Source organism: Zootermopsis nevadensis, unplaced genomic scaffold (genome assembly GCF_977971745.1).
Source record: "Zootermopsis nevadensis isolate Lab colony 2312 unplaced genomic scaffold, Znev_1.0 Znev_ptg000030l, whole genome shotgun sequence".
NCBI lineage: Eukaryota > Metazoa > Arthropoda > Insecta > Blattodea > Termopsidae > Zootermopsis > Zootermopsis nevadensis.
The window spans coordinates 2,583,611-2,654,617 of record NW_028259162.1 but is presented as its reverse complement, the minus strand read 5'-3'; the positions used below and the strand labels follow the sequence as shown (position 1 = coordinate 2,654,617).

The 71,007-nt window shown below is 39.4% G+C and overlaps 6 protein-coding genes across 8 annotated transcripts in view; 2 read left to right on the top strand and 4 right to left on the bottom strand.

Moving 5' to 3' along the window:
- Positions 1-2,715, top strand: part of LOC110841282 (neuropeptide Y receptor type 1) — a 7,388-nt gene extending 4,673 nt beyond the window's left edge. Inside the window, exons 4-6 of the mRNA XM_087358998.1 lie at positions 973-1,116; positions 1,336-1,515; positions 1,674-2,715. Coding sequence (XP_087215124.1) covers positions 973-1,116; positions 1,336-1,515; positions 1,674-1,949 — 600 coding nt within the window. The 3' untranslated portion in view covers positions 1,950-2,715. The remainder of the gene's footprint in view (positions 1-972; positions 1,117-1,335; positions 1,516-1,673) is intronic.
- On the bottom strand, positions 2,504-8,087 carry SmydA-2 (SET and MYND domain containing, arthropod-specific, member 2). Of its 2 annotated transcripts, none has more exons than XM_022086677.2 (4): positions 8,019-8,087; positions 4,353-5,639; positions 4,038-4,222; positions 2,504-3,361 (listed from the first exon to the last, which is right to left on the bottom strand). In XM_022086677.2, exons 2-4 carry the CDS (start codon positions 5,623-5,625, stop codon positions 3,233-3,235), a joined length of 1,587 nt encoding a protein of 528 aa, XP_021942369.2. In that variant the 5' UTR covers positions 5,626-5,639; positions 8,019-8,087; the 3' UTR covers positions 2,504-3,232. The 2 variants fall into 2 exon arrangements, with proteins under 2 accessions (XP_021942369.2, XP_087215123.1); XM_087358997.1 differs by having other exon boundaries at positions 7,977-8,069.
- Positions 8,088-9,389: 1,302 nt separating this feature from the next.
- LOC110841268 (SET domain-containing protein SmydA-8) lies at positions 9,390-15,683 on the top strand. Of its 2 annotated transcripts, none has more exons than XM_087358996.1 (8): positions 9,390-9,791; positions 10,396-10,537; positions 10,822-11,252; positions 11,635-11,940; positions 12,610-12,798; positions 13,161-13,318; positions 13,868-14,039; positions 14,650-14,923. In XM_087358996.1, exons 2-8 carry the CDS (start codon positions 10,400-10,402, stop codon positions 14,771-14,773), a joined length of 1,518 nt encoding a protein of 505 aa, XP_087215122.1. In that variant the 5' UTR covers positions 9,390-9,791; positions 10,396-10,399; the 3' UTR covers positions 14,774-14,923. The 2 variants fall into 2 exon arrangements, with proteins under 2 accessions (XP_087215122.1, XP_021942350.1); XM_022086658.2 differs by having other exon boundaries at positions 9,397-9,791; positions 13,161-13,314; positions 14,650-15,683.
- A 1,136-nt stretch (positions 15,684-16,819) lies between these two features.
- On the bottom strand, positions 16,820-23,997 carry LOC110841297 (5-hydroxytryptamine receptor 1B). Its single transcript, XM_022086699.2, has 5 exons — positions 23,869-23,997; positions 23,307-23,461; positions 20,574-20,694; positions 19,901-20,090; positions 16,820-18,683 (listed from the first exon to the last, which is right to left on the bottom strand). Exons 1-5 carry the CDS (start codon positions 23,902-23,904, stop codon positions 17,755-17,757), a joined length of 1,431 nt encoding a protein of 476 aa, XP_021942391.2. The 5' UTR covers positions 23,905-23,997; the 3' UTR covers positions 16,820-17,754.
- A 6,084-nt stretch (positions 23,998-30,081) lies between these two features.
- On the bottom strand, positions 30,082-32,066 carry LOC110841269 (locustin-like). The gene is made up of 3 exons (XM_022086659.2): positions 31,982-32,066; positions 30,816-30,983; positions 30,082-30,293 (listed from the first exon to the last, which is right to left on the bottom strand). The coding sequence occupies exons 1-3, from the start codon at positions 32,019-32,021 to the stop codon at positions 30,256-30,258; spliced, it is 246 nt and encodes an 81-aa protein (XP_021942351.1). The 5' UTR covers positions 32,022-32,066; the 3' UTR covers positions 30,082-30,255.
- A 1,034-nt stretch (positions 32,067-33,100) lies between these two features.
- nord (neuron derived neurotrophic factor nord) lies at positions 33,101-66,185 on the bottom strand. Its single transcript, XM_087358434.1, has 9 exons — positions 64,811-66,185; positions 59,740-60,026; positions 44,581-44,693; positions 42,155-42,425; positions 37,075-37,330; positions 36,505-36,732; positions 35,849-36,067; positions 35,325-35,608; positions 33,101-34,883 (listed from the first exon to the last, which is right to left on the bottom strand). Exons 2-9 carry the CDS (start codon positions 60,009-60,011, stop codon positions 34,748-34,750), a joined length of 1,779 nt encoding a protein of 592 aa, XP_087214560.1. The 5' UTR covers positions 60,012-60,026; positions 64,811-66,185; the 3' UTR covers positions 33,101-34,747.
- Positions 66,186-71,007: the final 4,822 nt, after the last annotated feature.

Sequence of the window (71,007 nt, the reverse complement as noted above, 5' to 3'; positions counted from 1 at the left end):
ACAGACTAATTACCTAACGAACTATCTGCTCAAATCTCGGGTAATAAACCCTGAAGGTTTACCACTATTAGTTAAAAAAAACTTAGTCTAAACCAGTGGTATTCAACCTGGGGTACGCGAAGACATCTTAGGGGGTACGTGAAATTTTAATTTTTTTTTATGATAAACACTGAATAATCAGTAATGTAATTTATTTAATTGATTTTAGATGTAGATTATATACTACGTATAACTCGAATTATACACCAAGAACTTTGGGAGTACAAAGTTGAAGAGAAATTATATCTGGGGGTACGCGAACAAAAAAGGTTGAATATCTCTGGTCTAGAACATTAGAATATACTTACAGACTTTATGTGATGTGTATTTTTCATCCGCTAGCAACTACGAACATGGCAGTGTTGCGAAAACGTTGAGGTTATGTTAGAAGAACTTGATACTCCAATTACGTACTCTCTACCAGTCTCCTCCTCAAATTTAGTCCCATGTGGCGAGTTGCTCTCGAAAGTTTTTGCAAACTATAGTTTACGAATATAAACAAATGATAACGATTATCTTGAACGACTTGCCCGCTGTCTTGACGGAAGTTCTCCTTAGTTTTACTCAGTCCTTCGAGGCGAATATCTAAGTAGAATTTTAAAATAGGCCACTGTTTTCTTCCACGATCCTCTCCCCCGTCTCATGTCCTGCAGATGGAACAGCGTCATTAAACAACGTCGTGTTTGAAGATTTCTGTCTTCTGGGTTATTGCGCTGTGTAGTCTGGTCGATGTTAACCAACGTTTCAGAGGTCATACTGCCTCCGTCATCAGGGCGATGAATATCATCGCCCTGATGACGGAGGCAGTATGACCTCTGAAACGTTGGTTAACATCGACCAGACTACACAGCGCAATAACCCAGAAGACAGAAATCTTCATATTCACCGCTGTGAGAACCTCAAGTCTTACAACGTCGTGTTTCTTTTCCATAGGAAAGAAAGTGGAAGAATTTCAACGAGACTTACTGCACTGAAGAAAGGGCAGTGATGTCTGTCTATTGGTACGTGGTCATCCTGTTCGTCGTTTGGCTACCCCTAATTCTCATGATTCTGTGCTACTCGGCCCTTTTCTTCAAGGCAAGTTCACGACGTGCCCCTACGATTACCATCATAATTGCATTAGTTTGTTTGCTCCGAATCCAACCTCAGTTCTTACGATTTCATATTCAATTGAATGTCTAAAATTTTCCATTTTTACCTCCAAAAAAATCTGATAGCCGTTCACGTGACAGTGAGCTCATACCAGATTCGAACCGGGTAATAATCTGTAAAATTCAGACTCGCTTGATTTTACAGCTGGACCGGTACGAGAGAAAGGTTCTTCGCCGGGAGCATCCTATCAGTGTGAGCTACAAGACGAAGGTCGCGCGCACGCTGTTCGTCGTCGTCGTGGTTTTCGTGCTTTGTCGCGTGCCTTTCACGGCCCTTATTTTTCTGAGGGCCGACCTTCATGAGGGCACTCAGACCATCAACCAGGTTAGTCTTAACATTTCCTTACTATGAACGAAATAACTCATCTCATGTTTGTGCGTAATATCCCACGGAAACGTAGATAAAACATCTGGGCAGAGTATTCTCGTTCGTGGCACGGACAAGGCATAATCGTTCCACGGTGAAATTCACTCCCCCTGCAGGTTGTGGATGCTTACAACACACTGTGGTTCGTCTCCCACTACTTGATAATCGTCAATGCTGCAACGGATCCCATTATCTACGGCCTCACGAACGAAAACTTCCGGCGCGCGTTCCGGACATCAGCTCTTGCCCGATGGCTGTTCGGGACTTCGGTTGCTGAGCCTGTACTGCGCACACCTCGACCGCCAATGGACAGGCTTGAACCTAGAAACCTCTTCCTTAAGAGCGCCTCCGCGAACCACTGGTTCAGCTCACCGGGACAAATGAAGAGCTAGACGCGGAACACGGATAGTTCGCCCTCTGAAGGCCTTCTTATGAATTTTATCTGTGTATCCCTCTTGGTCTTCCTCCTTGCTGACTTCCCTGACATACTTCCTTTTTATCCGCCATTTTCGATCATATTTCATTTTCTGATACGTGGTACCCCAGCCAATATAGTGTCTAGGTCACAGGCTGGACGGCAGGGTAGGATTTCCTTCTTCGTCACAACGTCGAGACCCGCTCTGGGCCCCACACAGCCTCCAGTCGAATGGGTAACGGGATTTCCCCCCCCGTAATTGTCGGCGTAAGGTTGACCACGTGCCGAAGTTAAGAATATCTCCTCCACTCCCCCACACGACTGCATGACTTACTTAAGTACCAGGGACCACTTTACCTTTTCTACAGTGGGCCTATTTTCGCAATGTCCTCTCATTACGTTCGTCAGCTTTGTGAATTTGTGGAGTATAACCCCTTATTAAAAAAAAAACTGTCCATCGGAAAAATGAAATTAGTACATGGCATAAAATATATATTTTTGATTAAGATCTAAGGCATATTTAACGAAAAAAGTCTTTAAATAATATTTATTTTTGTAATAAACGAACCTTAGTACCAATCAGATATGAGCAATCTATGCATTCTTTCTTATTAACTATCCTGCAATGTTCTCTGCTCCTCACTGCCACTGTAATTACCACAACAGCGACAAAGTTACAATGTGATTGATTGATTGATTGATTGTTTGTATCTTGGGCTATTAAACGGCGTTATTTCAAAATACATATTTTGTGTTGAATGGCGTTATGATTGATGTATTGGAAAGTAAACGGTTGTCTCATATTTAACTACCATCTCAGAAGTTTGCTGGAGTCTCTGAGGAAGGTAACGACAAATCCCATTGAGTACAGTCCGCTTCAAGGATAATAGAAGCCACGAGCTTGGAAATAACTACTCATCCGCTATTTTTCGTGTACTGTAAATCATTTTGGTGGGGTGATACTCCACCGTCATACTTATTAATTTCGGTTTGCATAAAAAGACGTACAATAGTCATTTAGTTTATGAAAGCAGTCGCTGTTTGTTAAAAACAAACAAACGAAACACAAAAGCAAAATACGTAGAAATGAGCAGAGTTCTTGAAGTTTAAAACAGGTGTTAACAGATATTTACCATTGACATATAAGGGGACACCAGAGGTGGATCATAATTGTTTGCGCCTTATTTTATGTAATAATCACTAGGTGACACATAGTTTTAAGTTGTAAACACTGGTCAAACAGTGATGATGAAGTTATTTTTATGAATCACATTCCAGTTCTTTTGATAAGTTGGCAAGTTTATCCTGCAGAAGATGGGCCATGTCATCCTCTGTTTTCAGAATCTCCGCTGCTAGCTGTAGTAGTGTCATGGATTCCCCCATAATATCCTGAAATAGACATTACCCTTATTTACAATAGACAACGTATCATGTTAGTACATCTGCTACGTTCCACGTCCTTTTCAGCTCACCAGTCTCTGAAGCCGAAACACGTCTAAATATTATTTAAAAATTCAGCCCGTACCTAAAAGAAAACAACTCTTCACCGCTACAAAGATTAATTGGTTAAAGCTGTATAAGGAAATAATCACTGTTTATTCTGGGAATCATATGAAACGCATATTAAATGAACAGAGTTACTGATTGTTAAACCAGGTGGTACATATAGTTACCACTGGGCTTTAGATGATTAAAGGAGGATGGGCATCATGTATGAGTTTATATATGAATTTCCTTTTAAATAGTGACCATTTATGAGAATTTATGTAGCATTCAGACGGGGGAAACAAGGATTGTATACAGATCGTTAGTGGGGCAACCTACAAAAAATGCGGAAGGATAACACTAATATAGATGTTAGATAAAGAGTTGTGAGTGTGGGAGTTTGATTAAGCTGGATCGATATCGAGACCAAAGGCAGGATTTTATTGTAGCGGTGATGAACCTTCGGGTCTTGTTTTGGCATAGTTTACGTTTGTGGGGGGGGGGGGGGGGATAAATAGACTCCTGCCAAAAAGGTTCAGTGATGTAACTTCGATTTGTACAAACATGGACGCGTGCTTACTAGAGCAGCAGCCTTCGTGATCTTGTCACTGGCCAAATCGCGTTTCGCCTGAACGACCATGGTAGCCTGCAAGTCGTAAAGCAGGACACCGCGTAATCTTGTTGAACCAGGATCTAAGACGTCTGCGATTTCTAGAAGCTCGGTACACAAGTTTATCTTCCTCTCCAACAGCCTATCCGGCAGTTCTGTGAAGAAGAACACGTTTTAATTGGTCATTCATGTCTTTATAGCACAACAGTTTAAAAAATAGGCCTGCCAGTCGACTACATTCCGAGCCACTGACCCGCAGACCACAAGCTTAGAAATATTACTCACCGGAGAGCAAGAAACCTTGCATATTCCCATACATTTGCGACAGGGCATATTTAACCTCAAGAATATGCCCGTTTGCGGGATGCAGAGCGTTTTTGTACTTGTCCAGAAAATCTTCCAAATCCTGGGGTTTACTTTTATCCAAAGCCGAAATTTCCCGTCTTATTGCGTCGTTTCCCCAAGCCATTTGTCGGCCAGGAATCGTATGCGAACAGACTTCACATTTCCACGGCGCTGAAGGTTCTAAAGGACTCGTTGAAATAAGTTTATCGTTCCTCTTTCCACCAGATTTCTTGCACTGGGAACAATTTATAGCTCCTATATAAGTACCCAGTTCAGTTGCATCAGAACATCTTAAACAGGTACAATCAAAACACTTTGATTGCTTAAGATGAGCCCTTCTTTCTAGGGTCCCCCAAAGAGTCTGTGTATAAGTAACACAGATTATTTCTCCTTTTTTGATTGGAACAGTAGAAACTAATTTTAAAGTATATTTTGGTCCTCTGAAGAAATGTTTGGTGTTTGGTTTACAGTCGTGTGATAACATCGCAGCTTTAGAATACAAACCCCTGACTTTGATGTCACCTTCCGACCTGCGAATCTCAAATGAGTTTGTGTCTAAAATAGCTGTAATTCTCAGAATTGTCTCCTCGCTGAATTCTGTCATCCCAAGCGCGTTTCTAAGGAAACCGACAACATTGTTTTTGAAAATGTTATACAGAGGCGTGTCTCTCCTTTCTTTCAAATGCGACTGCATCTTCACGATTCCCTCGTATTTACTCTGGTCATGCTTCTTCAGCAGAAGACATCTCAGTGGCGTTATGCTACAATATGCAGCTTCCTTTTTGTCTTCTTTCAAATTTATGTCGGCACGAAATCCCCTCTCTTTCATCAGATTACATTCGGGTACATGGAATGGTGATGTTTCGCAATGGGATCCACACAACGGCCAACCACAGCCACTGCATTTATACACTTCTTCTCCTTCGATGACCTTAATCCGGCGTCCACAACCGAGACAAAGAGGTAGAGACAGAACTTTGGGGCCCAGTACGATTGGTTCTTCCTCGATGATGACCTCTCCCTGTTGGATGTCCCTCGTTGCCACGACGTGGTGCCCTAGTCGTTCAGAGACTTCCACTTTGTAGGGCGTACATTGTGTTTTGTGGATCTTCCAGTGTTGTTTCTGGTGTTCACGGCTGCAGTAGAAAACAAGATGGCAGCTTGAGCAGCACTGTGTCGCTACGGCCTGGCACACGGCACACGATCCCGTCATGGTACGCGGGCCTCCTGTAACAAGTCCAACGAAAGTATTTCAGTAACGGTTTCAAACATTACCAAACTTGTAAGATTTTAGGTTTTCATAGCGGTGATTATGAAGATTTCTGTCTTCTGGGTTGTTGCGCTGTGTAGTCTGGTTGATGTTTACCAACGTTTCAGAGGTCATACTGCCTCCGTCATCAGAGTATGAAGATTTCCGTCTTCTGGGTTGTTGCGCTGTGTAGTCTGGTTGATGTTTACCAACGTTTCAGAGGTCATACTGCCTCCGTCATCAGAGTATGAAGATTTCTGTCTTCTGGGTTGTTGCGCTGTGTATCCCTGATGTCGGAGGCAGTATGACCTCTGAAACGTTGGTAAACATCGACCAGACTACACAGCGCAACAACCCAGAAGACAGAAATCTTCATACTCATCGCCCTGATGACGGAGGCAGTATGACCTCTGAAACGTTGGTTAACATCGACCAGACTACACAGCGCAACAACCCAGAAGACAGAAATCTTCATACTCATCGCCCTGATGACGGAGGCAGTATGACCTCTGAAACGTTGGTTAACATCGACCAGACTACACAGCGCAACAACCCAGAAGACAGAAATCTTCATCGCCCTGATGACGGAGGCAGTATGACCTCTGAAACGTTGGTTAACATCGACCAGACTACATAGCGCAACAACCCAGAAGACAGAAATCTTCATTACCAAACTTGTATCACACTTTTAGTGTTTTGTCTGTTATCGAGTCTGCATATTCAAAATTATGAATTTTACGTCAGTGAAATATGACCTTATTTAATTTAAATATTGAGCGAAAAGCAATTACGAATTACGAATAAAATCTTAGAAATTATCATGGCCTATTTTAAGGTGTTATTGACGAAATTTGTTAGAAGAGTCTGAAGAAATCCACGAAACCTCTGAGAATACAATTAGCCACAACCGAGATCATCCTCTTACCTCCCGATTACTACTACACAGCTGCGTCTATTGGTCGATAATCAAGTAATCTGAATTACCGATACATTACAGAAGCAATGAGTTTCGTGTCTGAATTAAAGCTAACATTCGTGAGCGGCTATTAGTTCAGCTTTAACATTTTTCTGTGTGGGCTCGTTCGGCGCAATATAAGTTTGGAGAATGTCAGCTGTTGTCCTATACCAGGATCCACTATTTATATCTGGCCATGAGATGAATCAATGCCAGCCGAACGTCGATAATCTTTGTTAAATAAATCAAGCAACGGAGCTATTTTAACTGCGCACCTTATACAGCGTCGAATGAGAAATATTTTGTTATAATGTTGAAGAGCTATCCCAAAGTTTGTCTGCAGAGACTGAGGAAAATGGCGCTAGTCATCAGATCTTAGTGTCGAGAACAAAACTTCTTAAGCACGAAGCACGAAATAAATGTTATTTAAGAATTCAGTCCGTACCGCAAAGAAAACATCACACTTCACCATTACAAATATCAACTGGTCAACGCTGTTTAATGAATAATTGCTATTTACAGCGAGAATCATGCAAAATCCATAAATACAAACTACACAGTTACTGATTGTTAAAGTAGGTGGTACATATAGTTACCATTGGGCTTTTACGGGCTATGAAAAAGAAACAGAAGGTTTATAAGTTAAGTGAAGAAACAAGGTGGATGGCGGACAACCGTTCTGGGATTCGATAAAAGAACATTCGAAAAGCATTTTGCAGTAAGCCTGATGGTTTTAAGAGCTGGGGGTTCAGAGATGAGGTTGACAATAATTTCACGGCAAAGACGAGAACTTCAGAACATATCTGTGATTCCTATAAAACAAATTGACTTTCGTTGTAGAGCAGATGTTACTGATAGAAGTGTAAGGAATTTGCATTAATGTGTGTAAGACACTACAGACGTTTCGACTAATTGTCTTCAAACAGTGTCTCAAAAGATTACATAATTGTGAGAATATACTTCTACTTAAAACCAATATTACATTTCGGTCACTGGCTAACATTAGCACATCTTGAAATTCGTATATTAATGGACACTAAAACTGGTTTTTAAAATGTTTTTCGAGAAACGTATTGGAAGCCAGACACAAATTTTAACAAAAAGTCGTTTCTTTATAAATAAGAAAACAAAAACATTTCATAACTAAAACACAAAACATAAATTGTTTTACATGTAAACCACTAAATAAAACATAAAACAGTACTACTTTATTCTTTGTGTGGTCCACAGATCTGTAATTTCTCGGTCTGTCGGATTTAATAGAATAAATAGGTGTGGTCAAACGATAATAGTTTATAACACATGTAATAATGCTTGTTTTATAAATTAAACGCAACACAAACAAACAAAAAAATCACACCGAAAACAGAATATGAAGACATGTGATGAGGTGTTTCTGTACCGTCCGCAGACACTGGATGTGCGTTCCGTACTCCGTCGATCCTCCGATCATATGAGCCAGAAAGCGAGGTCCAGATACCAACTGTACAGAGTGATGCAATATCGACTCTTCCCCTCCCTCCCTCCCTCCGCTACCTTCAGTCACAAATGTTAATAGAGAAAGCGAGACGAAAGAAGAAGAAGAAGAAGGAGAAGAAGGAACGTGTCCTCTCATGAGCATGAGATTATTTTGGCTTGTTTAAACTTTTACAAACTTTCTTCTCCGTGACGTACAAACCACGTCTCCCCCCCCCTGACATGTTTTTCAAGGCAACAGCGAACATGTTGGCTGCATTGCGGGAAATCAGAATTGTCTTGACTGTCTCCTGGCTAGTAGCCACACACATTACACATGAGTGTGGCTTGTACCATACACCACATGCGTAAAACATTGCATCCGTTCCCTGAACAAAATGAATGCATAATGAGAGGTAAGATCTGTAATTATTGTAAGTCTTAGCAACAAAAAAGATGAAAACCCAGTGAAGGATGCAGAATAGAGAATAAAACATTGGAAAAGTGTAATAAGTCTTCTTAGCGACAGTCTGCGTGGATGACGGAGCTAAGATTTAAATCGGCTTGCTGTAACAAAACGATGGCCAATTCTGACAGACTAGAATTGGCTCGACTGTCGCCGGTACAAAAATAGTTGCGCCCTACATCCACTCTATTATAGAACTGAACACAGAGTGGATCGTAACCCCAGCTTTGTGTCTGTCTACCTCCTCCAGAAGAGGAGCGTCTCTTCGAATTCGAAATATAAAAGTAGTAAGACGTACGCACATTTCATTTCTTGGACCATAATAGGCAAAACCACTTGGAAAAAGTAGACATTAATTAGATGGATATTAATGGAATAGATGCGATTTTAGGATCTCAAGGCGGCGAGTTTGAAATTTACTGTCTGGTAGAAGTTATCTCACATTTCAGGGGAGCTCAAATTCTGTATATATGAATGATGATATCAAGTTGAAGTGTTTTTACCCCCGGGGAACGAGCTCACAGTACCAATCGGACAAAAGACTTGTTGGACCCCTGGACATGGTAATAATAAAGAATCGAACCCTTGTCCAGCCAGTAGCCCATTGTCTCACTGACTGAGGTTTCACGGATCGGAATTTAAAATAAGCTTACACGTTTGTGATTTTTTGTAAAATCGGCGCATCGGATAAAATGTTTGTGTGTGACATGAAGTGGATATTTCATTACGCCTTACAACTTCTATTTGAGTTTTCTATAGAATATATGTTTAATATAATATAATAAAACATAATTTCCGTGTATGCAGGGTCAATATATTTATGTAAGAAAAATACACCTGTGATTAATAAATTAACATTAAGATCAATTACATGTAAAATCAGAAATGAATCGTTTTGTAATTCAGTTCTACGAAAGCATATAAGTATGATATATGAAGAATGTTATTATGCTCCAAAATTGAATAAACTGAAGGGAATAGGCCAACGCGAAGTTTGGTATAGATCTTCCACACAAATATATTATATTCATGATTTGAATTATACAGTCACAATTTACCAGGCCTCTACTTCGTGAATGTTTAAGTGCTAACGTCTATTTTCGACTAAGTTAAAAATATCCAAACAAGTTCCTATCGCAAACACAGAGAGCGTTGTAAAGTGTCTAGCTCGGGTTATAACAAGCCATTGACATCAAACTGATTCTGCATCAAGATTTAAACGAAGAATTCACGTTACACGGTGCCACATAAGTTGTAAGTACAATACATTTTATTTTAAATAATTTGTGTACGGGATATGGTCCAGTACTAGCAGTCATTTGATGAGACATTTAAGAGGTGTGTCTTCATTTCTACTCTTCGCTTTCCTGTACATGCGTAGATTAATAAGACAGCACATTTCGGAGGTTAGGATAGGATACTGAGATGATTTATTATGTTAGCAGTAGCGAGTAGAACTGGCTGTATCACCAAAGCATACGTGATAAATAACACATAAGCTAAAACGCTAAATATAAATTACTCGGTGAGTAACACATGTTCTAAAAGACAAGAGAGCAGTGTTTCTTTTAGGTGGGGTATGTAGTGAATGTAATGTAATATGTGAGTTTTTGGTTCACAGGCTGTATAGTTAAAATTGTTAAATTAATGATATCGGTGGCGACTCATCATTATCGCTTACAGGGCCTGGACAGCCCTGCCTCGACGCAAGTTACATATTTTTTTGTAAATTTGTGTTATTGGCATAAACATAAGGAAACAGCGTATTTTGTCAGTGAATCCTGTGTAAAATTGTTAGTGGTAATCACGTCATTAAACATGTCATTGCGGGTGACCGCCATATTTCTTTATCTTTCAGTGCGATGCCTGAGGATGAGTGCGTCGTGTGTTCTGCCCCAGCTGCTCGTAAGTGCAGTGCCTGCAGGCAGACGTCCTATTGCAGCAAGGAACATCAGAAACAGGATTGGAAGAAACACAAAAATGCCTGCAGATGTTTCGAAGTAAGTGTCGCCTTTATGGGTTTGGCAATTAAAAGCGTGTAGTTTGCCTGTTACTCCTGTGTTTTCTGACTTGTAAGCAGATTCTTTAGTTACCGAAATTTTCCTTCCAGGGTTCCGTACTTTAATTTTGAGGTGAAGCTACCGCCATAAGGCTTTCAAAATTTGTCTCGGACACAATCGACTGGGTTGTTTCATTATACAAATATTACCATTGTCCATTATCTGTGAAAACAAAATTAATATACACGATGTTTTATAATCGACACTCATCTGCGTGATTTTAGATCCGAACGTCGCCGGAGCTGGGGAAGTACCTCGTGGCCTCACGTGACCTGTCCCCTGGGGACGTGATTATCAGCGAAGGGCCTCTGCTTGTGGGTCCCAAGCTACATACCGAGCAGCCCCTCTGTCTGGGGTGCCACGCACCTACGCGGTTCGACAGCGATTACAGGTGTCCCAAATGCCTATGGCCGTGGTGCGGGCCGAGCTGCCCCGCGGATCCCAAGCTTCACGCCCCAGAGTGTTCAATACTGCGCCTACAGGCAAAACAAAGCTTGGCTTCGGCGGCCAGAAAGGACGTTGCTGGCTACCATTATGACGCCGTGACGCCGCTCAGATGTTTGCTGTTTCAACGACGCAACCCCCGTAAGTGGGAGCAGATCCTACAGATGGAAGCACATCTCAGGCACAGAGGACCTGGGACTGATACCTACAGGTACAGGGGAATCACCGTCTGTCCTACTACATAGAGTAATTATTAATTCATAACGACTGTGAAACTTTATATATGGAATTAAGAATTTTAAAAAATCGGCCAAGTAGAGACTAAAAGGAATAGCCAGTTATAATGAAGGTCGTTTTACCTAATATCCTGACACAAATTTTTTATCTCCTTCCATATTCTTAACAACTGATTATTCATAGTTGCCTTTTTATTTCGTTTTAAACTTTGTAGTCTCTGGAGTTTAAAAAGTCGTTATAACAATATAAAAACAAAACAAATCAAATAAGCATTTGAATGAAATCAGGCAGTATAAAACCTTTCTAAAAGCTTCCTATTTAATGCTTACTTACTTGTCATGCTTGTGGTTGTTCAGGGAGATTCAAGATCGCGTGGTAAATTTCCTGCAGGAGAATTACCTGCAGAATCTCCCTTCAGTTGACGTGAGTGGAGAAACAGTTTTGCAGAACTGTTCTCAGAACACTCTGCACAGGATATGTGGCGTGCTGGATGTGAACGGACTGGACATCCGCCTTGCCCTGGGGTCAGAGGTTGTGGCATTGTACCCCACGGTATACCTGATTGAACACAATTGTCTGCCAAACACTCGACACACTTTCGAGATCAACCCCGGATACAAACAGTACCGCATAACTGTAACAGCCACCCAGCACATCCAGAAGTGAGTACAGGGAGACTTGCCCCTCCTCTCTGGGCAGATACGTGTACTCCATTTGAGTATGCATAGTATCAAAGTATTTTATTATCTATGATTCTGTACCCCGCATGAATCCTGACGATGAATAATATCACAGACACATAAAACATTTTTGTAAAGTGATCATTCTTATGATATTACGTGACACAGAATCAAAAGTTATTTTCCCATGTCAAAAAAATTTGGACATGCTAGTAGCGTAAAAGTTCTGCTGTGTTTACCATAATTTTACCATTAACCTTTGTGAAGAACACCAAGGTAGTCTGAGTTTTGAGCGGTCAATACCCAATACCCAAAATGTTTGTAGGATGTCTCGTACCTCTATGACTGACATCATATATGACATAGTGAAGCTAACAGAGACATTTTTACAACTTTCAGCTGAGAACGCACCTAAAAATATTATGAATATGAGTTATAAATCTTTATGAGGTCTATGGGCCTATTTTAAGTTACACCGCTATTAGCTTTCACACGATTAGTTATTTTTAGAAGATTTGATAACATTTAAACAAACCTAACGTAAATGTATACGTTTCGGCGTATCTTTCCTTTTCAACGCCAAAATTTTGTTCAGATTCGTTCAGTAATTTCTGAGATTAAGCATTTGGATTAATTTTACGTTGAATTCAGGGGCGAGCACATCGCGACGATGTACACGCATGCGCTGTGGGGTACACAGGCTCGCAGGGACCACCTTTTGGCCACCAAGTACTTCAGCTGCCGGTGCAAGAGATGTAGCGACCCCACGGAGCTGGGTACAAACATCAGCGGCTTGCGGTGCCTGGGGCTGCATGCCCTCTCAGATGGGACCTCCGACGCGTAAGTACAACGCCAGTGCCAGACACCAATGTTGGACAACGCCTGTGTCTTTAATAGTGACATTTATGGCACAGAGCATACATTTTCATGAACCACCTCTCTGCTTTTATGTCCGCTTTAATGCGTTATTTTAATTAATTAACTACTCGATGCGAAGTCACTTATGAAAAGTTAAGATAAAATTCTCGTTTTTATGTAATTCCAAGATTCGTTAATCTATTCTCGTAAGTCCTGAACTTTAAATCTATTCCACCAACTCAACCCTTATTGCCCTCAGATATAGTTTAATATTATTTTTCGATTTTGTCAAATAAGATTTCCTTAAACCCCGCTCCACCTGAGCTACATCATCCTGTTTACAGAGACGATGGTTCATGTGGAGGGACACAGTTGCCAATTTCGCCATTGGATGACAATTCAGACTGGCGCTGCGATCGCTGTCCTATTGTGATGACTTCATCAGAAGTGTCTGACCTAGTATCAAGGATCGGAGAGGAGGTGGACACTATCCAGGCAGTGGGTATCGGAATAAATTTCTCTTAGCATCAAGTTCATTGACAATTCATTCGAAACATTTCCTGGTGCTATGAATATTTTTAATTCTTTAAGGCTTAGTGGTAATGTGCCATTTATTTTAATAATGAATAAATATATATTTTTTGTCTATGGGTTTCGTACGATTCGGAAAATAGCCCATGCGGGATTCAAACTAGGGAACACTTTGCTGCAATCAAATCAAGGAGGATGAGATGGGAAGGACATATAGCATGTATGGAGGAAATAAGACGTTCATAAAACATTTTGGTTGAAAAGCCTGAAGGCAAGAGACCACATGGAATACCTACATATAGATTGAGGATAATATTAAAATAGGTCTTATGGAAAAAATGTTGGAGGATGTGGACTCAATTAGGGATCGACGGAGGGGTTTTGTGTGCACTGTAATGAACCTTTCGGGGTTCACGAAAGGCTGGGTTGTTTGTGACTAACTGGACGTACTATTAGTCTCTCAAGGACCCTGCTCCGTGCCTAGGGTTAGTTACTAGAATCTGAGTTGTGTTGTTCGCAGGGAAGTCCAACAGTGACGCAACTGGAGGAACTTCTGACAAAGCTGTCCATGTTTCTGCACCCCCACCATTATCACCTATACTCCGTCAAACACACTCTGGTTCAACTGTATGGTCACCAACAGGGATACCAGATCAGTCAGCTGAGCGACCAGCAGCTGAAGAGGAAAGCCGGTACGTGCTATCGCCTCCTTACTCTACTACAAGGAAACTTCATTTCCAAGACCGACTTTTGCTCATTTAACGATGTTTTTGTAGGCCTATTAGATCTGTATTTTGTTTATCTAACGATGCCTTCTGCAGCTTCTAATGGTATGCATCGATTTCTTTTGAACGGTGAAATGTAAATTATCCCTTGTGGAAGATATAGACCTTAGTCTACTTGGGGACTGTCCTGGCATTCGGGTACAGGAGCTTAAGAAAATCGGGAAAGGATAGCCAGTCTCCAAATCAAATCCAGATAAGAGGTTTTACGGAATGCTACTCAGTATACCACTACAGCCTACTCCAGGAGAGAAGGTCTGGAGAGGTTCATAGAACCATTTGAAATTGGCGGGACATGTAACAAACTTGGCGTATTGTAAGTACTTTTCCGGGTAATCGTCTAGAGTGACTGAGAAAGTCCACGGAAACCCAAGTTGAAATTGTCAATCCATTGTCAGAATTTGAACGGGATAAATTCACAGGGTCAGAATTGTCCTGTCCGTAACCGAGTTCTAAGACAGGATGCGTGTCGGCTACTCTTCCGGGCACGAAACTGAAGTAGTTTCATTGTTTTATCCAGGCATGTGCCGGGAACTGCTCGCCATAACAGACACCCTAGACCCAGGCGCCACGAGACTGGCGCTCTTTTCCTCAGTACTTCTGAGGGAACTTCACTGTGCAGAGTTTTATCTCGCCCGTCGTGACCTTGAGAAGGAGCCACCTGTCGTATCTGCCCGGGAGACTATCCGCAGGGCCCTGGAAGCAAAAGAATTGTTGCTGAGGGCCATCGAAATCCTGAAGCCAGAACCTCTGTTCTCATCCGGAGCCAAAATGACGGAGCTCGTCCAGAAGACCCTTTTTGAATGCGATATTTGGTTAAAGGACAAGATGTCGACTATTCCGACATAAGTTGAACAGAGCAGTCTGTAACACCAGAATGTTCGAAAAACACTGGAACAGAGCATGTATTACTGAACAGGGGGTCTGCGGACCCCTGGGGGTCTGTAACACCAGAATGTTCGAAAAACATTGGAACAGAGCATGTATTATAACGTTAAACTGAAGCTGTTTATTTAAAACATTACATTTTAAAACTCTGAACAACAGAATAAATTCATTACTGTGGAAAACAGAAACTAATTTTAGAAATGGATATTTACATAATTAAAACAGTATACACAAAGCTGGTACTATGTTTGTACCAAAGACAAAATTTCAAGAAAGATATTGATTAATTGAACCGGAAACTCTCATATTTTTGATAATATTAAAAACTTCGAAAGAAGTCAGAATTAATCAAATCTTTTGAGAGTCGTTAGATTGGCAGTCCCGTCTACACAACAATTTTTTATTTTAGTTTCAATGTTTATTAATAACCACTACATGTTTCGTCCTTGATTGGTCATCTTCAGGTGGTTTTCTTTAATTTCTCGAAGATAGTAGATATGACTGCTAAATTGTAAAAATATTTCAAATAGATAACATTAACATGGATCCGTGCGATTTTCCTTAGTAATATTTCAACCCAACGATCATCACAAAACAGGACACATCCCTTAAAACTTCTGACAGACATTTTTCGTTACAATATAAATAAAAATATAATATAAACAATCTTACATCTATTCATTACTATCATATTCAGTCACATTGCTCATTATTTACTAAGAAATGAGCACTAATGTCTCAGATATATAGGACGTATAGCACGCATGATGGACATACAGGAAAGAGATTATTTGGAAGACCTAGTCTCAGATTACAAATAGTAGATATAATTTAAAGTACTCAAGCAATACTGTGGTTGTATTTTGTAACATACCGATAAACTTTCTGATTCCGTAAAACACAGAATTTCTTGAATAACTGAATACTAAAGTATTTATGTGGATTTTAAGAGATAATTTTTATATTATATTAGGCTTACCCTGCAACAGCAGTGTATGATTATTATTAATACATTTTTAAAGAAATTAGTGTGAATGCAACTCTAATTTACTTTTCAGTAATAGCCGGCGAACTTGAAGAGTTATTTAACACGTTACGTTAACAAAAAAAAATGTCCAATGCTCTGACTGGGAACCGAACCACAGTCATTTCGGAAGCGACGTGTCTTTGAGTTACTCTTAACTCCAAGGACAACGGAACGCTAATTCACAGATATACAGATGACAGCGAGCGAATCGTTGTTTCTGAGATCAACAGAATAGTAGGAGTAGGTAGGCCCTGCAGCGAGGATAAGTTACAAGCATATTGCATTCGGGATTTTTCCGAAGGTGACAGCCGAATTTTGACGATTGCATCAAACCGGAAGTTCCTGCCAAACTTCCTTTCCGCGCGAGTAACCTGCGACAGCAATGAAAAGTGTGAATCTTTCCTGTAATTGTGAGATTTGTGACGAAAGTGACGGTTTATTAGTGTTAAAAACTGTGAAATAGTGATCACTGGTGTCTGTTGCAGTAATTAGTTTTGTGAATCTGCTACACTTTAGACCGGATGGCGTAAGATATTAATCTACAAACTGAACTGACATGGTGGGTCAAGCTGCTCCACTCTATGCTAACATGAAACCCACTGGCGGGCGTTAGCTGCGTTAAGGTAAGAGATACATACATACGTAATCTATGCAGTGGAAAAATGTTGCATTTGTATAGTGCTGATGAAGAAAATGTATTTGCAATGTACGTAATACTTGTAATTTCAACGTGTAATCAGATGAATATGGCTGGTGGATTAACTACCCCCCCCCCCCCCTCAGTGTCAAGTGGTAACAGTATATACCACTTTTGTGAACAACCAGGAACTTGTATTGTTCACATGCTGGTTTAATATGATTCTCAGTGCAAACAGCGATTATTTCCTTAAACAGCGTTAAGATATTGATTTTTGTAATGGTGAAGTGTGGTGTTTTCTTCGCGGTACGGACTGAATGCTTAAATTTAACTCCGGCTTCAAAGGATTAATATAATAAATATTTGTTTGATATGTTGTAGAGAAAGGGCACTTTCAAAAACATGCCCCATTTAATACTAGACGTTTACCTGGCAGGCAAAGTATACAACTCCCGTTTGATGTTATTGTTTTCGGTGCAGTTCACGAAGATGGTGGTCGAAAGGGTGGGAGGAATCTGTGTCTAGTAGCATTAACAAATAATTCTGATGACGTTCTTACGTCCATTACATTAGACTTGTAAGTTGTAATGGAATGTACAATTTTATGTGTGCGATTAATTATTTTTGTTATTTTATAACGTAAAATGAATTGAGATTTTAGATTATACACGGCGATGAATAATAAGATGACTCTCCTACGAGTGTTATACCTTGTAGCCTGGTAGAAGGTATCCGACGTTTAAGACGTAGCAGTCATCTCCAAAAGTTGGTAAACTTCCACCAGACTATATGGCGCAACAAGACAGGCATATTCGGAACATGTGTTTGTTTAAATATATTTCCAGACTGTTTTAACGTCATTCACCTTAATGTTCATAGCCATGTTTACAAAATAACACCACTGATCCATACGGTAAGCCGGGCGAATCCAGTTCTCATTGTCACATACGATTTCTTTAAAATACACTTGATATTTTGTATTTACATTTACGTTACCCAAATAACGCAACGTTTGTTGCCATGGATCTGGGTCTGCAGGTTCTAATAGAATAACTATTTTTTTGTATAAATGGTTAAATATGATTGACTTCAACAGATATCGCAACTGCACCCAGTCTATTTTCTTCGTTATTTAAATAAGGACCCCGAGGAACAATGGAAATCGATCTAATCTGGTTTTTCTGTTCATCTACAATCTCTTGACTGTCTTTTTTAACATCTATTTTCGTTTCTGTTTTCAAAGAAATGCAACAATAGCAAAAAATACTCCCGATGAACGTAAAGAATGCCTGTATAAAATCCAATGTCTCATTCATGAAGCAATACAAGAATGGATTCAGTGCTGTTGAAAACAGACTCATTATGGTGAACCAGAACTGCAATAGCCACCATTTCATGTCGTCCAGTCTAATGTCTGGGTCAGACTGGGCAACGTTGAAGCTCCAACTAGGCACACGACCTATGAAACAAGTGACAATGAGAACCATAATTACTTTGAAGGTACGCACTTTACGTTTGGTATGGACTGTACGAACGGTCGGCTCGGCATGAGATTTTCTTTGAGGTACGTCACTGCAATGTTCTCTTCTGCGATTTAAAGGCGTTCCGGAGCCACTGTCAGTTACCAGCGTGCTCCTTGACCCCGTGTTGATAGTTGTGTTACTTTGAAAGACGTATCTGGGCGACATCTTTGTGTTAGCTTTCGTGTACGTTTTGTTTGTAGCTGAAGTAGCTGTCGCGTTTGAAGTTTGCTCATGCGCACGTCTGCTGATGGGAATCCGCTGTTTCCAGACGTATGAGGCGACTACAGTGTAGAATCCGACGAATGTGACGAACAGGGGAAGGAAGATGAGGGCGTATACTGAGATGTAATACTGGCTTTTGAATTCTTTTGTAGGTACGACACAGAAATGCAGGGGATCGGGAAGGATTTCACAGTCGACAGTCACCACATGCATTGGTCCTATGTAATTGTACGTGAAAAACATTGGCGTAGCAGTACCTGAAACAAAATTAAAACACTGATAATAAAAATGAGAACGGGTTGGGTGGGGCACCCGGACTTAGGAATTCGTACTAGGTAAATCTCAAGATAAGAGACCACTTGTGGAAACATGAACGCCAAGGGGAAGATACATAAAACTTAACTTTAGAGAAGTAGGAGAAATGCTTGCTGAATATTGGTTGGAAATTGTGTAGCAAAGAGACATAGCCGTAGATGGGAGGATAATATTAAAATGGATCTTAGAGGCAGAGGGTTTGGGTGTGTGGATTGGATTTATCAAGCGCAAGATCGGGGCCACTGTTAGGTCCTTATGAGCACAGTAATGAATCTTCGGTTATTATAAAAAGCGGGGAATTTATTGACTAGTTGGGCGTGTTCCATGAGCACTTAACAGTCACTTAGCACATAAATTCGCCGCTGTTATAAAACCCGACGGTACATTACGAAAATAATGACAAAAATAAATTTTCCCACGCTCTTACGTTTCAATTTAAGGTCAGTTTAATTTGCTTGTCATATTCACAAGTTCCTTTTGTAAGATCTCTGCCTTTCGTATTTTTCCGAATATAATTTGCTTTCTTTTCTGAATTCCGAAAGTCGTGGTAAAGTAGTTATCACTCCCGCTTTGTATTCAGTAGCCCCTGGTTCAAATCTCGGCCCGTAGAGCGACTGATTGAGGTTTTTCGTAATTTTTCCTCGGTCCTTCCATTCAAATGCCGTTATAGTACTTTAAAGTAGGCCACGACCGATTCGTTCCATACCCTTTCCAGTTAATTATTCATCTTTACATTCGACGCTGAATTACTGACAACGTCGTTAAATAAACTAAAAATATTTTTATAACACTTCACAAAAATTCTGTAGATTTTTTAATATAAGCTACCACCGAAAAGATTGTTATTTGTTTAAATGCTTGCCAAATTTCTCGCTAGGCGCTTTGAAATGTAAAACCTGCGCATTATACAGAAAGTCCCGAAAAGATGCATACACATATTCCGTGGATTTAAATAAAGACATTCTAAACCATTATATTCGTCAGCATTGGCACTTAGTGAATTAGCGAATCTGACGTAGGTGTTCAAAATGACCACCGTTAGCTTCGTGGCGCAGTTGACACCGATTAACATCTTATTGACAAGCGACCACCAAAATTACTGATATTTTTGGGACACTCTGTATTTATGACAGTGCCTCCAACCCGCATCTCGGCTTACCTGCACACGCAGACCAGATCAGCAGCATAAGAAGCAGGCAGATCCACAGGTTAGGATCCCACCTCTTCTTAACGCCACCCCTCACAGCCTGGTAACGATCCAAGGCGATGCAGGAAATTGTCATCGAGTTTATTAACAGACACATCGCCATCAACAGGGGTTGAAAGGAGCACATGCCTTCACCCAATGCCTAAGCAACAGATAGTTGGCGACACTGACTGTACTGAAATTCGATTAGTTCTTTCCGTGTCAAATGTTCATTTAACTAGTTCACTTAATTACATGGTTTACGTACAATTATCTAATTTTAAATCCGTATCATTATTCCACATTTTTCCTCAACGTGATTGAATCTACAGAAAAATAATTTTATTGAAATAAATAATACGTGACAAATTAAAAATAAATAGCTAATGAAGATACAAATATTAATAATAGAAAAGGAGATAAGGCTTTATAGAAATGAATTTTTTAAACAATTAAAATGATTTTTGTAGCCAGCAGAACCCTTTTACAGCTAGGCTTAGAATACAGTCTTCCCGCTTTTTAATGAGAGTTACTGACAGTGTCATTAAATAAATGAACAAAATATAAGTAAATAAAATAAACCAATACCGATAGGCTACTGAGTCCTTAATTGTCTTCATAATCGGATAATCTCACGTGTACGTACCCAAGCATTGGAATATTTCTGGACGAACTTTGGAATGTAGGTGGCTGAGTAGGATAGGCCTAGCAGTAAATCACTGAGCGCCAGAGAGACGAGACAGCACTTGTACAGCAAACGGAGTTTCCTGTGAGAATGGAACAGAGTTGTCTAGTTTCCAAATGAAAATAAGCAGAGATTGACACCCCTGTCGTGTTTTATAAAGGCCTCCGTTTCTTATAATTACGTCTTTAATTTGGTTAAAATAAGATGAGGTGGTCTAGCGGTTAGAACGCTGGCCTTGTAATCCTGGGGTCTCGGGTTTGATTCCCGGCGGTGCCCGAATTTATAACTTGTGTTGGGCAAGGCCGTGGTGTAGGCAACACGGAGTTTTCCTCCGTGGCATCCCAACAATTACTCCATTCACACACAGAAGAAGGCAATGGCAAACCACTTCTGGATCATCTGCCAAGAACGTATATGAACAGGTCCCAGTCCGAGAAAAGGATGGAAGGATCCTGTTCATATGGACCTGTCGTCGGACAGAACACTAAATAATAATAAGATGAGGTGGTCTAGCGGTTAGAACGCTGGCCTTGTAATCCTGGGGTCTCGGGTTCGATTCCCGGCGGTGCCCGAATTTATAACTTGTGTTGGGCAAGGCCGTGGTGTAGGCAACACGGAGTTTTCCTCCGTGGCATCCCAACAATTACTCCATTCACACACAGAAGAAGGCAATGGCAAACCACTTCTGGATCATCTGCCAAGAACGTATATGAACAGGTCCCAGTCCGAGAAAAGGATGGAAGGATCCTGTTCATATGGACCTGTCGTCAGACAGAACACTAAATAATAATAAGATGAGATGGTCTAGCGGTCAGAACGCTGGCCTTGTAATCCTGGGGTCTCGGGTTCGATTCCCGGCGGTGCCCGAATTTATAACTTGTGTTGGGCAAGGCCGTGGTCTAGGCAACACGGAGTTTTCCTCCGTGGCATCCCAACAATTACTCCATTCACACACAGAAGAAGGCAATGGCAAACCACTTCTGGATCATCTGCCAAGAACGTATATGAACAGGTCCCAGTCCGAGAAAAGGATGGAAGGATCCTGTTCATATGGACCTGTCGTCAGACAGAACACTAAATAATAATAAGATGAGATGGTCTAGCGGTCAGAACGCTGGCCTTGTAATCCTGGGGTCTCGGGTTCGATTCCCGGCGGTGCCCGAATTTATAACTTGTGTTGGGCAAGGCCGTGGTCTAGGCAACACGGAGTTTTCCTCCGTGGCATCCCAACAATTACTCCATTCACACACAGAAGAAGGCAATGGCAAACCACTTCTGGATCATCTGCCAAGAACGTATATGAACAGGTCCCAGTCCGAGAAAAGGATGGAAGGATCCTGTTCATATGGACCTGTCGTCAGACAGAACACTAAATAATAATAAGATGAGATGGTCTAGCGGTCAGAACGCTGGCCTTGTAATCCTGGGGTCTCGGGTTCGATTCCCGGCGGTGCCCGAATTTATAACTTGTGTTGGGCAAGGCCGTGGTCTAGGCAACACGGAGTTTTCCTCCGTGGCATCCCAACAATTACTCCATTCACACACAGAAGAAGGCAATGGCAAACCACTTCTGGATCATCTGCCAAGAACGTATATGAACAGGTCCCAGTCCGAGAAAAGGATGGAAGGATCCTGTTCATATGGACCTGTCGTCAGACAGAACACTAAATAATAATAAGATGAGATGGTCTAGCGGTCAGAACGCTGGCCTTGTAATCCTGGGGTCTCGGGTTCGATTCCCGGCGGTGCCCGAATTTATAACTTGTGTTGGGCAAGGCCGTGGTCTAGGCAACACGGAGTTTTCCTCCGTGGCATCCCAACAATTACTCCATTCACACACAGAAGAAGGCAATGGCAAACCACTTCTGGATCATCTGCCAAGAACGTATATGAACAGGTCCCAGTCCGAGAAAAGGATGGAAGGATCCTGTTCATATGGACCTGTCGTCAGACAGAACACTAAATAAATATATGATAATTTATCCATGGCCATGGTAAACAATCATCTGGTTTCGTAATAAGCAGAGATAAGTGGCGATTTTAATTGTTATACGCTACTTTGTTACACTTTACAATGAAAGTGTTTTTTTTGTAGTAAGATTTTCAAGTTATTCTTGATGGGATGTTTTATAGTAAAATATATTTCTGTAACGAGATATGGGATAAAATATTGTTACGAGTAATCTGTGACTCTCGTTAAATATCTTTTAATGCGTTAATATTTCGTGAGAATCACGAATACCAATTTAGAAAAAGTGTGAGGCAAGGAACATGGTCCTGGTTGATGTGTCCGAAATTATATTTAGAATAAATTGTAATTTATTTTACAGTAGACTGAACAATGTCTAATAGTGTTTGTTTTGGAGCAGAGATAGATTTACGCTCTTGATTTTATGTGCAGTCGGGTGTTTATTTTGATGAAAATACATTGAAGGAGATGTTTTATTTTGAAGAGGCTGTACATTTATCACGAATGACAGTAATTATTGGCGTGGGTCTTTTGGTAACGCCCGGTAGGTGACGGATTCAATTATCAGCCCGTTTGCCGACTGTCTTGACAGAGACTGCGCTGTTATTTTGATTGAAATACAAATTACAATTGGAGGTGATTTAATTTGTTCTTTGGGTGGGGGGGGGGGGTCAGTTTTTTGTTATTTTTTTTAAAATATGTAAAAATATATTAAGTATATTTACCTGCGAAATACAGTAAAGATGGCTGCACAGTTTCCTACTACGCAGAAGCTGCAAAGGACAATTGCCACTGTAAGAAGTGCAATCCGTTCTCCTTCGGGAAGGACTTTCAGGTCTTCGCTCTCTTCCCACAGGACTGTCAGGCCATACGTCTCATTCTATGTTAGGAGAAAGAAACGAGTAAAATTTCAAAGTCCTTTTCAACGAATTAAAAACCATTATTATTAAAAGGCGTTGTATATACACATACAGAGGGGCCCAAACAAATGTATACACACTTTAATAGATGTTATAAACTGATTTTATGAAGAAAAATATTAAAATACAATAGGGATTAAATATTGTTGAAAGAAGTTAAGTGTTTATGTTATCAGTTTCATCTGGACGTATCTACGTCGTGTTACAAATTTGTTAGGCGTACCGAATATTTGGTATTAATTTTTTAAAATTCATTAAAATGAATATGTTTGAATTTAAGGTTATTTAAATAAGGAAGTAGTAGCTTATGTACAGAATTATTATATTTCTTATTATTTTAAACGCTTTCAAAAGCAAAGATACTTACTTCAGGTTTCATAGACATGCAGGTATTTACATCCATTGTTCTGAGTCTTCCTGAAATATCACAAGACACGTTAGTACATGTGACGTACTTGTGAAATTTAAAACCTACTTTTCTGTATAGTGGTTAGCACTCCAGTTTAATATACTGCTTGTGGGCGAACTAATTAACTAACGAAGCAGCCAGCTAAGTACCTAAGATAGGTACTTTCTGGGTTGTAGCGCCGTGTAGTCTGGTAGAAGTTTGCCAACTTATCAGTGGTCTTCGCTGCTTATATCATCAGATCGCCCTGATGATAGAGGCAGCAAGTACCTCTGAAACGTTTGTAAACGTCTACCAGTCTACACGGCGCTACAACCCAGAAGACAGCCGTGAGAACCTCTAATCCTACTTACACCAAGTGACTGGCAGAATCAGACATCAGCGAAACTAAATTCAGTTACAGACAGGTTTAGAAAATGACGAATTGGCCATCAACCAACCAACTATTTATTTATCAATGAAAAAAAAGACAAACTAATTTCGTGTTTTGGGGGGAAAAAATGGTTTTTACTAGAACCAAAACCCCATTGTCGTTGAATAAATTTTCAACAAATTAAATCCACTTTAATATTATCTGCACCTTGATCTTTCAAGTATAAGCTTTGTAAGAAATTTCTTTATCTAATTTATCTGTTAATTCCGGGTTACACACTAATATAATACTCACTCTTCTTTTATCTTCGTTTGAGGTCTGTTTATTATTTAAACTTATTTAATTTCTGTAATCTGAGCTACATTCAATCCTTGTGTTATCAATTAACCGACAAAAGAAACTCGTTTGTGTATTGACGTTCCATCTCGCAACCGCACGGATACACAGCCCGACGAATACTGGAGAAATTGTAAGTGCGAATTGTGAGGGCAGGAGGTGTTTATAAATTTCTCATAAATCAGTGTGTGTGACAGCCTGTAGCCAGATTGGTGTTATTGATGTGATCTGTAGATAACATTGCGTTGCGCGCATGCCCACAGTGATATTATTTTATGAAAGTGTGGATCTTGAGTGTTGACATCGGAAGTCCCCTGTAATTTGGCGACACTGCAGAGCATTGGCCCCAAATATTATTACTCCACGAGCCACTACTTATAAAAATTTGAATATGACAACATCCATCATGTTTCTCCGAATACGCCTGGTCTAGCATGTTGTCACTTTCCTTGTATTACTCATCTCAAAAACCAATTTCGATCCCAAGTTTTATTTTGTTTAGATATTACTAAATGCGATGAAAATAAGTTCTTAATTACTTATATTTTAGTAACCCTTTGTGAGGTTTTAAAAGCTCGAGAGTCGTTTTTGAAATTACAGTAACTTTTGTTTGGCTGACCTAAAAACTAACCAACCAGGAACCCAACAAGCAAACAAACAAATCCGCTCACTCCGTGTTGCAAGGTCACTCAACCCATCAATAATTAATTCCTTGCCTTTGAAGGTTATTGAACTTCAAGGTTCATTATCGTGTTCACAGATTTCTGTCATTCACCTCCTACCGTGAGCTAGTTCAAAGGTCACAGCTTCAGTTGTTTGTCGAAGATCATCTGATGATACCCTCCCATCTGAGACCGGTTCTTCTACAGCTACAAAATCTTTCCTCTCCATTAGTCTGTGACTTACTATGTGCGGGATTTTTAAAAATATATTTTCAGGAATCCTGTGGTTGATATTTATTCAAGTATATTATCATTTTTATGAAACAGTCGTATTAAAATAAACATATTTGCTGTAGTTTATTTCCATCGACCGAGTCACTGTTCACCAGATAAAATTCTCTGGCATATATTTTTAAACATCCTGTAGTAATAATAGAAATTCATCTGTAAGACTTGAGGTTCTCACAGCGGTGAGTATGAAGATTTCCATCTTCTGGGTTGTTGCGCTGTGTAGTCTGGTCGATATTAACCAACGTTTCAGAGGTCATACTGCCTCCGTCATCAGAGTATGAAGATTTCCGTCTTCTGGGCTGTTGCGCTGTGTAGTCTGGTCGAAGTTAACCAACGTTTCAGAGGTCATACTGCCTCCGTCATCAGAGTATGAAGATTTCTGTCTTCTGGGTTGTTGCGCTGTGTAGTCTGGTCGATGTTAACCAACGTTTCAGAGGTCATACTGCCTCCGTCATCAGGGCGATGACGCCCTGATGACGGAGGCAGTATGACCTCTGAAACGTTGGTAAACATCGACCAGACTACACAGCGCAACAACCCAGAAGACGGAAATCTTCAGAAATTCATCTCTTTATGTTTTATTCTGGGTGATGCTGGTAAAAATATGTCAGTTTTTCTTCCACGAAACATTTAGGATATAGGATGAAACTCATGTAAATTTTAATATTTTCCCATTTGTATTGATATTGAGTTAAGTTCATAATTGATTGTGGAAGTGACTGGAAATGCGACACGTGTGGGCTGTTATGAATTACTTATAAACAGAGGTGATTTTGTTATCACATTAAAGCACTCGATATTCCAGTGTGTACGATGTGACATTCGATTAGGTACGATAAGGCCTTGATTAAATATGAACGTTATGATATATTAGCATGTTAATCCTTGTCATTCCCATTCCTCGCTTAGGTAATCCACTGACTGAAGCAGCTAATATAATAGTTAGTGTGTGTGAAACTTGGTCTCGGGGTTGAGGAAACAATAGAATGCGAAAGAAAAAGGCGGCTGGATCGTGAAGCTCACTTTCGTCTAGTTCCAAGGTTATGAATATCCTCCATTTATGTGCGTAGCGTGGTGCTTAAGTAAGCCCGATGGACAATTTTATAATTTTTGACGTATTTGAAGTGTAATGTAGTATATTTGTTCAATTTTATCAGTCTAATCACAATAAAATATTATATTAAATATTAAAATATTAAAATATTACAATTAACATTTAAATATTTAAAATATATTAAAATGATGCTCTCTATCGAAATGTTCGATTTTACATTAGAGCATCATCTTTTACACTACATGTTTCAGTTCTAAATGAACCATCTTCAGGTGTATAATCCATATAAACTCAAATGTAATATCCTAAGTGCAATCCTTCGTCAGATGTCCATCAAATATCAGAAAGTTTTCCTCTTCCAGACCTATTGTATTTTATTGTATTGTATTGTAGTATTTTTATTTACGCTAATTGTATGGTAATGACTACGTGTCTTCTTGAAGTTGATTCTTTTGTGAAATTTAGTAGAAATATTATGTCATTTATGCTTGTCGCCTGCATGTATAGTATTATCAGTAGGACAGTGCGAATGTCTGAGGTGGGACTGGCACTAGCGCCGCTGAAAGCAGGACCCAGAAACTGAGTATAAAAATATATGCAGCTTTTGTTAGGAAGTTTCTATGGATTGTAGAACAACAAATGTTTCTCGCCGCGTGACGTCTGTGTTCACCTTTAGTTGTGTTGAAGTAACAGAGCCGACTTATATGTAATTTTGAATGCGAACAGATCATTAACACGCCAGTGGACATTTGGAGTTCATGTATGTAAAATTGAAGGTGTCTGCAATAATAAATATTGGAAATTGTGAACAAAAATTTATCGCTGTATTTCACAGTTTATGCCTATTTTATTATACAGTATTCTATTTAGATATTTTAAAGGGAATTAGATATAAGTTCTTCCCAGAGCTTGTTATCAATAATTTCTTCAAGAACAATGCCTCTGCACCAAAAATTAAGCCACAGATGCGCTACTGACTATGATTTATATCGTGTTTGATCTGTAATGACGTCACAACACTCCAGCAAACAAGCTAGCCAGTTGGTTCAGTTCCGGTAAAATGGTGATTTAATAACAGTAACGACAGCCATCTGTTGCAAAGAAATTTACATTACACGAGGCTGGTGTTGATACTGTGTTCTTATTGAGCCGGTTACTGGCGTTTAGGGCCAGTAATTGCCAATTAAAATTCTCGTTTAACAAGTACGATAAGCTTATATCAAGATGGTTGCTATAGTGACGGGAATAAACTGACGTCATCGTGAGAATCAACATTACACGTGGTTGCATTTTGAGCTTCATAAGCTTTTGAGTGTTGCATGGAACAGAACACTTACTTTTTAATGACAAAATTAATCTTTTCAGCGTGCTGATATTTATACCCGCACATCTGTACTTACACCCTGATATCAGAAAAGAATGCTTATATTTCATTATATAATGGTCATATTCCTTCTTATAGAAATGATTCTATAAAGAATCTGATGCTGTAAGTATAGGAAGATGTCGAAAAAGTTAATTTATTCCCATAAGAAAATTTAGCCTTAAAATGATCAACTTAAAATCAGAATGTAAAGAAAACTTCATTGTAGGTTCACCACGCCGAATTTGATCAAAACCGGAGATAGGGATTAGCTCTATCTAGTGGGCCCAACTGTGTAGGAACCTGAAGACGGAGATAGAGTCCCATCTCCGAAACGTCGTTTTTACGTTTTATATTTACTAGACGATGGATAATATCCAAGAGGTCCGGAGATAGGGATTAGCTCTATCTAGTGGGCCCAACTGTGTAGGAACCTGAAGACGGAGATAGAGTCCCATCTCCGAAACGTCGTTTTACGTTTTATATTTACTAGACGATGGATAATATCCAAGAGGTCCGGAGATAGGGATTAGCTCTATCTAGTGGGCCCAACTGTGTAGGAACCTGAAGACGGAGATAGAGTCCCATCTCCGAAACGTCGTTTTTACGTTTTATATTTACTAGACGATGGATAATATCCAAGAGGTCCGGAGATAGGGATTAGCTCTATCTAGTGGGCCCAACTGTGTAGGAACCTGAAGACGGAGATAGAGTCCCATCTCCGAAACGTCGTTTTACGTTTTATATTTACTAGACGATGGATAATATCCAAGAGGTCAGGAGATAGGGATTAGCTCTATCTAGTGGGCCCAACTGTGTAGGAACCTGAAGACGGAGATAGAGTCCCATCTCCGAAACGTCGTTTTTACGTTTTATATTTACTAGACGATGGATAATATCCAAGAGGTCAGGAGATAGGGATTAGCTCTATCTAGTGGGCCCAACTGTGTAGGAACCTGGAGACGGAGATAGAGTCCCATCTCCGAAACGTCGTTTTACGTTTTATATTTACTAGACGATGGATAATATCCAAGAAAATTTTTGTTCAATTGACTCTTCACCATCGTCAAGAAGTTTTAGATTTGAAAAACCGGCCATGTATTTTTGAATCTATTACGTAACTGAAGGGCGATTTCCAAAGTGCGTTTTCTCATAAAAGACTCTTAAAAAATCATACTTCAGCAAACTTTGAAAGTCGAGGCATTGCGAACAGAATTTACAAACAGTAACAATCAAAAGATAGTCTTTCAATATCGCCATGGTGATTTTATGCTCGAATCATCGATATCTGCTTTCGTGTCTTCTCCGTTGTAGGTTTGTGGTTTATGATACCTTGACACCAGGTGTCTGTCTCGTGGGAACGGTAGTTGAATCACACTTGCGAAACAATTCGTCATGACGAAATTAATAAAAATGACTTGCCCTGTTTACTGCTGAAGTTGCTGTTTCTTAGAAGCACGCACGCACTCAACAGCTGCTCTACTTTTAGGGGTGAACGACTTGTCATAATCAGCTGTCACATCTCGTAAACAGGAAGTTAATTGTTATGGCAGCAGGTATGTGCGCTGTCTATGGCATCTTTCTTAGTATCGCCGAATGACGCGTAACATCAGCTGATTGTCTCTTGTTCTCATGTAGATCTCAAAGCTCACATCCCGAGTAAAGTTTATGGTTTTATCAGGCCAGCTGCTTAATAACTGTTGAGTCAGTTGGCGGATTAGAGGTCACGTCAGTGATTCTTTTTTAATGTACTGTCATCATTAACATAAACATGGCGGTCGTGCGAACATAATAGGGTTTCGTAAGTTGGTTAGAATTTATTCAGTTATTTTTATGTAGAATTTAACACAGAATGGCGCGACATATATATTTAATGTGAGATTTCAGGTTCTCACGGCTGCTAGTATGAACATGACTGTCTTCTGGGATGTCGCACTGTACATAGTCTCGTAGAAATTGACCGACGTTTCAGAGATACTTAATGTTTCCATCGTCAGGGCGATTAGGTTCAGATTTTGGACTCATACCTATTTTCTCTGGTATATGCATTGACACAGAGTAAGGAAGAGAAATGGAGATGGATTTTGTTATAACGTAAAGTGGAAATAGATTGTATATTTAAAACTTAATACAAAACGCATCATGCATCCTTCTGTGTATAGACTGCGTAAGAGGTAGGAAGAGGCCACTTCCAGTCTTAGCGGTCTCGTCGTAAACGGGACGTTTCGGTAAACCACTTCTTCCGGACCTGTGGTCACATCTGCATTTCTTAAATGCATTTCGATCCACTGTAGAGTTTGAAATACTCTGAAAACAAATCAGCATGTATGTTACATGTTGATAATATGTGACATTACTTATAAATATATTTATTCAAAATACGAGACGGTGTAGCGGAGTCAGTAAAGTTACTGGCTTCGAACTGGATGATCGGGATTTGATTTCCGGCAAGGGCAAATATATTTATTTCTGCCATCACATTCACATAAGCTGTTGGGTAGGAAAGACATTCACATGAATATTTTCCCCAAAGACTCTTTCTATGTGTTTGATTCACACCTCTAATTTCACGATTTTCACTTCAAAATAAATTAACATTACTAAACCTAGTTCTACCAAAAAGACGAGCGGGTACTGCCTGGGGACATTAGTAGCCGAAAATCAAAACTTATGTCCCGTTTCCGGTTAAATCAGTAGTGTCTGTCGCTGCTCCCCCCCACCAAATTTATCTTCTCTCTCTCTCCCTCTCCTTCGGCTTCAAGGGGTCAACTTCCTGTCTATGACTAAGTATCATCTCATCAGATATTCAGGCTAAAGTCATTAACATACTTGTTCCGTGACACTTGTTGTAGCAATGCATGTGACATTCGCTGAGGAATCCCCTTCTATTATTTGTAGCAAACTTCGTATAATACGTAGCGCAGATCGGGCTGAAGATTATGCACTGAGGACAAGCGTCACATCTGTCTCCCAGAGCAGTTGGCATCACTGCCATTCCTGAAACACACATAAGAGTATTATATCCTAGCTGGGAAATGTGTATACAGCGTGTCCCAGAAGCCCATTGCCACGAATATACATACGTCGAATTTATACATCAGTCGTTCTAAGATATTTTTGGTGGTTTAAACACAATTTAAATGTTGTATAACATTGTGGAGATATCAGGTTCTCACGGCGACGATGACAGCTTCTGAGATATTGCGCCGTATAGTCTCATAGAGATGCCGACGTTTCAGAGGTACTTATTGTATCCATCGTCAAGGCGATCATCCCAAAAGGCTATCAGTGACACTGTCGTATACTTTCAGCAGAAACATAAGAATTTTCTGTAGTTGATGTGTATATTTAACAAATTATACTAACGTCTTATCATGGTATAACAAATATATAATAGGCGTCTTGCTCAATTTGGAAAATAAATATATTATTTTATAAATTAACTGGTTCCTTCATAATGAAGTCGAAGATCTCATAAAGAAATTCGTAGCGTTAAATATATTAATGTATTGCAAACTAAATAACTGCGTAACCGAAGAGTGTTTAACATTTTAAATAGGTATATTTTATGTTCAGTGCCTCAAATTCAAGAGCTATAGGATTTAAATGTAATTCCGAAGACTGGAAATTCGGACTGAGATTTCCATGGTCGTATCTAGTCTTTCTAGGAAGATACCACGTCATTTGTTTAAATTAAACAGAATTTATCATGAAAGACGGTTATTGTTTGACATTGTTCTGTCCGATTCGTCGCTTAATTAGTTTTCTTTCAACTTTTATCCCTTCTGTCTTGTATCTGATCTACATTTCGAGTGCGAAGAATACATGAAAACAAAGAAAGAATTATCCCGAAATTTTAACTGTCTTACTTTTGCTAGGTGTTAGTTATATATTTCTGTGTTGTTTTATCCTACAACGTTTATGATACCTGAACGTGTACTAATTTTCAAAACTTCGTCTCATGGACGTGCAGTGGTAAATATTACAATACGTACCAATAAAGACAAGAAGGATACATGCTCTCACGATTGCCATGGTGCTGTGTCGGATGTTTCTCGACGTCGCTCACTTAAACTTCGATAACCAAATCTGACTTCCTCCACATTTTGCCGTGTCTTATATACTTCCGCTTAGTCACATGACTTCCGGGTACTGACTACCAACGGCGGAGAGGGGATTCACCGTAGCGTACTTTACCAGGTAAAGAATAAAACTATTGTTTGCACCTGTTTCAGTAATTGTGATGCTTACAGGAAAGTCATTAGGGAAATACAGTTTATCGTGGTGCAATAGGATGTTGGGATATTACACCTGTGCATGTGACGTTTGCTTAGGTACCTCACAAATAACTCAACAACACGCAAAGTTAAGAATGGACCGTACATGTGCCCTTTAAAGAGCAGTGGTAACTATATGTACCATCCGATTTAAGAATTAGTAACTCATCAGTTTGTGCTTGTGAGGTTCTTATGATTCACAGATTAAACACTGATTATTTCCTTAAACAGCGTTAACGATTTCATATTTGTGAGGAATAATCTACCATTATTACCTTCGAAGGTACAGAAAACTTCTTTTCCAGGACAATTTTCGGGTTTGTGGCCTTTTTTCGGTCATATCGCCGAAACATTATTTGCTCTTAGGTAAATCTTTGTTCTGACGTTATTTTATAAGTTAGAGAAAGCACTTTCACCGGGACTCAAACTCAAAGCAGTTTCGGAGTTATGTTCTTGTACCTGTAATCTCTTTGTGAAAGCAAATGAGAGTTTTCGGCGCCGTTCTTCCGAGCTACAGAAACAGCCCTCACCGGGACTCAAACCCAGGGCTCTTGTGCGGTATTGTTACCATTCTATAATCTCCCATTTTTAGGGTATAAGTTGCCAAGTTTGGATAAGATTCGTTTGTCCCTTCTCGAGCTGTAAGCGAACATACATGCATACACACATAAATTTTAATTATATACATAAAAGACTAAGCTAATACTAATATTATTATTGATAAAAAGAGAAGGAAAAGATGGCGGCATGAGATGGGTGGTCCGGGTTCAAGTCCAGGAATGGCATACAGGAAAATGTCTGTCATAAGAGATTTCTGTTGGAATAAAACACTGAACCTTCTTCTAAGAAATATATTCAGTTTAATCAAAATGTATTCTGTATTATATGCATTATTACATTACATTTTCAACTTAAAATACTTGTAACTTTAAGAGCCTCATATTATTTATACTTTCAGTTGTTCTAGTGTTGGCATAGCAACATCAAACACTGTAGTATTACGTAACAATAAAATTGTACTGGTAACCAAATGGCAGACCAAACTGAACTCATTACTAGGGAGGAAAATATATTACAGTCGGAAAATTGTTTCCTCATAATTTCTTATCAGTAATGCCCTGGTTCTTATCATATTTAAAAAAAATCAAACACAGTATTAACATAATCTTGTTTGTCATTGTGCATCTTGGCTTCAACCGAAATGATTTCCACTGTTGAGAAACCGCATTTGGTCAAAAATGTCAGAAACAGACGATTTGAACAGATGTCAAGCGTCGAATATGCTTAAAGTAGGTATTATGACCGAGATATCTCGTTCATAGTGTCTAAAAAGATTAATATATTCGTAGAATATATTTTAGCAGTCTGAACCTTCATCACTTTACAAATTAATTTAATAATGTTTAACCCTTTAATGCCATGTTTGTTGCAATTCTTTTATACCAGTTCAGATATTACGTCATTACAATATTCTGAACGAACATTCAAATTTATAGCCATGTTCTTGAAAGAGATTATGAAAATATGTAACATTGATTAAGTGAACATAACTTGTATAATGCTAATGAAGACCAGAGATGTGCTACCATCAGTTTTAAAATTTAGAAGGAAGTAATTTAATCTTGTATTTATACGAGTCAGTATACTTCCATTTTGACAATTAAAAATAAAGTGCCAATCATTAAAACACCCGTCTGTAACTTATTTGTAATTACACCATACATTTTTATACCTTAACTTAAAATAGAATTCTTTGTTTACGTATCATAATTTAAAAAATAATTACTTTTAATATCCCGGAAGTTTCTACTGACTAACCAAGACTGACCTTACAATATAGCAACATTGTGAAAAAATTCAATTCATTTATTAAAGCAATAAACATAACTTTAGCTTAACGTATTTTCTTTCAGTAAGTTGACACTAATCGAGCAATCAGAACAACACTTATCTGTTAAGTAAGGACAACGTGGAAGTTACATTTGCTCTTATGTGACCTGTTAGATCATGAATTTCCCTTGGTTTTAGATAGAGACTGGGTATTCTGGGCAGGGTAGTGAGGAAAGATTCTCCCGGGGACAGAACTTTGTCCTTAAATCTACTTTTCGTGGTCTACGTTGGTGTTCTGGTTTACAGTTCGTACTTCAAAAAAGGCAAGTCAGGAATTTTAAACCACGCTTTCGGTGGTAATTACACAGGCCTTGTCCCACTGGCTGGGAATTTCAACTCTCTCTTCGTATTACAGTGTTATTCAACATTTGTAGTTCCGCTATCTTACAAGCATGAAACATATTGCACAATTCATTTTAATATCGATTTGAAATTATTCTTGATCTGGTGTCGGCGTTTCGTGTCCACACACTTTCGTATCAAAAATACAAACTTAATTTAATCGGTACAGTCATTTCGTTGTGACCGTCGCCTTTCGTCTCATTCCTTTGGACGCGTCTTTGAAGACTTGACTTTTCTTCGTGTGACGTGGCGCTACGCACAGACGGGTTTGGTCTGTGCTTGCAGTAAGTCGTAGGACAGTGTCTTTCCTCGTGACTTAGTCACGGTTACCTGAACAATGTAACTCCGTCCATGCTTAAGGTTTCCAATGGTCTGAGTTATAACCGACCTGAAACAAATTTAATATTTGATGAAAAGATAAATTTTTGGATGTGTAATGCATTACGTACTACAGCTGATGACAGTGGGTATCTTGGATTCTTACTAAACTGCTTTGATGTTATATTTATCTCTTTCGATAAAGGAAATGTATGTTCTGGCAGTAATTATTTCAGGATCTGTCAGGATTGTGAATGAAAAATATCTTAAACATATAATCTACTGGGCTTATTCTCATTGTATGTTCATATTGCAAATACAGTACACGTAAAATACCACACGAAACTTTTATTTTTAGATTTACGTGACACTGCAGTGAAGAGTTGACGTTATTTTTGATAATGACTTTGTATAAATCGATATATCTTACGCGGTTTCGTCTTGTAGGGCCTGTTAAGTCATTAGGGGAAAGTCAGGGTGCCGTAATCAGTTCATGATTTATCGTCCTCACCTATTGTCTTCTGGTATTCTGTCCTGACAATGCATCATGGCGAAATCGGACGTGTTCTTGAGCTTGGAATCAAGTGCACACTGGTTGGGCCGTCTTGTTTCAAGCTCCTTCCGTTTGTCCTCCCGTGCAAAGACACAGTAGCGAGCAACCTGGGGGTCGGGAGACCGTACCCAGCCAACCGTCACTGAGTCACATTTCCTCATGCTGTCATATTCGTGCACCTGAGGCTCTGATGGAAGTTCCGGAAGGGGGAACTTCACTGCCGGGCGCGTAGTAGCAAGGACCTGCAATGGAAACCATTCTTTCAGCCGCTGTGTTATCCTCTGTCCAATTCTACGCCATAAAGGCTCACGAGGGGTAGGGGGGGGTGCACAGTCAAGCTTTACTTATTAATACTCCAGGAACCAGGTGGAGTAGTCAGTTTTAAGCTACGAATATTTTATCCGCGGGACAAAGGGCCCTGTTACTCAGCGGATTGAAGGCCGTTCGGGACTCGGTGGCAAGGTAAAAATTAATTAACTTACCTCGACGGCCTTGATTCGACGTAGTTCCTCCGAGTTGGAAGCCATCACTCGCAACACGTATCGCTGGCCGCGAGCCGGGTTCATCACTCGGAATCTCTCGTATCCATATATTATTTTCCGAGGTATGACCACTTCTCCCTTTAGTGTGAGTTCTGCATCAACAGCGCCCCCACACGACATCACATAGAGATGCATCTCGTTCTCTGCGTTCTTCCCTACCTGCAGACATAGGTCAAGACAATGTATAGACCGACCAGCCGAATGAAGCCAGTGGATTATCCAAGATGCCGTCACTTAGGTCAGTTAAGTGCATGGAGCAGATAAATTCTTGAGGAGCTATTAGTACGCATAGTTAGTTAAGAATTTCCCTGCCTCTTATGGAAGAGGAAGATTCATTATAGTGTTCACAAGAGACCGCCACTGGTCCTTATCTTGATCTAGATTAATTCAGTTTCTAACTCCCACCTTAATAGGCGTATGCTTTTTAATATTATACTCCCGTCTACGCCTAGGCATAATTTGCTACCATTGTTCCCAAATATTTGCCATGTTGATATAAGTATGCTTGCCTGTGTGGAGACGTGGGCACAGTAAAGAATTTGGCTGGAGTACACCAACACAGAGCTTCTTCATTTTATTGAATTTAATTTTGTTACCTTGAACTTGAACGTTGCTGTCCCATCCATCTTTCTGAGGTTCACAGTGGACACTTTTCCGTCTCGCAGTCCGGCTGGTTTGCTTCGAGGCTCGTACTTGAGCGTGGTGCGACCGTACGGAAAGCTGAGGTTGGTACGCCTGTTCACCGCGAACAAGTTGAAGTGGTATACCTTTCCATGTTCCAGGTTGGACACAGTGTAGCTGGTTTTGCGCCCCACGCAGCCAACCTTACAAAGCAAAATATATTTGTGCGTTACAACGTTATTTACACAGATACTTGGCATAAAATTAAGACTTCTCTGACGATCAGCCATGTCAGTATAAAAATTATATTATTAGTCCTTGATGATGGAGGCCGAGATAGTCTCCGAAATGTTGGAAATTTTATTTCAAAGTGATCGTCCGAGAAAGGTTCAGATTTTAAACCTACAGGTTATAGAAATATACCTACTTTTCAGTAATTTAGGAATTAAGGTATTGACATTATAGCAAATGGTCATAAAAATTGAAGATATAATGCGAATAATAGAAGGAGTAAATCAAAGAAAGTGATATTAAAAATGTCTGACCACGATATCCTCGTGTAGCTGGCCACCCGCACCACCGCTACCTCGGCCCAAGCGACTGGCGTTGAGTCGAGCCGCTTTGCTAGCCAACTCATTCTTATGCGCCTCGGCCTGTTCACGTGGAAAGTTAAATCCCGCGGCGTTAGATGCTTCGGGGGGAGATACCCCATTACGCTCGCCCTGAGCCTCACAGAGCGTCGAGTAGTAGCGTCTTGTGTTAACAACCAGACAGTAGTGCATCACGTGTGGATCCACAGGGCTGCAACACACACGTCCATAAACATATGTAACACCTTAACCATTGGCGGTTTTGACCGTCTTACAATAATTTCCAGAAATTTGTATCTCTTTCGTAGGAACATTTTCTACCAGTCAAGCCTGTAGAACTTTTCTGAAATATATCATGTCCCATTAATATATATGCACACATTCAGTGAATGAGATAAAGACATTTTAATGAACTGAAAAATTTCATACGTCAGCATTGACACTTACTGAATTAGCGAATCCAGTGTTGGTGTTTGAAATGACCACCGTTATCTTCATGGCACAGTTAACACCGATTAGCAACTAACTGACAAGCGGCCATCAAAGTTACTGCTGTGTATATATCTTTTTGAAACACTCTGTATTGTTTGGTTATGATAAATGTTTAGCTAACTGGTAGATAAGTTTATTTATGTAATAATTTATTTATAATACTGTGTCTGCTTTGCAGATTATCTTTTTACCTGACGAGGCATGTAAGCACAAAACACAAAGAAAGACGGTGAAAATCTTTACATATCAGTTATAACCACATTATACACCTTTAGACTTTAATGTGCATCAAAACTACGGAATGTTAATATTATGAGCTGCTTATTGCACTCTTTTCCTCAACTTATCGAGACTACGAGCGCCTGCAGAGTATGCAATACATTTGACGCTTTTGCATGCGGTACAGTTGTGATACAGGCGGTAATCATTACTTGTGATACACAGGATTGAAGACCTACACATTTTCCAGACGTGTTCTTCGTGATTTTATATAATTACGTCATTGTGAATTTCATTAATTTGTTGCGAATTTAAATAGCTGTATTGTTGGGAAGTTCGTCGTTCGTATCTCGGTCGGGTTAGCATCTTGACTTACAACATACATTCACCCTGAAGATGGAGGCAAAATGTTTATCCGAAACGTTGGTAATTATATTCTAGACCACACGGCGTCGAAACCAAGAAGATCATAACCGACATCTTTACCGCCGTGAGAGATTCAAATCTTGATTGAATGGGATTTGAGGTATTCACGGCGGCGAATAAGAAGATTGACTGACCGTCTTGTGGGTTATTGCGCTGTGTAGTCTGGTAGAATATTAGCGACGGCTCAGAGAAAATCATCTTTATCTTGACTGAGGTTTGTTGTGTATTCCTTAGTGCCTTCAACTTAAAAGTGGGCCACGGTAGCTTTTCCCTCGATTTATACTGAGCAGTTTGTTGTTATGGTAACTTCTGGAAGCACCGAGTTCAGATGTAAGTTAATTTCTTTCTGTCTGAGCTGAAATTTTTTATGTGTTCTTTCGCGTGCTTTAACCGAGTACCAACGCATTTCCACCGGTGATTATACGAATACACGTTCTGCCATGTAACATCTCCAGAATAACCAGCCGGATTTTCGTGAAATTTGGTGTGGCGGTATGCTGTCAGAGGTTAGTGAAAACTAGTGCTTCATAATTTCCTACAGTCGGTAATACTAACGTGACCAATTCTCAGACGTGGGAAAAGCTGATATTAGCCTTGAAGATGGAGGCAGTATGTTCCTCCGAAACTTTGGTATCTATTTGCAAGTGTACACGACGTTGAAATGCAGAAAGCCAATATTAGTATTCTGTAATTCTTAATGGTTTTCCTCTGTAATTATTGACAAATAATGTGATATCGCTAGGCAATTACCACTTCATTACACTATTGTATGTGGCGCATTAATCATACGTTATGTTACAATTTCACGATATAAAGCATATTCAGTTGAAGGGGCTTTGTCAGATAACTCAAGAATTAATCTGTCGCCAGTCAACTTGTCCTTTCTCATTTAATTCAAAACGGTTGACATTCTGTAAGGTTCCTTGAATGGGGGATCAGCGTATTGCAAGGGAGTTCTTTACCTTCACAGAGAAATGTAAACATGAAACATGTCATGAGCGGGACTGGAACAGAAAATACATTTTTTTCTGAAAGGTTGAAACAGCATGATCGCTGTGATATTTTACGCTATATAATCTCTGGAACCGATACAACATCGTTAAATATCGAAGTATTCGTCGTGTTGTATCGTGTCGGAACAGCGTTTCTGTAATGCCATCGCTTGGAAACTATAAATACGACATTCGAAAAACAAATGAATTCTTACTATTTATATCTGTTCTCGCCTGGGGAATAGCAAATGTATGAGGTAACATTGTTCTTCTTATTCAACCGTGTTGTTTCATACTTTGTGTTAAAGTTTTCCGTGGGAATTGTTATTGAGGGAACTTCGTACGCCTTTTTATGTCTTTCTCTGTTCTTAACCTAGCTCAAAGAGTCAGCAATGGATGCGTTACCATGCAGGTCACGTGCGCTTAGTCAATACATGACATCAATCAATTTGGAATCAATCAGTAACAAGTCTTCATGTCTCGCCGACGAGACGGACTGGCCGTTTTGGGAATGGCAGTATGCCAAACGAAGAAATGTTGCAGTATTCTGTAAGACGGACTCAGACGGAATTAAACAAAAAGACATTTTTTTACTTAATTAACAAGATTAACAAAGCAGTGCAAACATACACGCTTATTATTAATGATCATTGACTCGGTAAATAAAACGTTTGAATAAACTGCACACAAAATAAAATTCTCACAATATTACAGTCTGCGACATTAGTTTGGGGTGTGTTCTTATCCAGTAAAGATTTAATAATGTATTTAATTATGTATCAGCAGTTTTTTGACAATGCTGTATCAGTCGTCGAATTAGCATATTTCGTAGTGGTAATCTGGAAATAAATGTCTTGCACGAAGAACCGCGTAAGAAGTGTAGTCATTAAAAGGTTAATCACCATATGTTTGTGGGGACGTAATGAGCAGACGGCATTTCAGTGTCTTTATCAGCGTGTCGTAATTTTAGGGTACCGGTTAGATGTTGAAGTGTATCAGAATGTTCTGAGGATTACATCACCTAAATCTGTACCATTGCCAACATTGTAAGTGTTGCCAAATAATTTATCTTCCACAATTTCTTCTTTGTTGTCTTAACTAACCCTTTAACATATAATTACTCATGTAAGGTATATTTGCCGGTCACAGTGGCTGCGCGGCCTGAGGCGTGGGCCTTGGGCGTCCAGACACTGGGACCGTGGGTTTGAATCCCACTCAAGGCATGGATGTCTGTCCGCGTATTTCTGTGTTGTGCTGTCCTTGCGATGGGCTGATCACTCATCCATGTGTAAGTCACAGGAAGAATAGTCTATTGTAATAGGCGGATTTTTTCAAGTACGTCTGAACGACTTAAAGGTTTCGTTGCTATGGTAACACATCTGTGAGCCAGCGTCGTTATGTAGCTTAAGGAGGCAAGAAGGGAAGGACTTCAATGATGAGAAAATGACGATGTTGGCAACAGAGTTATTGACGATTATGGTGGACAGGAAGAAGATAAAGAATGTATTGGTGAGGAAGTTGATGGAACCGATTACACCAAAGGTGTTGAGAGGGGAGGAAGTGATGGTGTGTTGAAGAAGAGAAACACGATGAAGACGTTGATTTTTACTAACGTTTCGCAGGAACATAATGCCTCCACCTTCAGGGCTGATAATTGTGATCTAATTGATACAACATTTAAGATTAAAATTATTATGATGATGTCTCGTAGTAAAATAACCAACTTAACCAACACACCGAGGAATCGGTTGTGGCATATTTTACAGAAGTGTCTCTGAAAAGAATGGACGAAGACCATATTAGAGTTCAGTCAAGATTTGATCGAGGAACCTGCCGACGAATTATATCTTTGAGGCACGAAGTTAATCTACAAATTATTTAAAACTTTATTTCATACCTTAAAGAAAACAATATATCTGCATTACAAAGGCCAGTTAATTTAATCCTCTTTACGAAATCAATAATTGTTATTCTGAGAATCGTACGATCTCATGAACAAACTGTCGGCAAAATGCCAAGTTTTGATGTAATAGCGTAATAACAGTTGGTAAATTCAGTTACCAATGCTTTTTAATGGTTAAACATCCAATCTGATACAATCTTCAGGTGGTAATTAACATGTCTAGAATTCAGACGAGAAACCAGGAAATGACATTACTCACATGTGACGAGGTCAGGGTCATCATAGGATGACAATCGCGCAGAGACGTAGCACACGCCTTCCGTCAGACTGTTGCCCTGAGGCTGCTTTGTCTGGTTCATTAGCTCTCGGTCTAGCTACACTTACTTGTCTACTTATTTGTCAGTGTCTGGATGATTGGTTCGAAGTAAAGCAATTTGGTTTAGTGTCCGACTGATTATTTGTCTGGACCACTGGCTGATACTTAAAAGTCCGACTGTTTTTTTTGTCATTTTTAGACATCGATTGAACACTTGGTTAATCGATTCCGTAATTATGTGGTCCAATGACAGGCTGTTGAGTGCAGTTCAAAGTCTGGTCATTTAATTTAGTGACTGTCTTAATGATTCTGGTTCTATCTGGCTGTTTGACTAAATTAGATATTAAAACTCTGGCTATTTCATTTCGGGTCTTGGTCTAGCTGTTTGACTTTTTGTCTGACTGTGCCGGCATCTTTCTGAATGGACTAGTGCCTATCTGCTCAATTATTTGCATGCATTTGGAGATCGGTTGACTAACGCGTGCGCTTTTCATCACCGATAACAATTTTACTCTTAATTATAAAACACGTAATTTAAAGGGGGTGGTGTTTGTGGACTAGACCCCACACTGATTAAATTTTTCGCGTTTAAGTCCTCGGAAATGATTCCCAGTTTGAGTGAATTCATTAAACCCGGAATATAGCATATGTTTCTCCATGCTGTTCATGGTATCGAACCAATGTTACCTGGGCTCCCAACGCACTGTTAGCCTCTTCCGGCGCTGTCTCTTTTGTAGACGCAAACGGGGCCCCTGGGAGAGGCGCAGGGGGTGTGGACCCCCAGGTTCCAGGCTGGCGTACAGCTTGACGTAGGTTTCTCGCTCCAGTGGTGACACCTGCAGTACGTATAGACCCGGACGAGCACTCTCTGTACTGAAGGTTCTCATTTCATTGCTTCTGAACTCCTCCAGTGGCGGTTCTGAGCTGTTGTCCCCCGTCTGAATTCGCATGTCGTCCACTGCGAAACATTGAAGTTTTATCTTACCGTGGGCTACCCAGAAGCCTAAGAAATTTATAGGTGACTCTCGTTCTACGCGTGGGTTCATTTCCTACAGTTTTCTGCTCTTATCTAAAACGGAAAACGTAAAAATGCCTGAGTATTTTCAGAGTGTTACGCCGTGAGAGGACATAATTTGTGGTTCCGGAGTCAAAATGGTGGGCGCTCATGTCAGTGGGTCTGCGCGGCAACTTATGCCGAGGTCGCAGATAGGATATTGATGCCTTTCCTGATACTGAAATGAAACCGCGGATATATGAAAACGCAGATAGCAAAAGCGCGTTTTACGAGAGTCACCTGTGCTGAAATATTTTATCCGTTGTTTTATACGAGTGTAAAAACTTTGTCTCAATGAGGAAAGAACGTACTTGCAGAATGTTTGAGAAAAGGTTTCCTGAGGAGAATATTGGGAACAGCGAAAAATACAATGACAGGAAGGAGAAAATTGCGTAATAATTTGAACTTTGAACAGAATATTATGTGGCTAATTAGTCTAAGACGTAATTCCTGTAGCATGTGTACATACGATGCAAAACAATTGGTTGGAAATTCTCATACTAACATGCAACTTAGAAAATCGAAGTTCGAAAGGGAGGTTGACGTTAAAACAGATCACAGGTGAACAATAAGTGGCAATGTGGATTCATTTCAAGTGGCACATAATATTAAAATGTCGACGTTTTTGTGAGGATGGTAGTTGATGACATTTTTGCCTGCAGGTACTGGTGGAAAACACCGAAAACCGATAAGGATGACCACGTATCGGTCGGCAAACCAGGTCGCAACAAATAATCTTGTTAATGCTTATCGAGACCACATTGAGGACCCGAGCGATCGAGATTTGTATCGCGAACTCAGGTTGGGAAACGCTGGACATTGTATGTCATGTTTCGCGAAACGACTTCTGAAAGCACTGCGTAGTGATTTGTGGTTTTTCTTGTATTAAGTATTGATTCCCTATTTCACCTTCGGGGTCTTCTAAAACAAAAAAAAATTAAATAATTACTTTACATTACTTCAGGAACCGGTTTTCATGTGCAGGTTAGTTGCTATCTACTTATGAGATTATCCTGGAGATTAATAGCATTGAAGGTTGCGGAGATTTACGTCTTTGAAAAGAGACTTGGAAAGTTCCGTTTAAAATGTGCACGAGAAAAACTTAACAGATCACAATTCTCCGAAAAGAATCCAGTAACCTAATTCTGCTGATAAAAATGACACCTGTCATTATGGGGAGATTTAAGAGAGAGGGGACGAATCATATTTGTTCCCAAGATGGATATAAACTCGATAATACATAAATTAAGATAATTACACATAGAATACCTTCGTGATCAGTAGATTGATTGGTGAGATTTCAGCTTGTCACGGTGACAACTAGGAAGACGTGTGTGTTCTTGGATGCCGGGACTTGTAATTTGGTCTAAGAAACTAATTTCTAAATTGATCGATGTTTCAGAAGCGCTTACTGCCTCCATCATCAGGGTGATGACGATGATGATGGAGGCAGCAAGCACGTCGATCAATTTTGGAATTAGTCTTGTAGACCTGTAAAGAATTCAAACCCAGTCCTCTCGTGCGAGTGTGCTAGCTGCTTTGTTTTCGAACGTATGTTTTCTTACTAAGATGCAGCATCTATGAATAGAGCCTTCATGCATGCTGTCGAGACAAGTGGGGGGGGGGGAGAATTCTCTTTTCTTTTAGAATGACATTTCACCTTTTTTCAAAATACCATCACTTGAGTTACGACACTTTGCTCTTTAGGGATTGTCTTAATGGTGGTATTTCGGTAACGTGCAGATTCCACGCCAAGATAATGCACGCAATTCAAATCTTGTTGTCTGCTCCTTTATTTCTGCACTGAATGAGGTAACGTTCGCTGTTCATCTCACGACATGACAGCCTAATTTCTTCAGAGAAGCGTAAATAGTCTTAGAGAATTTTCCGTTCTTTATTTCGTTCTTGGAAATGGTCAGATACTGACGTTCATGATACTAACATTTACGTCTGGTCGTGTTCACCCGAGAAAATTGCTGGAACTCATGTTCGTTTGAGGAAATGAAGGGTAGTTCCGTTTTATGTGGGGGTGGATGGGTACCAAGTGGCTGGTACTCACGTTTTCCCGTGTCATTCTGGTGTCTATAGCGGACGCTCCACAGCACACTGGATGTGCAGGGTGTGACTGTCAAGGACAGTGGGCTCTGATCTCGTTCGTTCAGGAAGAAGAACCTACGAAGAGGAATATTCTTATTATTGATCGTAGTACAACACCAAGCAGGAAACAAATCCTGAACATTTATTTATATTGTTACTGCCATATGCGACAATCAGACCACTGGAATCGTAAATTTGGATTTGAGTGTTTCTCTGTGTTGCGTTGTTCTGCGTAGACAATACCTTTGCACTGGGTTGACACCAGTTCTAAGAATTCTGACAAGAATGTAATAATGTCATGGAAAATAAGCAAAATTGTGTTTCTATAACGTCGAGTGTAGATCGTATACACTTGAAAACGGATTTTCGTTGTATTTTTTCCCCCAAAATAACCACAAATAAATGATAAAAAGGATTTTCTGTGAGCCTAACTTCGTTAAAAATAAGGAAATGCGAGATTTGTGTTTTTGCGAAACTAGTCATGATTTTACATGTGTTTTCTCGGGAATAAAACGAAAGTTTTGTGAATATATTAAACAAATTAATAATTAAACTTGTTTTGTAGACCGGAGTGCGTACTGCTCCGATCACTGACCTCGGATTGGTGGTTGCCAAGGTAATCATCGCTCACGACGGTTAATTTATGAACAGTCTCTTTCATTCGGTGTGAAATCACCTGCACAAATATACAGAGTCTTGGCTGATGGTAACTACCCCGAGAATTATAGAAAGACTATTAAAACAAATATCAGATCGAACATAACTCTTTTCATTATTTACAGAAGAAGATGTAAGAACCTTAAAGGTAATCTAATTCTTTTCTGAAATTCATTTACGTAATTTAACTCTGCTCATTTTATAATCGATTTAGTTTCAAAAGCAAACTTCGATTTGTATAAAATATTTCGTGGCATGTAAAACCATCGTTGCCATGGGAATTGGCGACTCGGATACGAACTTAATTGGAACAATGCAGAACTCTACTTGAAACTATGAACACACACGTGAGAAGTTAACAGATATGTAAAATCGATATTGAAAAATAAGAGGGTACATTGCGGAAAAGGAACTTTTACATAAAGAGGAATTTTATGATTAGTTTTTGCAGGGATTAGGGTTTTGAAACAACGTAGTAGCTTTCGAGGGACCAAAGACATCAAACCACAGTGGTAAAGAGTCCAATAATTAAAAAAATCAAATTAATTAGTGTGTAAGTAAGAATTTAAATGGCTCATAAGGTTTATTTCCCACACAAAGAAGAAATTGTCTCAAAAATTTTACGGGTTGTTGCACTGTGCTGTGTATTTGTCATGTGTGACAATATTCCAAAGGAACGTGCTGTCTCTAACATCAAGTCTAAAGTGATTTTTATATTGTTTTATTAAATTTTTTAAGGTTTGTTTGATTGAAATATGTTTTGTAGGACTGTCTGCCTTGTGTTTATACCAGTGATCCTCAGCAGGACATTCGTACCCTTCTCGCATTGGCTGATTCCCACATAATAATGTTGCGTGGGCCGCAGGTTGCCGACCCCAGGAGTAGAAGGTTCGATCTTAATGCGATGTCGCTTGGTCGCTCCGTGTGTGAACTGATCTTATCCTCGTTTCGTCCCTTCTGGTGTTGTATATTGGTGGTAATATTCGTGTCTGCGATTGGAATAGGAGCGTAGGATAATAAACTCCACGACTGTTCACCGTTTGAGCGCCTTCGTAAGCCTGCAGGCAGGTCAGTACTCTAAAACGGCTTGCAGAATTTCACCCGACACTCTAATTGCTCTTTGTTGTTAGTGGACCTTGGAATTAGGTGAAACTCTTATTTGTTCGGCCACTCGTAGACCAAACAAGCGGCTTTGCTACCCAGCTTTGAGCAGTCATAACAAACAATCCATGTGACAGTGACACGCAAGTTGGTTGCAAATTTCTTTTTCTTTTTTTCTTTCTTTCTTACTTTCTTTGTTTCCCTTCTTCCTTTCGTGTTTAAACTCTTCCTGCTGTTCTTATGTGCCTTTAGAATTTCTCTTCTACCTTTCCATCATTCTATTTCTTCTGTCCTTTTTAATTTTAATTTTCTTCCTTTTTTGTGTGTTGTTCTGTTTCCTTAATCTTTTTTTACATTAACATTAATTTCGTTAGATAGTGTAGTTGCGTCATATTGTGATTTATTAAATTAAAATTAAATTATTTGGTTATTCCGTCAAATCACAATGTATTTAAAAATATGATAATTAAAATAATTAAAATATCATTCTGTGTTCCATATCGAATAATCGATTTACAATTGGAACAGTTACAACATGTTTCGGTTTTATTAAACCATCATCAGGTGTAAAATTATATTAAATTTAAAACTCAATTACAATTTTTTACAATTTTTTTTACAAAACTACAGTACGAAAAAAAATTGTAAAAAATTGTAATTGAGTTTTAAATTTATTAATATAATTTTACACCTGATGATGGTTTAATAAAACCGAAACATGTTGTAACTGTTCCAATTGTAAATCGATTATTCGTTATGGAACACAGAATGATATTTTAATTATTTTAATTATCTTATTTTAAATACATTGTGATTTGACGGAATAACCGAATAATTTAAATTTAAATTAATTTCGTTATTCCTTTCTTCTTTATTCCCAGTTATTTATTTGCGTATTTTCATTTTCCTTTTCCCTTTTCCAACACTCTTCACGGTTTAAACTTAACCCTCTACTCAATTTCTTTTGATCTACACACTTCAGCCCTCTTGTTTTATCTTCTTCAGATTTACTAATTTTGTCTTTAGTTTCATTTTCGAACTTGTCACAGTGTGCTTTCAGATGGGTTACGACCACTTCAGTCTAAATCTTCTTGCGTTCACCGTTCCATTAAATTCTAGGTCATACGACGTTTGTAATTCAAACAGTGTCGTTAAAACAATAAATGTCATTATTTCATTTTTGCCCGCATTTCATGCCGTCTTAATTTCTCGCTTTCTTCGGCTCTCTCCTTGTTTCTTCCGTTTTCTGATGTACCTGTGAGTTTCTGTGAGACGGTAAGGTAGCGCGATGCACTTACCACGGGACCGTAGAGCGGGCTCGATTGACTCACGAAGGGGCAATCCGTGTTTAGTCTGGTGGTGCGGGCACCAATAAACACCCATCAATCAAATATTTACAGCGGGATGAAATCTGGAAGGAGCAGGCGGTCGTCGAACTTTTATATATTTTTAAAACATTGATAGGGCGATGAGAACAAGTGGGGTTGGGAGGGGAGGGGAGGGGAGGGGACAAAGTCGTTACTTTGCATTGGTGTGTAATCATTCCTGGAAATATATGCTTCTGCGCAATAAGACTTTCTTTGTTCTTTTTTTTTTTCTGATGCTGAGGCGTTGAAGCTTAGAACGTGGAATTAAGAATAGGACGCATGGGTTTTTCTTGGTTTATATAACGACGCTCTGTGAAATACTCGGGTTATATATCAACGAAAGTTATAATGTTGATGCTGGTCTTATGGGTTGTGACGCCCTGCGAAAGTCTACCAGCGTTTCGGAGAAATTTTCAGAATCCATTTTCAGGGCTGATGAGGGAAGATGAAGGCTTTATGTTCCTCCGAAATGTTGATACAGTTCAAGGCGTTACAAGCAGCAGACCAACTTAGACGTTTACGTTGTCGTGATATCCACAATTTCTAGGGTCACAATGATGATAATAAAGTTGAAGAAAGAAATACTCGATGCCTATTTTAAGTCGCTTTCTTGGCAATAAGTCAGGTTAACCTATCCCAGTGTCGGAATTTTTGGACCACGAAGAAGTGGCCTTCGTCCCTCCGTCCAGTATTAAAATAAAAAGAGAATTAAAAGATTTTGTGCCAAATCTTTTTTAATTCTGATTTCATTCAAGGTTCTTCGTATTGGTGTCTGAGTATAAATGATTTCGATACGCCTATTAAAATTGCAATTCCGTTCTTCCATGTTAATACATGAAGATTAATACCTTACCTACCTAGTCTTAATTTGATATGAGATTATTTTCACATCTAGCGTGTACAGAACTCAGCAGACGTTATTAAACCTGGCAATAACATGGTATGTTGCGAAAATGTTTCCAACAAAGTTGTCGAGGTCTCTGTGGGTCACTGGCAGCTGGGGAAACCCCGAATTGAATTACGCCAGCAAATTCGGCAGCCCACCCACCTGGAACTTCCACTGACTGATCCGCCAATGTGGAATTTGTAAGCAGTTCGAAGGTCTTATCTAAAATAAAAGCCTCTTCCCTCCGGCACTGTTTCTTTTAATACGGCTTGTCTGATGCTCCTTTCAAATACTTATTTATATTCTGAAAACATATATAAATATCGGTATTAAATGTCTGAGTAATCAGAGCAGTTATTACATAACCAGCGGAAAGAAACACGCGTATATCGTCCATGTGACACTTTTACTCCAAAGTCAAATATTACGTTCGAGTCACAGATAAATAAGACATTGTCTGTCTCTTGCTTTATCTTCTGATCCTTTATTTTCTCCGGCTAAATTAGTTATCCGTCATGTTCCGAGCATTCTTAAGTAATCGTTATGTTGTAAAACGACACTGTTTCAGCTTCAGAGATGATAGAGTACAGAACGACTCTCAGTAAAACTATCGAGGTGTGAGGAAAGTTCCTACCATAACTGTGTTCTAAAAGATACGAGGTTTTGGAACACCCTCTGTATATATATTGGTAGAACTGTTTTAATTTCCCGTTTAACTTTAAGCTTTCTTATTAATGAAATACTTGTTGAAAGACATTTGTAGAAAACCGCTTAGCCGTGGGCGCAGATCATGAACAGACCGACATCACTTCCATACAGCGTTTTTCCTTTTCACCTTGTAGTAATCTCTAAAAATTTCAGCAATTTTGATAGCGACATTTCTCCTTCTAGGATGTGGACTGATGTTTATGCGGTAATCGTTCTCCTTTAATGAATTAGGTAGTGACTTCTACGTCACTTCGGATTTAATATTTGTGACCACTTGAATGTGTGAAAATGATTTCATGTGACGTGCCGTAAACCACTCATGAGTTTCGACTGAGTGACAGCACAGAAAATGCTAGGCACATGTGAATTATTGTGAAACGGGCTTTAAAAAAAACACTGTGTAAGTGGTAATTTGTTTATGTGAAAAGATTCGAACTCCCACTCTCTGTACGTGTGTGGGGGCGGGTAACAACTCTCCACAGTAGTGTACAGGAATTTGTCATTGTACTCGTCTTAAAATTAGGATCTCAGAAAGATACTTCTGTCTCTTTCTCCAACTGGCGTATATTTATAAAAAATATTTGTCATTGCACGCAACGAATTCAGATTCATAAACTGCCGATGTTCCTTTCCGATATCTGCAGCACAAAATTTGTTTCCTCTCTTTTACTCCTGTCATCTTCGAATTAAAAAGTAACACGTTAATCGCTAGGAAGTCCTGGGGGCGGGGCTGGGCGGGGGACTAGTTAGAGAGTCGAAGGAATTTCGATTGACGATGAACGACAATCTCGGACAGAAATCGTCGCCAGTTCGGTAAGACGAGATTTGGGTTTCCCCACTGCATATACAAATTAGGGCTGTGACGCAGGTTAAACTCCACATATTCTTTATTCGGGAAGTCCTGAGTTCGAATTCCGGCCATACGACAGCCTATTCTGAAAGTCGTACTACTCACAGCATGGAGGTACTGAGAAAACCAATACAATTAAACCTCTTTATATTATATAATTTCGTCTATTCTGCATACACGAATGTTACATCAATTCTAAGATTTCAAATTAAATCCCTCAAAGTGTTTACACAATTCATTTTAATGTTAACTAGATCTATTTCCAGCGAGTAAATGTTTAGGCTTCTATCCGGTCACGTTTAAAAGTAGCTAGAAACAGCTGAATGTGCAGACGCCATGTGCCCGTCAATATACGTCAAGCAACCAGGAGACAGCGACTGACCAAGGTTATGGATCCCGGATACCAAAAAGGGAGGTGTACTTGGGTTTTATCGCACCCTGCCTGGGGCTGTGTTGTAAAGTGAATACTCTAATGGCGTTTGAAACTTCGGAGCTGTCTTATTGCAGCTGGTCGCTGTGTGGAGGCGGATCAAAATTGTGTACTTGTCGACTGAAAGGAGTTCTAATTTACGATGTTGTCACTGTAACTCATTACATTAACTCACAGGTCCTAGCCGCTAAAATTCTGTGTCTGCCTAGATTCAGACCTCGCCTAACAACTTGGGTCTTAAGATTGGTTCAAGATGTCTGTTGAGTGAATATAAACACATGTCTGGTAAATGGCGATAAATCGCTGGCCTCCTCTTGGCCAGCAGCTGAGACGACTTACTTTAAGCGCGGTTCACACGATCCCTTTCTCTTCTGTCAGTAAAGTAACAATATACTTTGTACATCTATCTATATATTCAACCCTTCGGAGTTGGGTGGCGGTGCAAAGATTCCTAGACAATTCCCGGGAGACCTCCGAAGCTCATCTAAACAATATTTACGAATTCAACCCGTAAGTAAAGTAAAGTAAAGTAAAGTTTGTCCCACTATACGCCATGTAGGCGTTTGGGGTGAGAGGAGGTATAGCTCCTCTCTTCCTTGACCTCGGCACTAGATGGGGGTGAGTGGTCAGCATCACGCCCCGGCCGGCTTTACCCCCGGGAAAGGACCCCGGTACCCATTGTAGAGGAGGCTGGGTGGGCCCCAGAGCCGGTCTGGACGCAGAGGCTAGAGGAAAAATCCTGCCCCCATCGGGGATCGAACCCCGGTCGTCCAGCCCGTAGCTAGTCACTATACTGACTGAGCTATCCCGGCTCTCGAATTCAACCCGTACCGCAAAGAAAACACAACTCTTCACCATTACAACTATCAATTGGTTGGTGCTTTTGAAGGAAATGATCGCTGTATACACTGAGAATCATATGGAACACATAATACAGAATGAATGGCTGTTAAAATAGTTGGCATGTGTAGTTATCACTGGGCTCTGAAGGATTAATAGGAGACTATGACTTTTTTTTATGCGTGATTGCTTAAGTTTCCAGCATTGACGCTAGAATGTCGAACCTTCTGTTTTGCGAGTACTGTTACCATTAGCAACTTTTAGAAGCATTAATAAACAGAAGAGAAATGAGTAAGAAAATGAGAGAAAAGTCATTCAAAACTGAATTTGAACGGATCTTAAGTCTACCGGACTACTGAGCGGATATCAGCTTTCCAAGAAGGACGCAGCTGCAAGGATTTAGTTAAAACATATGCTAACTTAGCAACAGCCTGGTTTGGGTAAGGTAGAGGTCAACTTGTGAGGTCATGTGCGTTGCCTTTACACTTGTCTTAAATTATTTCCGCGTCTCTTACACGGTCCATTAGTTTCAAATGAAGTCGTGAGCGGTTTTGAAGGCTCTCCGTTCAGCATCTTAGCATCTGGGCAGCCTTACAATGCAGAACTGTCTTAACCCACCTCAAGGAGAGGAACCATATAATGTTTCAATTCGTTTATCAGCTACGCTGAGTTTGGTTTGAAACTTGTTTCAGAAATAAACAAGTCAGATGGGATCCTGTGTGTGTTTTTTTTTATTCATTTTTGCATAATGTAGGCCTACATAATGCGAAAGTATTGACCATCCATCCGTCCGTGTGTTCAATATCTTCAACTACTCCACAGATGTACATTTGTTATTGGGGGCGTGTATTGGAATACAGAGTTTTTAATTTTCATCAGTTACTTAAATTCAGCATACTGTCAACAAAATTCTCCTTGTTAAATCCAGTGTTCACAGAAAGTGGTCATTGGATGAAAATGGCTGCGTCTTGTAATCTCGTATAAATTTACCGACGTTTCAGAGGTGCCTAGCGCCTCCATCATCAGGGTGCCCTGATCTAAGAGGCAGTAAGTACCTCTGAAACGTCGGTCAGTTGAAGACTACACGGCGCGGCATCCCAGAAGACCGTTATCTCCATAGCGACCGCCATGAGAACCTGAAATATCACCTGGTCAGTGATTCATATCTTGGGCCATTTTCAAGATCACATTTTTCCTCTCTTATCGGTTGTAATATTTAAATCAGATCTATGGCAAAATCTCTTGAGATTATCCAGCCGAAAGTCTGAATGTATTAGTAACTTTCTTCTATGTATGCTATATGCCCTACCCATCTAATTTATTTATCAACCTAATTGCATAATGCAGAGTTCAGATTTTTAACATGGCGTGTGAAACCCATCGGATTCGTGTGTAGTTGGGGAGATAATATTAAAATGAATTTTTAGTTATGCGATTTTATGGACCCGATTCATCTGGTTCAGGACGGAAAGTAGCAGCTGACTCACAGTAATGAACTTTCGGTTTGCAAGAAATGTGTAATTTCGTGATTAGCTAAGCGACTATTAGCTTCTCAAGAAGTGCTTGTAGTTGGTGAACGCGAGCGAAGGGACGGAAGGCCAGGAATCTTTGCACGAACTGACGTAATTGAATCTGCTCCAGTCATGGCGACTTGCCTGTGGTCACTTACACGTCTTACGCTTTTGGAAACGTACACTGTCCCATACCTGACCTATCCTAATATGGAGGCTATCAAAGTCAAGTACAGAGTTGCAGCCGGTCGGGGAAACCCCGACCCACTTACACGCGGCCAATTAACACTTTTTTACTCACGGTCAGGTTTTATGTATTTCGAGTTCCTAAATGATCGTTCAGTTCCTACACCTCGAATGTCTTCACCATGTCACGGTTTAACGCAGTAATCGATAATCAATTTTATCGATTCTATTCCACATCATTGGCTTAATCCGCTTTAAAGGCGTTTTTCTATCTTGTATATTTCCATGCCAATTTATATTTTCTGTTGTTTGTAAACTGTAAATTAGCTGGTTGATCTTTCGAGAGCAAAATTTCTCTTGGCTCATATTACACATCACTAACTTTATTATCAACGCGATTTATTTCGTTCGTAGCATTGAAAGTGTTAAGTACAAGATTATATTCTTTTAGCAAACTTTATTTGGTGGGTTAAAATACTGCTACAAATATTTACTGATTGTGTTGAATGGAATGCCTCGTGATGGACTGATCTCCTATCAGTGGACACCTAATTTTTATCTAAGCGATTGTTTGAGAATTAATTCTGATTGGGAACAGACCAGAGAGCGTCGACGGAATAACTTATTTATTGACATCTTATCAGTTACTTAAGTCTGCATCGACAGTGTCTGAGAATCTAGATGGAAGAAGGAATGGTGAAACGTAAACACTTGAACTGCACGCCTAAGTTTGGCTACTCTGTACCAGATATTGAGGTCATATATTATTATCGATATAGGCCCATTATGTATTATACGATGATAGGTTAGAGGTAAATCAGCCGAATCGTGAACCTTACCACATATCTGCGTCTGGTGTCGAGGTTATGAAATTGTGGAGCTTCACCTCGCTTTCCCATACGTCTTCATGTTTTGATGTTTATAAACAGACGTTTTTACCTTTTCTGGTTTTATATTTCTTTTTAGTTTTGACTGATAACGTAGGCTCATTTCCCTTTTATTAACCAGCTGTGAGAAATATTCACTCAGTCCGTTGAAAAAGCGACTGTTTCCCAGGTGTAAAGCGGCCGGAGCGTGAAACATCTCACAACCACCCCATAAAGAGATCAAGAATACTTTAATATTTACCTCCACGCCACCAATCCACTACACTGGCTTGATGCTTAGGCACAGTGATAAATTTGGCTTAGATCAACAACTACACTGCGATTCTGGGTGTTTTTAAGAAACATCATATCAAGTGTATAGGTTTGTGTCTGATAAAATTAATTGTGCCGAGGAGTAAAGGTCACCCACAAATACACAGATTAATACGCGATTTGATGCAAAGTGTAAGGAACCTTTTTGTGCATCCTGTGGGCCCCGCCCTGCTCGTCCTCGGGACGTGTGCTGGCGTCATTGAGAGGTATAGGTGACTATGCTGGTATATGTTTTAGCGCTGTGCCGTCCAATTGTGAGACGCGGCACTCATCTCTCTCTCTCTCTCTCTCTCTCTCTCTCTCTTAACGCAATATCGCGCTCAGGCACTTGATTCATCGAAACCACTAAGCAGGTTACTTAGAGTTGTACTGCGTCCCGGGAATCACTTATCGATTCTCGACTGGGCAACGAAAAGGAAATATGAAGAAGACGATTGCTTATGAATTGTGTGTCAGGAGGCTAATGTCAGCAGATTCCGTGCAAGAACAATGCAGATGTAAGAGAACCCCGTCTCTGAGCCCAGTACTCGACAACGGGAAGTCCTGGTTTGGATATAACAAATCCTTGGAGTAGAGTTCCTACTTGAGATGCTTACAGTCGCTTGGCTGTTCGAGAAATTCCTCGGATTTTATGGAACACAAAGGTTCATTACTGTGTTTCTGAGTGCCCACCACTGCACCATATCGTCAGCCACTTGAATATGGTTCAAACCTTCACCTTATTCCTTTAAAGTCCACTGTAGTAATTTTATCCATCCTACGAACGCCTCACAAATGCCTTTCATGGCTTCAAACTTAAGTGCTGAATTATATATGTTTTCTAAAATCGTTCTTTGAGGATAGCCCTGTTTTCTATGGTCCTCATATTAAAATACTGTTGATATAAAACAGCATGTTTGTTCCTTGTATCCGTATTCCGTTGCATGTATTTTGACGTCGATGTTATAGGGAGGTGAGTGGTTGATTATGCCCGGCCACCTTACCAGAAAGGACAGAGAGAGACCTCGGTACACTTCTGATTGGGTTTTAAGGTGGCTGGTAAATACGAAGTCTCTGGCTCCAACGGATCCACGAACCCCGGTCGAGTAACGATGCTGAGATAGCAAAGGACGTCACCTCAGTCCACGGAGGCTTTAAAATAAAAATTAAAGGCTATGCCTTTCAGGACACATGGTAATTGCGGTTAATTTTTATTCAGGATCAGTGTTTTTCGAACGGGTATAACATACCTCGTTGGGCTAAGCCAGATTGTTCAGGTGTCAAACCTGCTGATTCTTTTGGATAGAGAAGAAGATGGCGCAATGTTGAACACTAGAAAGAAAGAGAGAGGAAAAACGGGCAAGCCCTTCTGAATGTTGGACTGGGTTCATTGCCTGATTCCCTCTCTTCGTCAGGGTCAATAAGGTACGTCAACCACCAATCAAATCACAGGTTGACTGACCCCTGCTAGAAAGAATGCCGCCCGCCGACAAACTGACTGATGATTTGCACTAAAGCCGTTTCATCAAATGTTTTATGGGAGCCTCAAAGTCATTGATAAAGACACATCACGTGTTTCGGTGGAGAAATCTCAGCTTACTTTTTGTAAATGTGGTACCTCCGTCCTGGATTCTGTTACCAGAATACTCGACTGTCTTCGTGACATACACTTCCTTCCAGGGACGCAGTTACCGTCGATTCAATTATCAGAATGTCACGTGATGCCAGTTTCATCACTGGAATACTGTAGTAGCGTAAAACATGTGAATTGCATTTGTAGAAAGCACATTTGTTGCGACGTCCATTATAAGAATGTACATTTATTCTGAACTCATTATCAGAATGTGATTTTCTTGTGGATTTTATCACTGGAATGTTGTTTTTAAAATTCTATTCACAAAATATCTGATACTGTGAATTCAGGTTATGTTTTGAATTTCATGTGATAATGTCGTATGACTATTCCTTTATCGAAATATCTTTAATGAAAGAGGACGACAAAGAGAAAGGATAGAATATGGATAAAGCAGAGAGACAAGAATAGTAAGGAAAAATACGTGCGAATAGTGTAATTCACAGTTTTAAATGGAGTTCCAGAACGTATGGAATTCGTAAGTAAAACTCCACTCATTTCATGACTAGACACAGAAGTGTGTGATCGGTTAGCTGCTTAAAGTCCACTGCACGCATCGGCAGGGTGAGCCTCAGAGCCGGTCTGGACGAGGTGTTGCGAAGAGGTCAATCTGTGTTCTTATTTGGAAATCGAACCCCGGTCGTTAACCCGGAACGCAGCAACATTATTTACTGAGGGATAAAATAATACAAATACGGGGTAAGAGTGCCTGGAGATCAAAGAACTTGTGCAGCCAGAAGCCACTACAAGTTACACTTCCACGTAATTTGTACTCAATGAAATTTATCAGTCTTCCCCAAAATTATAAGAAAGTTTTATTCTCGTGATACAAGAACACGTAACTCAGTGGCAAAGTATATTTCTCGAAAATTTGTCGAAGAGCTCAAAATATTTCTAGTTCTTATTAGAATCGTAGATTCAACATCGATTTTCCCTAAAGTTAAATCCTGGATGCTGGTTAATAAAGCGTCGGACTGGAAGCGGTGAAATGCCTTTTCCAAAATAATATCCAAGCATACATTTTACCATTAAGTGTGGATTTCTAATCCTGGATAGATTCAAATTTTAAAGCCGAAAAGAGCAGACAAGTGGCAGGATTTGAAAGGACACGTCGTGGCCTTCGAAGGGTATCTGACGTCCCTCGCGTGCATCTTTATTCTTCCGCTCAAGCGTCAAGAAAATGTGACACTAGAATCTAATAAAAGGAGAAAAACTGTCTACAACGGAATCCGAACTACTTCCGTTTAAAACAGGTTTCTGTTTTAATAACGTATATCATGTCATATGCACATTAGGTACACCGAGTACTTACGATGTAAAGTCTCCGTTATTTTTGTCCGATTATAAAAAAAAATTTAGTAAAAGTTTAAATTTCATAGAAATGATTTCAGATATTCTCAAGTTGTTGCCTGCGTACAGACGAAGGGACCAGCGGTTTTGGGTCTGGGAAAGACACGAAGGAATTGAAAAACGTTCAAGATATTCACACTTGTTCTGTACTCTGTGGAAGACAGTCTGCTTCAGGACTTACGATGTAACAACATGTTTATGTTTGCGTTGATATTCGTATTAAAACCGACCGCAGAGACATTTGTGCTTCGATCCACTAACGAAAATACCTTGTTCAGGCAGAACATGTCTGCGGAATGATCTGAACTCAAGAATTTAGTGTTTTTAAATATCGGCCGAGATATTAGCTACTCTGATCGAAGTTTTCCGTGCTTTTACCCCCGTCTGTCGAGGTTAAAGATAACACAGTATTTTGAAACATACCACGCACTGCTGCGTCCTTCCTAATCGCTACCTATTCACCATACATCATCGTCTCTTCAGACACGATTCTACGTTTTACACTGTCGAAGGAAGTTGTCAGTTTCTTGAGAACGACTGTACCAATGCAAATAGCACAGACGCAGGTCCTCATTTCATGTGTTTTTATGGCGTGCTACATGACAATACGTTTCAGAATGGACAGACCACCTGTTCAGCATCACCATGGTGATGAATAGGGTTAGGTATGCAAATGTACAACTCACTTTTATTTTCATTTCCATTCATGTGAGGTCACAGGTATAAGTGTGTTTTATGACCCGTAAGATTGGATGCGGCAGACAGCTGACGTATCAAACCGCGAAAGGGTTAACAAGCCGAAATGATAAAGACAGTTAAACATGGTGATGTTTCTGAAAATAAATTTTGTCAAGGGTTTGACACAACTTTTTTTTTTTTTTTACGACGAAACTCCTGTAACTTGCTCTGAACTTTGAATCTTTAACCTAGATACAATCGGTGAATGAATTTGGTAAACATTGCGAGTGGTGACTTATTTTAAATATTTCCTGGAGATTCTAATTATGGATGTTAAAGAAGGAATCGGGTTTGAAGACAGCATGAGCGAAAGCCAGAAACATAAGGAGAAAGAAGGAAAGTGAGGAAGAGAGAGATAAATATGGAAAACGGCTTAGACATAGAAAAACAAAGTATAGAAAGGAATGTAAAAGTAGTTCATTGCCGTGTTTATAGGAATACGTCACTGGTCTGTCCTGAGGCTTATAGATTGTCAAACTAAATTTCTTCAAAACTGGGTTTTATATTATCCAAAAATAGAAAAAGTTAAATTTTGGCGTAAATTCAGTGAGAAATATCTTTGGGCCAGCATGAAGAAGAATTTTAACCGTCTTGTTTAATTAAGCAATCCAAGGCCGTCATATAAGACACGCATCTCACAGCTGTGAATGAGATCTTGGCTGTCTTGTTTCACCTTGTATCACCTGCTGTTCAGATCTCTTCCAGCTGAACTGTACAAAGAAACTGCTCTTTCCCTGTACCAATAAAGTCGTAACTAAACGTCACAACGAGCATCAGTGGTGTTTGAATGATGCTGTTTCAGATTGATAATAATATCGAGAGTCACGGTGTAGTGCTTAGCTCGTCTTCGTGTTAAGTAGATCCTGGGTTTGACTCGCTGACGGGAGGCTGCTGTCTCGGATAAAGGGTTTCGTAATATTTTAATCGTTCCCCAGGAAGTTTCTGAGACATTTCCTTCAAATAGGATGCTACGTTTTTCTTCAATTTTATTACTTATAGTCGTCACAGTGTGGTCCCGCTATTCAGGGCTTTCATCACTGAAGATGGAGGCGATATGTTCCTCCGAAACATTGGCAGTCATTTGCAAGGCAAGCAGGAACACTGAGATAGACATACACAGTGTTCATGTGTGTATGTAACAAGTTGAGAAATCGACATTGAATGTTGTATTATGTTGGCTTGTTTTAAAATGTAAAGAATGTCAACTATAGGTTGTTTTTATGCTTGGAAGGATGTGTGACTGTTACAGCTCTTCATTTTAAGGCAGGAGTTTTGGACGTGTTAAAGTGTCCCCTCGCGTTTAGCAAAGGTTCCATTGTCCTAAGTTTCTTTTGTTGACATTTACGGTTAACTGCCGCAGTTAATCCCGCTGAAATAACAACTGTGTGTGGTGTGTCCAGTGGGGAAATTCTGTGCTAGGCCAATTTTTTTTTTTTTTAGAAAACATTGTTATCAGTTGTTTGCCTCTGACAGAAGGCCATGTTTCTGCGCATTAGAAACATTTTAACGCTAGTGCCTTCATAAAATGACTGCCTTGCAGTTTGTGTCACGTATTTGCATTTTCGAAACATGACAGGAAGCCCACAGTTGCGTTATCATAAACGGATATCAAATATTAATGCCCTCGGATTAAATTAAAAACGTAGATTTATGTGGCATTGTTGAGAGGAAGAAAGTGGAACTCACAGTTTTGTCTCGCCTTTGTAGAGAAATGCCGACACTTGGTGTTCCACAGGCACTACCCTGGTATCATGGAAGATGTCGTCTTTGCGTATGTTGAATCGATAACGTGGAAATCTGCTTGTGCGCGTCTGGTCGATTGACGTCGGTTCAGATGCGTCTTCTCCGGCAACCAATAGGCAGACGTGTAGCAGTACCAATGGGATTAGCGCTGCTGTCGCACGGACCAATAGCATGACGTCTCCGTCTGCTCCACCATTTCCATTGTTGCGAGGCATTTTATAGACTCTTCGCTGCAAATATCAGAAATTCATTAAGTAATGGTTAAACAGAATGAGATGCTGGCATTGTGGTCATATAGAATGGAAACATGACAATAAATAAACAGATGGTAGGCCTATATAAGACGTAACTTAATCCTTTGTGGACCAATGGTAACTATATGTACCGTACCATCTGATTTAAGAATCAGCTAGCGGTTAGAACGCTGGCCTCGTAATCCTGGGGTCTCGGGTTCGATTCCCGGCGGTGCCCGAATTTATAACTTGTGTTGGGCAAGGCCGTGGTCTAGGCAACACGGAGTTTTCCTCCGTGGCATCCCAACAATTACTCCATTCACACACAGAAGAAGGCAATGGCAAACCACTTCTGGATCATCTGCCAAGAACGTATATGAACAGGTCCCAGTCCGAGAAAAGGATGGAAGGATCCTGTTCATATGGACCTGTCGTCAGACAGAACACTAAATAATAATAAGATGAGGTGGTCTAGCGGTTAGAACGCTGGCCTTGTAATCCTGGGGTCTCGGGTTCGATTCCCGGCGGTGCCCGAATTTATAACTTGTGTTGGGCAAGGCCGTGGTCTAGGCAACACGGAGTTTTCCTCCGTGGCATCCCAACAATTACTCCATTCACACACAGAAGAAGGCAATGGCAAACCACTTCTGGATCATCTGCCAAGAACGTATATGAACAGGTCCCAGTCCGAGAAAAGGATGGAAGGATCCTGTTCATATGGACCTGTCGTCAGACAGAACACTAAATAAATAATAAATATTCTGGTGTAAGCTACTTTTTTTATTCATCTGTTTTGTGTGATTCTCAGCGTAAACAGCGATTATTTCCTTAAACAGCGTTAACTGGTTGTTCTTTGTAACGGTGAAGAGTTGTGTTTTCTTCGCGGTACGGACTGAATTCTTTAAATGTTATTTGGCCGAACTTCGGCGTCAGACGGGGATATAATGTTTCCATTTGTGTACCATGAATAACACGTTCGCCCTCACTTTGAATTAACATTCGTTTTCAGGAAACGTTCGGAAGGAATGTATTTGAATTTCAACGCTTATGCAGAAGTATTGTTTAAACAGTGTTTGTCGTCGGACCGTTACCATCAATAAAGGAAATGAAATTTTTACGTCTGTGATGTGTGGAACTTGGACACGTAAAAATATCACAAACGGCTCTCTGGTAGTGTTGGTGCTATTGGAACTGAAGTGTAACGTTGGAAGTTTATCTGTGTCGTGTAGCCTTGGTACGTTTCTCGTTTCTTCCTCTATTTCATTCCCTGTCCGGCTTCACTTCTTACACTTCAGAGAAGGAAAGAATGTTTCAGGAGATTTCAAAAAGGAATCGAGAGCTTTAAGTCTGATGGAAATTATCTCGGACCAATTGTTTATCTTCGACTTATTTTTAATATTTTGGCATGGGGAACTCATTCTCAGGCCTGTATTTGTGCCAGACTTTTAAAATTTATACCTGCAATGTCTATTATAATAATATATAGTAGAATATTTTAATTTGTAGGCTATTTAGTTAAATGTCCGTTATACATGAAAAAGTTACATTCAGAAGTCAAGGTTTAGATATTATACTTAATACTTCATGCAAACGTCGCTTATAAAGTGAGTTCTTACTGAGAAATTTTGTGGCTGTCGATTTTAGCGTCAAATCAATTGCTGATCGCCACAAAGACAAAAGTTCTAGAATTAGGATTTGAGGTTCTTAAGGCGGTGAGCACGAAGATGGCTATCTTCTGGGTTGTAGAGTCGTGTATTCTGGTAGGGGTTTATACCAACGTTTCATAATCAGAACGAATATCGCCCTGGTGATGGAGGCTGCAAAGACCTTTGAAACGTTGGTAAACTTCTACCAGACTACACGGCTCTACATCCAAGAAGACAGCTATGTTTATACCGTGATGGAAACAGGGAATTTCTTGGTTAGCTGAATAACTAAAACATAAAATCAGTGACTGTATACAGTGGAGCTATTGCAAGTAATTTCAATCCTTATAATGACGTAATATAATAATAATGATAATAATAATAACAAAAACATAAATTCAGAGTATAAGCCAATGCCTGTATTTTTGAGTGTCATATTTAGAACAACATATCCGTCCAATTTTCATAATGAAACAGCAGCCCGGATCTCATTTCGGGGGTGATTGACGTGTCTCCCCCCCCCCCCTCCAACATAACAGTACGGATGTTTGCGTGCTTCCAAACAAACACGAGCAGTTCCCACGCAACTCCGCTGGAGATGACAGGCCATCTGTTGAGTCGGAACAAATCTTCAAACTGCTGGAAATTTGAAACTAGGGAAGTCACATATGGCCGTAATCAGTGCATATGGTCAAATCTGTAAACCATATTTTTACTAACACATTTAATTATCGCTACCACAAACCCCTAGTACTGGATATTATCTTAAATAAATGTACTATTAACTGACTGAATTTTACATTTCATCTCCAGCTAACATAGAGAGGTTTATTCACTCCACCCTGCGTGTACGCTTTTATGCATAACGGCTACGACTTTAGGAACACCTCGAAATTATCTTACTTAGTGTAAATTTTAAGTGTCTTATCTGTATTGTGGGGGTACTCGACTTGAATCTAGTCCAGGCTGACGTTGCTTAAAAATGTAGTCTTGGAAGCTGTCGGATTAGATATTATCTTTTGACATAAAAGATTCATTTCTAACCCCTGTCGTAATGATTCAAGATACTACCTACATCGCATATTATATGACCTGCGCAGTCGGTGTATCATAAAATTACCTTCAAATGTTCGATTATGACGCGTCAGATATTGTAATTTTTGGGTCTCTGCGTATTTGTTGAAACAACTGGTTTAGAATTTCACATTTGTGTAGTAAATACGAGTACTAATGTATAATACCATTAGGTCGCGGAGTACTCTTTGAAAACCAGTAAGCTAGATTCTAGATTTATGATTATAATACGTATTCTTTAAAATTTGGTACTACATATATGTTTTTGACGATATTTTAACCTATGTTTCGATGCTGTCTAGGTACATAAATAAATAATCAATGTCTACCTACGAATCAACATCGTTATTCTCCCAATCTAAAATATAATTTTGGCACTTTTTAGTCCAGTGTAATTTTTGTTTGTAAGGTAAACCTAAATTGACTTCTTTCTTTGGTTTCTTATGTTGGGGGAATACCACAAATTACAAGCATTTTAAAACATGTATAACAGAAAACTAATTGGACCAAAGTGTGAAATTTGGTGCCCTCTTGGCCTATTACGTAACGAAAAACCGTGTGACATTTATAGGCCATCTATAATTGTAAAATCAAGACTGCGATTTCTGGACGGTATGTAACTAGGATGGGGGACATGTAAAATGATTACCAATTTCGGTGGGAATATCTCTTTGTAAACACTCATGGGAGGATAATATTAATATAGATGTTAGGGAGGGTGGGATTTGGAAGAACCTTGTCACTCACCACTGCGAGCAGAGTTGCTCCTTTAAGATCTGCTACCATAGTGTTACCTGAAGAGAATCAGGCGGGGTAAGAAACAGGTAGTGTAAATACAGGACAAGAAGACAAATTATTTTCCTTGTTAGGATTGAGTGAGGTGAAAACGGATGTAGTTTTGACTACAGAACCGCCATTCTGCGATTAATTAAGTTTATGGTAATAAATATTAAAGAAACGCAATATTCTGCCTGAAAAAAAAATCATTGAAAAATGACCAAACCAATACTTGACTCTGCCAAAAATAGTCATATAATCATAATGCTAAGCAAGCAACATTATTTTGACAAGCTATTTTTGTATAGACAAAAAACCTTTTAAGTAAAAACTGTTTGGAACAAGGACCGTGTGTTCCCAATCTGGTTGGTCCCCCATTCCGTCAAACCCTTCACCCCCTCTCCTCCTCCCTTAACCCCTACATGAGTCAAGGTTAATTTTGTTGACGGCATTCTATAATGAATGGTTAGTGAAATTACAAGCAGTCGGAAGACGGCAATAATTTTTTCGTAGTTTTAATCCGAATTTTTGTGGACAGCTGTTGGGAATTTCGCTATTTCCAACACTAAATTAACTTTGCTTGGATGTTTATGTTTTATCGTCGTTCCAGTAGTAAATTTATACCGCTCTTCGAGACTTTTTCCTCCGGGATAAAGCTTGAAAATTACCACCTCTGTCTACTACCCAGGTCTAGATTGAGTGGAGTCTTGTATTTACCTTATCCACACATCTTTATCTCGCGGTGTTTGGAAATAGGTACTGTAGAACAATTTAATTATCTATGTCTTCCACCTGATTTAGCATTCAGTAACACTGCATTTTGTTTTTATGTGTATCGTATGACTTTCCCTGTAAACAGCGTTAACCAGTTGATATTTTTAAAGGTGAAGAGTTGTGTTTTCTTCGCGGTACGGACTGAATTCTTAAATAGTATTTAGCATAGCGTCGCCTTTAAGGGGTTAATCTATTCGATATAGTTGTGTGTTGATTCTGAAAGTATACGACACAAACCAGTTTTTCAGCAGATAACATCGAACGACTAAGACGTTTTCTCAGTTGCAATATAGATTAAACTGATATTTACAGTTGTACAAAGTAAAGATATTCCATGAAAGTTTACATAAACTAGTGGAGGTAGTGCTCCACCGTTTCCTTAGATCCTGATTAATATACTTCAAGTATGCATTTGATAGGTTGTGGCGGCAATATATTACGTAAAATTCAGAACATGTGTCAGCGTGGCAAACATTTCCTGATAAAACACACTTGGAATTAATCGCTTACCTGTTTTGAGAAGATAGCAGAGAGCACCTGCTCTGTAGACCGTCCCGCTTTACTATGGCGTCAGGAGGGTTGCCGGTGTGCACGTGCTAAGGTAGCATCTGAAGTAAACTTCACGTTGCGTAATGCATTTGAATTCTAGTGGAACTGTTTCTGAACCGTTAGTATGTTTTTAATGACCTTTGACCAGCCAGGAAATTAATAGTACGGTGTTTTAAATGTGAAATAATTTGTTGAGGCTTTTGCACTAATGCGGCTTCATTGAAAATATGATAGTCAAACTGATTCTGAATAGTGAAATCGCTTTATGAACGTTGTAACCTGTTCTTCGTGATAAAGACTAGAATGCTAAACACAATCAATGCAATTCCTAATACTGTAGAGAATTATCTTTTGAAAAACACTCACTTCCAAATGCAGAACAATTACAGTAGATGTTCATTGTTTACAGTGTTTCGCCAGTCTAAGGTAAACGTCACACGAAATAAATGGCATGTTGAATAATATTACATTTTGTGCATTTGGTGTTTTATTTCAATTTCCAAAAGCCAGGAATTTTATTTACTAGTATTTCAAGATACACTCAGACCCGTTATTAATCCGATCTTGACTTCGATTTCAAAACAAGATCATATTGATAAAACAAAACATTTAACACTTCAGAACCAGTTTCTAATATGACTGATATTTTAACGCTAGGTAGATAAAGACAAGACTTGAATGATTTGGGTTTACGCGATGTTTGAAAGTGTGACTGTCTTCAGATTCTTTTTATAAGCCTTGAGCAAGTAAGATTTTTTTAAAAAAATAGAATGGAGTATGGATGTGCAGCGATTATTTTTAAATTGACACGAGCTTTGTTAATAACTTTCCTTATCTTGTGATGCTTACAATGATGAGAACATTAGGAAATAGATAGACTATTACTTATTTCTTCTCCAGACAACTGGTTTTAAGCTTTCTAACGTTTCGGTTATTGAATGTTCTGGGTGAAGACAGCGATTCTACCTACGTAATTACACAATTTATTAATATACAGACACAAAACTTTTGTCGGTGACTGCTGATAAACGTTAGTGTATCGAAAGTATAAATGTATCTGAAATCTCTGACACAAATAAATGATGTTGCTGGTAGTGAAATCGTGCTGTGTTTGTGATCCTGTTAATGGTGTGGAGAGGAGAAAGGTAGGCAAGGCAGAAGACGTCACCGGACGCTGAATTTTGAAGACGCCGGACACAGATCTTGCCGTACTTCCGCTCTGGGAGAGGGTTTAAGGCGCCGTATCCTCGACTTTCCTGAAACTGTCTTGACCTGATCAGCTAATGAAGCGGGCACCGAACAAGTAACAAGACTGGCAGACACACACCTGATCCACAGCCTTGTTATAGTAAAGAGCACCACGCATGCGCTGTGCAGGACTCCACCTCTACTTAGAGAAAAATTTTAAGTGAGAGAGGGGATGGTTGTCATGGAAACCATCTCCCGCCAACTGGTCTGGACCCCCCCATTCAAAAGAAAAAAAAGGAAACAGAGAGGGTTACCTTTCTGCTTCCTTCATTGATGAGATGAAGAACATTGCTACTTCTTTATTCTAAGTGGAGGACGGTTGATATTGCAGGCGTCTGTAAGTTTCTTCAACGAGCATGAAGTTTAAATTTGAGTCAGGCAGTACATGATTTGAATCTGGTCTGTGTAATAATGCTCCATTTTTATTATTTAGTGTGAGGAGTATTTTCTGATGGGTTAAAGCGGCCGGAACGTGAATTTTTACCTCTGTGGCCCAGCATCCATTCACGACGTTGAACTTGTTATTATTTTATGGGAAGACCAATAAGGAGATGGAGTGTAACACAAGGGTTACTAAACGGAATAGGTTGAGAAGATGACGGATGGATGGAACTGGCTGGCTCAGGATCGTTTCCAGAGACGGCTGTGGTATTAGCGGCGTTGAACCTTCGGTTCATCCACCACAGCGGTAGTAATCATCAGGAGCTATTTCTGAGATATTTTGTTTTGTCCAGGAGATGTGTTCCTTCATCGAATTTCCAGTTCTCCGGACGAGTACTTACTTGAACCTCGGCCTGTTCCTGTCTGTTCTAACGTGTCTTGCATTCTGTCGTCTCGGTATCGACTCCCAATAGTTTGCTGAGACATTGTATCACTGCCCCTGTAAATGTGGCGTGATGTAGCACTTAAATGTACCACGTGCTGTCTGTGATGAGGGTTCTTCACCTTTTAAGTTTTTTTTTCTGTCGGGTGGACTTGCAACATGACGCAAGAAGCAGAATGTATTTTTTTTTGTTTTTAACCTATTTTCATTTCTTAAAGAAAAAAAGTATGAAATCATGTCTCGTGTGTGTCCGTTTTTAAACTTTTGAACTCATTTACAGATTTTTAAGAAAGGTGATTTGAACGTTGTGCTATAAGAGACAACCCCAATCAGGTACGTTGTAATTTCCTAAAAAAAAAAAACACAGTAACAATATGGAATGTGCTCGAACTTGTGATTGCGGAGCGACACTACCACTATTTAATATATGGTCCTGAAACAATATATTGTAATATGTGTTCGAAAAACATAGGTCTGTAACTTTTATCACGATATTTTAATTTTTTCATTGTAAATCAAGGATATGGTGGCTGGATGGATATGTAATTTCCAGTTTGATGGTTATTTATTAATTATTAAGGCTAGATTTTTTTAAATTTACTATGGATATATATCATAAAATAGCCAATAATTGTATATAAATTAACAGTGATAATCATGAAATATAGGTGAGGAACTTTAATATTATATCCGGCAAATTGTAATGTACCCAAAATCTATGTTTAATTAATAGGTTCTTCCAGTTAAGAAAATGTATGATACAAATTCTGTACAGTATTAATAGATCGAATATGTAACGTATTTAAAGTCGCAAGCAATTCAAATGTAGACTGAATTAGAATTTGATCTTTTGTAGGAATCTTGTATGCTAGCACATAAAATAATTGCGTTATGGTATTGGATTATAAAATTGCTGTAGGTATACTTAAATATGTCATTAAGAACACAAATCTTGTGTGTCCATTTCTCTAACACGAAATAGCTTGAACCTGGTGTGTTAGAGGCAATTGCATACACTGTAATGTGGATTGCTTGGCAGTAAGTCTATTCATTCTCACGGTAATGAAGTTTTCATAATTTCTTCCTTCTGTAATACATCAAGATAGAAACATAAATATACATCATTTTATAATACTATTGTCATTGCTACTTAAAATCGCCACACACCAATATTTCTGAATATAGAATTACTTTAGAACATAAGCGATATTTTAAATATTAGCATTAAACATTTTAATTATTTAAAACTACCTTATTGTATTAAATATGAGTTTTATGCATAGGAACTACATGTTCTTATGGTGACACATGAAAATACGATACTTTGTCAACAGTTGAGTCGTTTCTAATTAAGACTCGTGTCAGCCCTGAAGATGGCAATGGCTGAAACATGTATGGTTGCATTAACTGTGTAAAACAAATGTATTATTAATGCGTGTATAAGTAAGAATCGTCGTGTGTGACGGGAGATAAACACTTTGTCAAAAATCCACAACAGGATGCTTACCTACAAGCTGCTGGACGTTGCTAATACTGTCCCCTTCATTTATCTTGGCGTGTTAAAGAAATTTGGGGTGGGGGGGGGCAGAATCGGGTAAGATTAGTATGAAACTCACAACACACGTTTCTTCCATTACTATCATATAAAATAACATTTCCCCGTTGAAAGTGTCGTATGGCCACCGAGCACAAACACCAAATGGAGCGAATACCACCGAGCGGAACGTTATCTGATGCGTGAATCCAGGCTTCGTCATCTCGTTGTATAAATCAAGCCATAATCATTACCGCGGACTATCAGACACCGAGTAAACTGACGCTTAAAATATACTAACTAACAGTGCTTATAGACTCCTATTCAGTGCCATGCTGCCTGAGCTTTTTCGTGCCTTATCGTGTTGTATAGCTTGCATATTCGTTAGGCATAATTGCTTTACGGTAAGTACGATCGACTCAGGTCGTAAGAGCTATATTCCTCCCCTTTTCATTCTTAGAATCTGCGTTTCGAATTGTCTGTATCCTGTTCCATGTGCCAAGATTTGTGGGGCCGTAAATACGCTCTGCCATTTCAGTCAAAGTTATGCGATTTCAGATGTTTGACCCGGGGTGTCAGAAACCTTCTTCAGGTGAATCATGTACATCTGCATCAGTAACAACGGGGAAGGTGTAAAGTCTTTAAAGGGCAGCGGTAATTGAATTTAGCGTCTGTTTAAGCTTTCATTAACTTGACATTTCGCCCACATTGTGTATTTATAGGTTTAATTTCTTTCCCTCTACAAACAGAGATCATTTTTCTACATTCTGCATCAGATACATTGTATTTTTTTTCGGGTAACATTCTTTTGTTGTGAAATTAAACAGACTTGACCTAATTTCAACGTAGACATTAATTATCAAGTTTAATCGAATTTCGTTGTATCGATCCGGACATGAAACATACGGACGGACAGAAACAATCTCCTCATAATGTGTTAATTCCATGCATTTAGAGCAAAAACAATAAAAAATAATTACATCGGACATTATTTCTTACACATCCAAACAATACAAGAAGACTGTGGTAGTTATATAGGACATAATGAAACAGATTTACTTGTCTTAATTGGCTTAAGAGTAGTACTAGTACATGCTGACGAGAAGGCTATGGAGGATAACATTAAGATAGATCATAAATAAATGGATTGTGAGGATGGAACTGGCTCAGGATTATATGCAATAGCGGATTTTGATATTAGCGCTGTTTAACCTTTGGATTCTGGTACCAAAGTCAGGTTTTTCGACATACAACCTGAATTTGAGATCTGTGGACAGTTATGACCCCTTATAATATTGCAGGTGATTTGTTACAAACGTTTTAGTTGTCAGCTACATTGAAGATGGGGACAGTAGTTTTTTTTTCCAAAACGTTTATATTGACCCATGACATAACAACCCAGAAGGTTACAATCCACTGCCGCCTTCTGTTCAAGGGGTCCTCCGAGTGTGAGTCATTTGTGATATTTGTCCTGAGAGGTTTCTATGAAGTATGTTAAATGCTATTTTACTGCGGGACCGTCTTCAGCAGTGGTCTCTGCTTAATGATCTAAAGCCCTGAAGGAGTTCTGTCCGTACGGTGAACTTGGAGTAATCGGTAGATTGCAAGGCTCATTGAAACGTCTTACAAATGAACATTCATTGGCCGGCGAAACGGCCCTGGGCCGCTTATGGAGTTTTGCTTTCGCACGGCTATCATTGGGCCTAGAAGTATTTACGTCTTAATGGCAGGAAGTGAACACGTGAGGACAACCTATAGTCATCATATAATAAAAAATTGCTGTGTTGTAAAATTTGTTTTTAATTTATACTACCCTCTTCGTTAGTTGTTCGAGTACAAATAGCAAAGTTTTGCCTTTAAGGCATGGCAACTGCCAAATGCTCTGTAGGTGGATTGTTTCCGGTATCCAGTACACGGCCAATTTCAGGAACATAATCTGTCTCATCTTTGTTTATATCTTGATATCGTATAATTTTAATTTAATTGGTTTAACAGCACTGATAGCTTAAACTGTAATTTTCTTTAATTTTCTAAACTTCCTCCGCCTAATGAAGCAATAAATCTCTTTGCAGTGCAAGAACGTAGTATAAAATGGCTCATAGAACAGTAAGGTTGATATGGATTTGCTTCTTGAGTACGTTTTATATCAATCTATATTGCACGAAACTTTGTCATAGGCTCCATAATTCAATACGTAAGTATCGTTAAATATCATAAAGAATTATTCCTAAACCAAGCATCTTCATGAAGAATCGAACTCTGTAAAGATGTTTGGTTTGAATACTTTCCCCAGTATACGCCCTGCCGAAACAAACAATTTTTTCTGTGTTCAATCCTTCTAACATGCTTAGATTTCGAGCTACAAAATCCACCTTTACCGCGACTAGAACTCAGGACACTTAAGGAATTTTAGCAGTTGTGAAATGTATTTCTAATTTCAAGGCATAAGCTGGCAAGTTTAGTATAAATTTTTATATCTGTTCACCAGATATAAGAGATCGTACATACATATACAAAGAAATCAATCTTGACGATGGCATATCCTATAAGCGA

What these genes read in the sequence shown, in the direction of transcription:
- SmydA-2 (XM_087358997.1), bottom strand. Translation starts at nt 7,998, where the DNA reads ATGTCTTCATATTCTGTTTTCG. An exon ending in GTCTTCATATTCTGTTTTCG is followed by an intron (nt 5,640 to 7,976) that starts GTGTGATTTTTT and finishes GACTTGTTACAG; the next exon opens with GAGGCCCGCGTACCATGACG. An exon ending in GCAAGGTTTCTTGCTCTCCG is followed by an intron (nt 4,223 to 4,352) that starts GTGAGTAATATT and finishes TCTTCTTCACAG; the next exon opens with AACTGCCGGATAGGCTGTTG.
- LOC110841268 (XM_022086658.2), top strand. Translation starts at nt 10,400, where the DNA reads ATGCCTGAGGATGAGTGCGTCGTGTGTTCTGCCCCAGCTGCTCGTAAG. An exon ending in CCTGGGACTGATACCTACAG is followed by an intron (nt 11,253 to 11,634) that starts GTACAGGGGAAT and finishes GTGGTTGTTCAG; the next exon opens with GGAGATTCAAGATCGCGTGG. An exon ending in TCAGATGGGACCTCCGACGC is followed by an intron (nt 12,799 to 13,160) that starts GTAAGTACAACG and finishes TCCTGTTTACAG; the next exon opens with AGACGATGGTTCATGTGGAG.
- LOC110841269 (XM_022086659.2), bottom strand. Translation starts at nt 32,021, where the DNA reads ATGGCAATCGTGAGAGCATGTATCCTTCTTGTCTTTATTG. An exon ending in TATCCTTCTTGTCTTTATTG is followed by an intron (nt 30,984 to 31,981) that starts GTACGTATTGTA and finishes TGTGTGTTTCAG; the next exon opens with GAATGGCAGTGATGCCAACT. An exon ending in CAACAAGTGTCACGGAACAA is followed by an intron (nt 30,294 to 30,815) that starts GTATGTTAATGA and finishes ATTTGTTTTCAG; the next exon opens with AGTATTTCAAACTCTACAGT.
- LOC110841297 (XM_022086699.2), bottom strand. Translation starts at nt 23,904, where the DNA reads ATGGATGTAAATACCTGCATGTCTATGAAACCTGAA. An exon ending in GCATGTCTATGAAACCTGAA is followed by an intron (nt 23,462 to 23,868) that starts GTAAGTATCTTT and finishes CTCCTAACATAG; the next exon opens with AATGAGACGTATGGCCTGAC. An exon ending in ATCTTTACTGTATTTCGCAG is followed by an intron (nt 20,695 to 23,306) that starts GTAAATATACTT and finishes CCATTCTCACAG; the next exon opens with GAAACTCCGTTTGCTGTACA.
- nord (XM_087358434.1), bottom strand. Translation starts at nt 60,011, where the DNA reads ATGCCTCGCAACAATGGAAATGGTGGAGCAGACGGAGACGTCATGCTA. An exon ending in ACAGTGCGTTGGGAGCCCAG is followed by an intron (nt 37,331 to 42,154) that starts GTAACATTGGTT and finishes TGTGTGTTGCAG; the next exon opens with CCCTGTGGATCCACACGTGA. An exon ending in AGCTACACGAGGATATCGTG is followed by an intron (nt 36,733 to 37,074) that starts GTCAGACATTTT and finishes TTGCTTTGTAAG; the next exon opens with GTTGGCTGCGTGGGGCGCAA.